Raw genomic sequence first — 60,948 nt, forward strand, 5'->3', positions numbered from 1 at the left:
TATTTTAAAAGATTGTTTTTAGGTATTTGACATATCTAACCCAAAAAGGGTCAATAGCGACTCCCAAAATATTTTTTTAAAATCAAAATCATTTATTTATTCATTTTAAATTTTCCCCGCCAAGTAGTAGAAGTAAAACTTCGTACCCGGGCGAAAACCGGTTACGACAGCTTGGCGACTCCGCTGGGGACCAGTCAAGCTTTGAAATTAATTATAAATTGTCTCTAGAAATTAAAAATTCATATATTTAATTTATAATTCTTTCCTTTCAAATTTGTTATACATATACTTATTATTATTTTTATATATTCTTCTTTATGATTGTTTTTATTTTATTTAAAGGTGTTAAATTTCATTTTTATTTAATTGTTTGTTAGAAGTCTGAATATTTCTCCTCACACACAATATTTGCATTGCATAAACACAATCTCTATAACTGAGATTTGTCCCTTTTAAGTGGGAGTGAAAGCGACGTCTTCGTGAGAATTTATTCTCTGTGTCAGACCTAGCAAGTAGCTTTCGGGGTTCATATGCTCTATGTCTTCATAAGAATTATTCTCCGTGTCAGGCATAAAGAAATGTGTCCCCTCGAATTGAACTCGGTCCGCTTAAGTCTGTGATGGACTAAGATTGAAGGTTGGCAGTCCAAGGGGGCATCAACAAGGACAGTTCGAGTACCTTTACTTTTAGAACCAAAACCCTGCATATAATGAACCCTAGAAATTCTCCTGATCTAAGACAGTACTGAACCTCTGTCCGTAAGTGTACACAAAGGAGAAATAAGCTTTAGCTTTTAATTTATTATTTTTCTCTCTGAATAAATGCATGTGAACTAGTAATCATGCAGTTAGGTTAATTTTTCCAAACAAAGCATGGAACTAGAAAGCATGAGGTTAGGATACATTATATACCTTGATAGATAGAATCTTTCTTGGTACTAACCAATTTATTTTTTCCCTTCCCATTTTTATTTTTCATACATTTTGTTTTGCTCTAACTTGTTTATATTGATTTCTTTCGTTTGCATTGCATGATCATAGCATAACCAAAAGGTGTTGACTTGAAAGACTGTTCATCAAATTGGAAAGAAATCATAAATGGACAAAAAGTTTTATGATCGAACAAAATATGACACAACCATGGAATGACATCCAGAGGGAACTCCAAAGATAGAGGAGAGCTATGCACCTAAAGATCATGTGTCCATTAAGGAGCAAGAGAAGATACGAGAAATAAGAGAGCAGATGTCCAAGATGATGGATAGAATATCTGTTTTGGCCAAATGAGAAGAGATTCCTGCACAAAAAGAGAGAAAACTTAATGAAGATAATCCTGCAATTTCAGATATGCAAGGGACTTCTGATCCTAACCAATTTGAGAAGTTGCAAACAATCATTATTTGTATTCACAAGTTGTCTGGAGATATTCAAGAAATGGTGACAACTGTAAAAGCTCCCAGAGATTAGAAGAAATCATATAATCTGAAATCGACGAAGTTTAGTATGCTCCCGACGTCTAAAACTCAGGTTCAATCCAAGACAAAAGGCGGTTCTCATTTTAATGTTATCCCTATATCATATAAAGAGTTGTATGAAAAACTACTTGAAGCACGAGAAGTGGCCCTGTACTACATAAAACCGTTCCAACCTCCGTATCTGAATTGGTATGACATCAACGTTTATTGTGAATATCATGCCGAAACTCAAGGACATACCATCGAGAATTGCCTTGCCTTCAAACGTCAAGTCCAAAGTCTTTTGGATCATGGAACCTTACAATTTATGACAAAGGATCAACCTAGTTTTGTAACTGAAGGTCCTGCTAGATTATTACCAAAAGTGGACAAAGGTAAGACTATCAGTAGGGGCACCAAGAAAGAAGAAAATTTGCTGAGGTGTGAGGCTCAAATACGTCATCTAAAGATTGCAAACGATAAATTGAGCACCAAAATGAAAACCATACATGAAGATTTCCAGAAGGTCAATCAAGCCTTTCAAAATACTGGCCTAGGAAACACCTCAGAAGAGTGGATAACAGGGGTCACTAAACTGAAAAAGAACTGTAACATATATGAAGGACGAGCCAAGAAGTTTTCTCATGATTCACGAGTTGTAGAAAAAAGACACAATACATCTGTCAGTGAATTAAAAAGATGTCAAGTCAAAAATCAAAGGTTAAATATGGCTATGACCAACATGGAAACATCATATCAGATTCATCAGCTTGAGATCGATACTAAATTAAAAGACACTATGGCCAAGAACAAAAGATTGAAGAAATGTTTAGATGATTATGGAGATCTTGTACGAGAACTTCTTGAACATAAAGAATCTCTCACAAGAAAAAATGAACAACATTGTTTACAAACCCAAGAGTTGACACAGAAGATGAAGGAAAAAGACAATGTCACGAAGGAAATTACTGCTCAAGCAAGCAATGTGGCTCATAAGCTGGTGAACTTAGCTGGCTTCGCGAGAGAATTGAAGCAGATGGATAACTCCACACCTGAACATGAGTGGAAGTTAATTTGGCTTTTAAGAGAAATAGAGAAGTTAGGAGTAAAAGCTATCCCCTACATGTAAAAGTTTTGTTTGATGCATGGAAACTTTTGTGTTCAATGAAATCTGTTCTAAGATGATCACTCTTGAGTAACACTTTTTCATACATGCATTTGCATTTTGCATTTTTGTATTTTTACGTTTTTATTTACATTTACATCATGCATTAAAACATATTTAAATGTTTATTTATTTTCAATATCAAATAAAAGGGTTATCTTAATATAACTAGATGTCATATTCTGGTATTTTAAATAATTTACATTTACATTTTTGCATTTATGCATTTACATTTTTTATTTGTTAAAGTATTGGTATATACATTAATTATAAAAACATATAAATAATTCATGAAGGGTTCTGTAACAGTAAAATCGAGACCATTCATTCATACTGTACCATCATCATGAAAACAATGGAGCAATCTTATGAGGGACTACAAGATCAGTGGCCAGAATAATTGACAGGGTTACCTCAGGATACAAAGAAATAAACATCGAATTCAATACCAGATGGACCATATCAAATTATTCAGGGGATGACATCTTACAAGGAAGAGATAACTACTAAAGAGCAACAGTGCTATCAGATTAACGAGCCAAGAATGATAATATACCCTGGGGCACCCCACTTGAACCCAAAGAATAGCCTCATTAATTATTCACAATATGAGGAGAGATTCAAGAAGATGGATGAATCAATCATAAATATGAAAGATGTTAATGTCTCCCGCAAAGAATTAGAAGCAAGAGAGCTCAGCTTGGTTCCAGACTTGGTTATTCCCCATGAATTCAAAATGCCTGATTTTGAGAAATATGATGGCACCAGTTGTTCCCTAATCCATCTGAGAATGTTTTGCAAAAAAATATAAGGATATTTAAGTTCTGATGATCTGTTAATTCATTCCTTCCATACTAGCCTCATTGGACCAGCAGTAGTCTGGTATAATCAGTTGACCCAAGAGCAGATTAAAAGATGGGTTGATCTAGCTAATGCATTCTTGGGACAATATCGATATGTTAAAGGCTTAGCTCCAACACGTATGGATATTCGAGGATTAAGGATAAAAGCCAATGAAGGGTTTAAGAAGTATGCCTTAAGATGGAGAGGAGTAGTAGCACAAGTTCAACCTCCCATGTTAGAAAAAGAGATATCACATATGTTTCATGATTCCCTTCCCACTCCTTTCTTTGAGTTAATGCAGGCAAATTGGACGAAGGAATTCGAGAATCTTGTGATAAGTGGAGGATTAATTGAAAATGTAGTCAACGAAGAAAAATCAAAAGTCACATCCAAGAGCCCGACGGATCAAAAAGCAAAAGTTGATAATGTGAATGAGTGTCGCATCCAGAGTCCCCGAAATTGTAAAAGAAAAAGAGCAAGTATTTGTTCAAATCAACCAAAGAAAGTCATCCGATCAAGAAAAACTTTGGAAGTGTTCCAAACTTCCATTTCAGACTTGTACCCTCATTTGGTTAAAGGTCGATACATTACACCAAAACCAACAAAAGTACCACCAAACCCTTTTGCCCATTATTATGATCAAAATAGTTTAAGCAATTTTCATTTGGGGGTGAAGGGGCCTTCAACAGAGAATTGTTGGCCACTGTTAAAAGAAATAGAGACGCTTGTTGACAAAGAAGTCTTGACACAAGAAATGATCAAGAAATAGGGGGCAAATGAGGATAATGACCTTGATCCTATTACACACCCAACATTAGAGGAGTAATGATGCATAAACAAATGGAAGTGTTATCTACCACTGTAGTACTTTTCTATTTTCAGCATCTTGTTTGAACTTGTTTTTTTGTTCCTTTCTCCGCTTTTTGTGCAATAAATAAACTTGTGTTGCTTTTATGGTTATGAACAAGGAATTAAATTTTACTCTTGAAATTTTTGAGTATCAAGTATATTAAATATTCTTTTTCAAGAATTATAGATCTTTGGCAAGTGGTAAAATTATACCTTTTGTATCCCGAACAACGCCAATTACTTGATCCTTACAAAAACCAAATCCTCACATACATTTATCTGAGACTTTAAAGTCATGTCTCTACCTGTTTTTGAGACATCAAATCCAAATATTTACCTTATCCGGTAGAGTTGATGGGTTCATTACCTTCCACTATATACACGACTTCCAAAGTCATACCTTTGTCATTCCATATACAAAACCATCATGAACCAAAAGACCTCAAAAGAACCAAACTTTCAAATTATCCGTGAATCTTCCTGTAAGAAGAGACGAGATGAGGCATTATGTATCAACTTATCGAATATAATTTCGAGTGATTGGGGTATACTCAAAGAAGAAAAAAAAGATGGATTGATTCGAATAAATAAGTCATGCATTAATTACATTTTAATGTAAATAAAGATTAATCTTGAATATTCATCCCCCTGGGGATAATTCTTTTTACAAAGGCTTCTGTGTATGAGATGACGAACAACATTGTTTCATTTATCCTTTCAAATATATGTATATATATCCCTTGTTGTCTCCTTTTGAGCCTATAATATGTTTTTTCTGATTCAACCTTAACCAAGGATCACCCTCCACCTTGGAAGGCAAGAAAAATGATATCTGCTCACAGGAATAAAGATTGTCAATTACGAAGGCAAATCTTCATGAAATGAAGAGAGTTTTGAACTGCAAGGTAGATCAAATGCAAAGTGTTTGAAGATCAACCCATTCAAGAATAACGAAAGAATTTTTGAAATACAAGAGGAAAAGGAGGTTCTCAAAGCAATTGAAGTCATATACTCAAAAAGAATGAAAAAAAAGGAAAAAGGAAAAAAAATTGAATCATGATTGGTGATTCATTGAGCCTCAAGCTTCAAGGTTGATCAAGTACAATAAGTTCAAAGATTCATATTCAACAAGAAATGTAGGAGATGAATAAATCTTATGGAAAACTCCCCAACAAAGCAGATCCAAGTCAAGCAAGGCAAGATTGAAGGCATCAGAATGAATTGATTCTTGGTTTAATTACCCTTAAAACACTTGTTTGGGCCTTTTTATCCCTTTCTTTCATAACCATAAGCCATGGCCTACGTTACGTACCTGAAACGTCCATTCTAATCATACATGGATTTCTACGTGAAAGGGACTATCTTCAGATTTTATTCCGCCTCTCAGGATTGATTTTTATTTACAAAATTGTTTTTTAAAATCTTTAATACATGATATGAAAAATGATAAAAGGGGGGTTCAAGATGTAAATTTTTAAATAACATCTTGGAACCAAAGAAGGATTCGAGTTAAAAACCTGAAAAGGCAGCTCGAATATTGAATGGTGCAACAACGACATAAGAGACGACCTTAAGCTCTTGATAAAACACCACACATCCTAAAGACGTTCTTGAGATTCGGGAGCCAAGAAGTATCTCCATCAGATGAGCATAACAACCCTTCCTTCAAGATAGTGGAATCTCAAAGAAGACATATATGCTTGACCAACCTGAGAGACCTTACTTTACCAGAATCAACCTACACCTTAAATCAGTCAATCATTTTGACACTTGCCATAGGACTATGATTTTTGAATGATTTAAAAGAGTAGTTGATTTATTTGATATTCATTAATTTCATGTCTTATGATTTGATTCTATTGTGAACCTGTGATAAGCAATACTTTACAAAATTCTTTCATTATTCGATAAAGAAAGGAGAAAAAGCATTTTCAAACAGGACAGTCTCAAATGAGGAAGGTCCTTGAAGCAAGTTGTTGCCTATTCTACCTCTATTGAAGAGAAAGAATAAGTCATGCCAAAATGATGAAGCACTTTTGAAATCAAGTGGTCTGAGAAGCCAGAAAGTTTGGAGAATTAAACTTATGATGCACTCTTGTGACATTATCAGCAACTTATCAAGAATGATTACCTTATTCTAAAAGGACATATTGAAAACTCATTTCAACTAAACCTTTCCATGGTTTGGGAAGAGTGGGTTATGACAGTGTGTATCTTGAAGCAGCATAAGAGGCAGTCACTGTAGCAGTCATTGCAAGAGAAATGCACCAACAAAATCTTCTAGTTCATCCTGATGATGTTTATTTCTTCCAGTAAGGTTGTTACACTGGATGCCACCAACAACAAGTTCGAGTCCGTTAAATCTACTCATAAATTGCTCCAACCAATCACATTCAGTTCTTGAACATTTCAAGAATATGCCAAGATAGTAAAAGGCAACCTCTGCATCACTGATTCCAGAGAAAAGAGACAGAACATTGATACCACCTGGGAACATGTATTTAGCAGATCATTCTCCTCGTGTATGGTTTTTAGGGAAACCTATAAGTATTTCCACCTCATCAAGTTCAAGAGGAACAACTTTATTCCTTCCAGCCCATGCTAGATTCTATTTTCGGCACTCATCAAGAATATACTTTTGGACATTCGAATGTGGCTCATCGTCATAAGCTTCATGAACCTTACAGATCCTTTTTGTCAATTTGGCACTTCCTATACATGTTTGTAAACAGTTCAATTTTGTTCTTGGATCCCAAGAAGGCCACCATTTTCTTTGTCAATAGAAAAACATCATGTATGGTACGTGGAGGAAGCAGAATAAGAGGAAATCTGTTCTCAATTGGCAGATTATGAATATAGCTCTTTTTCGTACAGCGGCATAAAAATACTTTGAATCTACAAATTCTGGTTGTACATCGTATAAGTACCGTGACATTTCGGTCTAAACACCAACTGGAGCAAGTTCCACGTTCTCGAAGTAGAAATAAGGAAGCCCAATAGCATCTCCTGGAAGTGTTCTTTGAGTTATCTGATCTGGTTCGGTAGAAACCCCAAAACCAATCATTGGATTTGGAATATGAACTGCATAATCGTCTTCATTGAGAAACTTCTTTTCAAGTTTCCTCTGCTTCTTCCTTTACAAAAATCATAGCCCGAGTTTTGCCTTTTCTTGTAATTTGGGTCATTGCATAATGGTTTCCTATCTTCTACCGGAAGAAGTGTGTCAGCAGCCTTAACCATTTGAGCAACACATATAAAATATGTCAACTCTGCAATTGATGAATCCGGATTACATTTCTCCATGGTTATTGAAGCCTCAGCCTCTGAGTTCCCTATTTTTCGTCAAGTATAACAGTTTATTCTCCTCATCAGAATTAGAATTTAGGATTTCCTTGGTATCAGAAGAACTATCAATATCTGTGAAATCATTCTGAAAGATTACTTCATAATCAGATGAGTAGTTATCATAATCAACATGTTGCATGGAAAAGTATATTCCATAAATAGCCTTCACTGAAAACAAGGTTCATTGTGTCAGCCTGGAATGAATTACCAAGCGATTTATACCACTCTGTCTGACTAGACCCCTCTAGATCCAGAAAATGGTCACCTCATTCAGAAGAGGCACATATCTCAGACATTTCTGTCAGAATGATTGATTATTTCTTAAGTTCGTGACAACATGAAGAGCATTCCTCAAGTTACTTAAACAATGTTGTTTTGTAACACCAGAATGACAGTATTCAAGATAAATAGATTTGAGGCACGAATAAAACCACAAGTACACACCACAGTGCATTATCAAAATTGGACCTTATGGGGATCATGATATTCAAGTCAAACAGACATTTAAAGTAAGCCTTACAGTTTAGAATGTCAGGGGCATTGTGAAGGCCCAATTCAGACAGATCCATGCGGGACATCTCGAAAGCCCATTTCAACCAGGAATAGAATGGTGGGGCATTTTGAAGGCTCATAGTAATATGAATATTTTGGCATTCTTGGAGGCTCATCTCAACAAGAAATAATGTGAATGCATTTTTAACACATGTATCAGCAAATGTTGGGACATTTTAAAGGTTATTTCAGACAGATCCATGTATGGCATTTTGAAGGCTCAGATTAACAAGAAGAATATGTTGGGGCATACTGAAAGCCCCTCTCAATCAGAATCATGAATGTTGATGTATTTTGAACATTTATATCAGCAAATGTTAGGGCATGCTAAAAGCCCCTTTTAATCAGAATGAAGAATATTTACGCATTTTGAATGCTTGTATTAGCCAATGTTGGGGCATGTTGAAGGCCTATATCATTTTTCAGAAAGATCATTGACTTGAGAAAATATTTCCAATGAGACAAAAAGGTATGAAGAATGAAAATGGTGAAGCAGTGACAGTCGAGCTGATTATACATGATTGCTTCGTTCATCAGGCAGTTGCATCAGGGTATTGTTGTTGAACAAATATTTAATCAGCAAGTATGGTTTCAAATACCCAATCTTATTAACCATGTGTCACATGAAAGCGTGTTCTTTAATCTACATCATGGTTGTATAGATAAAGATGGTCCCCAGGCAGACTATTCGATCTAGGGTTCAGTGTTTCAAAATCTCGGCTTTGAATTTTGCTTTCTCTATATCGGTGATGATTAAAAATATTTCTTTGAGATTCCTGGCAGTTAGTTTCAACTATACTATTGGGGTTACGAAGTTGTTTTTCACATCAGTTTTTTTGATGACATTGAATAAAGAGGCTCGTCTTACATATATTGCTCTTTCCTATTGTTACTGGGGTTATCATTGTCATTTAGGCTGAAATGAGTCTTCATCTATTTGGTTTTATCATGTGCGTTTCATCCCCATCGTCAAGAATTCCATGGATATCATTTTGTACATGGCTCCTATAGTTGATATGGTTTTACTTCATACAATGCTCATCATAGAAGAAATTGTGATCGATATCACACTTTTCCCTTGTCCGAGATAATATCAAGGTCATTCAGTGTCTCTTATTCAATTCGACACTAGCACATCTTGTGAATTTAACCAACTTTTTGGTCATGAAACACGCCAGCATCTTATTTGTATCCCCACTGAGTTTTCTTCTCAAGTGGTCTAATGACATATTAAAAAAGCTTTGAACACTGTGCAAAAAGTTTCCCTGAACATCAATCTGAGCAGAAACCACAAGAAAGGATGAATGTGTTGTCAAATGTTTACGAACATCTAAGAAAAAGCCATAGTTGGATGAATGTGTTGTCAAGCGTTTTATGAACCAGTTATTCTGATGCTAAACCAATGTTGCGATCATACGTTTTCCATTTGTTGATCCAAGATCAAATTTGTATTTTTCAACCCCAAGGTCAGAAATGAGATATGATGAGAATTTCTTTCCACAGAAGGGAAGCTAAAAATTTTAAACAAGAAACTAGTGAAGCCAACTAAGGTTGAACGGCAGGTTGTTATTAAGCATCTCGACGATATGGTCCAAGTTACCTTGTTTGAGATCCAATTATATGTGGAGACATGAAAGAAATTAGGATAAATCCTCCTTAAGATCTATTTCAAGAGTCAAATCAGAACAGACGTTGATCTTCTAATTAATCCCTGCTGAGTCAGGCATATCTACATCTACACTCTTCAAAGATGATAGATTCTCTTTTCAAAGATGAAAGTTTTAATGAATTTCTATACAAGTCTAGATAAAGAAAGCTAATGTTATCAAAGATAAAATGAGGCATCATGGTCATAGTTTTGACTACGACAAGAGTTTCATAAATGAAATATTTCTTCTGAGACTTAAAAGAAACAAAGATACAAGTTGATCAGATGGTTTTTCAGAGATACAAGCTTGATAGCATAAGTTGCTATACTGATATCCAAAGGTAACCCTGGCAATAAATGATGAAGTAAAAGAAGACCAAGTTCATCACTTTGAAGTCAAATGAAGATTGCATCAACATTCATGCATTCATAAGAACATCATTTACACAATAGACAATGTATTACATTGATACATCTGAATGCATTCAAACATGAAGTTTTACAGATCTTCATATGAACAAGAAGATTCATGATGAAAAATACCTTACAAGAAGAAGGTAGAATTCAAAAACTCAAATACAAGAATCACGCAAATATCTAAAGAGTAGATGGACGTAATCCACAGAAGAAGCATTATTTTAAAATGGGGCATGTTACCCAATCAACAAGTTATTTCAATAAGAAAACGATTTCCAAAGTTTCTCATTTAATATTTTCTAAAAATAAAATTATTGAATAGTAAGAAAATGATTTCCATAGTTTCTTACTTAGTAAACTATTTCCCTCATCTGTAAGCCCTTCAGTGCATGATGTTTTCAAAAACCTTCGGGTCATCTGTAAGCCCTTCAGTGCATGATGTTTTCAAAACCTTCGGGTCATCTGTAAGTCCTTCAGTGCATGATGTTTTCAAAAACCTTCGGGTCATCTGTAAGTCCTTCAGTGCATGATGTTTTCAAAAACCTTCGGGTCATCTGTAAGTCCTTCAGTGCATGATGTTTTCAAAAACCTTCGGGTCATTTGTAAGTCCTTCAGTGCATGATGTTTTCAATAACCTTCGGGTCATCTGTAAGTCCTTCAATGCATGATGTTTTCAAAAACCTTCGGGTAATCTATAAGCCCTTCAGTGTATGATGTTTTCAAAACCTTCGGGTCATCTGTAAGTCCTTCAGTGCATGATGTTTTCAAAAACCTTCGGGTCATCTGTAAGTCCTTCAGTGCATGATGTTTTCAAAAACCTTCGGGTCATCTGTAAGTTCTTCAGTGCATGATGTTTTCAAAAACATTCAGGTCATCTGTAAGTCCTTCAGTGCATGATGTTTTCAAAAACCTTTGGGTCATCTGTAAGCCCTTCAGTGCATGATGTTTTCAAAAACCTTCGGGTCATCTGTAAGTCCTTCAGTGCATGATGTTTTCAAAAACCTTCGGGTCATCTGTAAGTCCTTCAGTGCATGATGTTTTCAAAAACCTTCGAGTCATTTGTAAGCCCTTCAGTGCATGATGTTTTCAAACATTTTCGTCCTACTCAGTATAGGCCAAATGAAAAAATTATTGTCTTTTTCGTCTTTGCTTTATTCTTGTTAACACAAGAATGAGCAAAGAGGGGCAGCTGTAGACATTAATTTTTTCATAAATATAATAATTAATATTATTAATATAATATATATTATTATTATTATTTATTATTAAATAAATATATATTACAAATTACATCAGAGGCCCAATAATCCCGAAGCCCAATAATAGAACCCTAAACTAGATTAAGGTTTATACCTCATACCAGCAGCCGCCATTGATCACAGCCGTTGGATCTGGCAAGATCCAACGGCCCAAAAGGGTTTGTATTATTCATGCTAGGGTTTCTAACCCTAATGCTAGGGTTTCTAACCCTAACGCCGTCGCCGCTCCAAGATTTTCCAGAATGACCACGCTGCCGCCTCTGATGCCAGCTATTCCAACCAGCCATTGCCGATACTCAGCCACCTTCTACCGCCTCGCCAGAATACTCCAAAAACGCCACGACGCCTTCCACACGTCAAAGCTATAGGGTGAGTCACCACATAGTTCGATGACTCACCGAACTTTACCTTTGTGACCGGTCCTAGGTGAGCCTCGGGGATGGCTATAAAGCCACTGAACCTGCAAGAATGAGAGAGGGGAGCGACAGAGAGGAAGAGAAAAGACAGAAACAAAAGCCACCACCAACAAGCAACCAACGACAAATATCAACAACAGAAAGGAAAAACAAAGGAGAGGAGACTTACCGAGAAAACTACGCAATCATCGGAGCTTCACAGCGACGTTGAAAAACTGAAACATCTAAGGTAAATAACCTTATATCTACATCGATCAAAGGGAATTTAGGGGAAAAAGAGGTCGGATTTGGCTTTTAGAGGTTGAGATCTCTATTTTAGGTAAGTTTGGGATTTCCCGGCCACCGTGAATGGTGGCCGGCGGTGGTGGTAAATGTCGGAATACGATGGCCGGCCAGAACTGTTTTCTCTCCGGCGTGGGAAATGAAGAGAGAGTGAAGAGAGTTTTTCATTTCTCTCAGTTAGAGAGAGAATGAAAAAAATAAAAATGAAGAAGGATGGCCCAAAGGGGCCTGTTCAAGGGTTTATATACCCCTCTCCAAACGGTGTCGTTTTGGGGAGGGGTGTATATGTAATTTTGAGAATCCACAAATATAACTCGTGGTCCCTTCTGATTTATAACTTTGCATTATAGTCATTAAAATCGAATTTATAAGTATTCTAATTCGGTCTTCTAATTTTATTTTATTTTATTTTAGTCCTAGCCCGTATATTTATATATTTAGGTAAATACCCTATTTAATCCCTTATAATTTTAATAATTTTTATTTTGATACCGAATTAATTTTTATAACTAAATTATAGTATTAATATTAATATTTTATGATATTATTAATTATGTTCATTAATTTTGATCTTTATAAATTAACTAATTTTATAATTTTTAATGTTGAATATGAATTTTATGTATTTATGAATATGATTTAATTGTTTTAATTTAAATTATTTTTATTTTAATACTTTCCCAAATTTGTTGTCAATTAACTATTCATAAAAGATTAATTCACTTTTCATGTTTCATTTTCCTTAATTATTTATAACCTTGATGTTTGTATCTTTGACTTTATTTTTTCCTTACTTTAATTTTCTTTGCATTTATTTATAATTGGTATCTTAAATTTACTTTCCATTTCATCCATTTTAATTATAATAGACATTAATACTATTTGATTTTATTATATAACTATTTCTTAAAATATAAATTTCTTTTAGTATTTATTCTATTCATTTACAAAGATTGCTTATATATGATTTTTTATTATTAATATAACGTTAAGTGTGTTTAGATTGTAGTTAATTTATTTATTTTATTTCATTACTTATTTGTAATATATTATTACTTTTAATATATTTTAATTATTACTTTAATTATTATTTTATTATTATTTTATCTTAGCCTTATATATATATATATATATATATTTGTTTAAATAATAATATTTACTTATTTTTAATATTAAAGAAAAAAACTGTCTTAAAGCACCTCCGTTTTCTAATACTTTTTATCCTATAAAATATATATTAATTTTTAAAGAAATATTTTAATATTTATTTATTTTTTAATATAGAAGAAAAGAGCTGTCTTAAAGCACCTAGAAGTCATTTTCTGATATTTCTAAATAAATAAATATCTTATTTATATTTAAATTAATATATTTTCATAAAATTATAAATTTGAAATAACAATATTATAAAATAAATATATCTTTGAATTTTTAAATTTCAGATAATAGAGACACTTTATAATTAATAAAGTACCAATTTTTAGCGTTATAGGGGTGCTAATCATTCCCTAAACGTAACCGACCACGAATCCTTTTTATTAAAAATTTTTGGTTATACGTATATCAGTTTATCTTTTAAATTATGTTTTCTTAAAAACTATTTTAAAAGATTGTTTTTAGGTATTTAACCTACCTAACCCAAAAAAGACCAATGGCGACTCCCAAAATATTTTTTTAAAATCAAAATTATTTATTTATTAATTTTAAATTTTCCCCGCCAAGTAGTAAAAGTAAAAATTCGTACCCGGACGAAAATCGGTTACGACATAGGCCTAATTACATAGGCTTACAATAAGGGGTTCCATACTAGTCTCTTTCTAAAAGATCGACGATATTAGTAGGGGAGAATTATAGATGACAGTAGAACTAGAAGAATTTCTAGCAAGCTTTGCTAGTGCATCGGCAGGTTGATTCCCTTCTCTTGGGGTCCATTGAAAATCCACAGCCCGGCTACGACGACAGAGATCAGCAATTACTCGAAAGAGTGAGAGAGAGAAAGCTGGAAATCGCATCTGGACTCTGAAGCAAGCGGATTGCTAGAGCACAGTCCGATTAAATTTGAATAATCTCGAAACCATGAGACCAGGCTAGGGTCACTCTAGTGAAGATGGCCCAAAACTCTACCTGAAAAGCATTAATAATACCAATCCAAGAAACCAGTTGTCATCCTCGTCTCGGATAAGCCCTCCTATGGAGCTAATGCCCGTGTTTGCGGAAGTAGCACCATCAACGTTCAAGCAATAGCACCCAACATCAGGACCTTTCCATTGAATCGTTTCTAGCAAAGGAGTGTTAGCATTCGAGGAATTGTTGTTGCTATAGAAACGAGCCCAAGTTAAACTTTTTTGCAGCAACTCTCTGTATGGCAGATTGGAGCCATTGAAAACCCAGCCATTGCGATTTTTCCAAACATGCCAGGTGCGGCTGGAAAATAAAGTATTCCAAGGGATATCGCTTTCAACAAAAGGAAAATGAGAGGTTAAATTCCAGTGAAACCATTCACTAAGATTCATGGAGAAGAAAGATCCAAGAGCAGAAGTAGGAACCATCATCTCCTAAAGGTGGCGAATGCAGGGACAGTCCCTTAAAACGTGAAGAATGTACTCAGCGCCCGAAGCACAGGTGGGGCAAGCAGTTTGATCGGAGAACGACCGTTTACACCGCTCGAGATTCGTCATTAGTTTTCCTCGAATAGTCAGCCAGATAAACACTCGAAGTCTTTGTGGGATTCTCATGTGACAAACAACCTTCCAAATGGGTAATTTTGTATCCCAAGCATTACCCATTAATTGAGTAAGTTACAAATGAGCATTAATAACATAACTTATCTTATTAGCGTCTCATTAGGTCCAACAAAATAGATATATCATTAAAGAATTGAGTATCCATCCACTGAAGCAACAATGACAAATCAATATTAAAAAAATTATAAGATGAGACTAAAACTTACATTATAAATAGTGTGTGTTTGTATACTATGAAATAATTGTAAGAATATATAATTAATAAAATAATAATTAAAATTTCTTATAATTAATAGAAAATCTAGTTGTTTAAATTTATTTGATTGATATAATTGTAATCAATTAAATGATACTCACTGGTTAAAATTAAAAAAATAAAAGTCACCACGATTAGTTAACTACATATTACATTCAAATGTAATTAAAACGATGAAAATGTAATTAAATGAATGGATTACTTGTGGTGGGTGCTAAGTCACGTGATTCTTGTTTTTAAATACTCGTAGCATTATCATTTTTTCAACCAAACATGTAATTATTTTGAGCTTGTGTATTGGAAAACTAACACGCCAACCAAACGAGGGAAAGTATTGCACGACCGCCAGCATTGCTCGCGTTTCACAAATGAGAACAAAGAATGTGTTTCGATGAGGCGCACGCGTTTGATTTCTTGGTTTTCCTAACAGAACGAGATTCGGTTTATTTCCTGCAAGGAGGCAATATCTGGGCACTTGCAGTGTGAAAAGGCGTATGTACAGATAATTCAAGCGTTTCAAACGAATCAATCGTTGTCTGTCGACAAATGTAAAGACTAAATTGAACGTAGAGTGAACTTTGAAGTTCAAACTGTGAAGCTTAAAGAATTTAATGATTAGTAATATAATTTTACTATCTTTTTACTTACAAATAAAAGGATAAAAGAAACTGTGTTGCCGTACATTAAACTATTATATTTATAAATGTTAAACGAGCAAATATGAATATATTTAAAAATAAATAAATAAACATTAATATGATATTAAAAATTTAAAGGAATACGAATTCAACATAAATATCTCTAAAGATAAACAAACGAATATAATTTTATTCGTTCAAATTCGGTTCTGACCCTCCAACCCTATTCTAGTTTTTTAATTTTCTTTTAATTTATATAATATATTTAATAAATTTCTAGATTAATTATGATTTACTCCTCACATTTTTAAGCAAATTATATTTTATCTCGTTGAACAAGTATTTCGGTTACATCTCTGATTCTTTATACTTACTTTTAGTTCTCAAAATAAAACTAACACTCCGTTTGACGAGCTGTCCCTTTATTTTGTTAGTATTTCACCATTTATGATGTGGGTTTAATTTGGAGTACGTTTAATCATTGTCGGCTTCCGCAATTAATGTTTTAAATAAGCTCTAAAACTGTATTTAAAATACCATCCAACACTCGTTCCAGATTTAATGAGTTCATCCTTACTCGTGCACAGTGCGAGAGGAAAACATAAAAAGAAACACAATGTACATCACACAAATATAATCTTTAAATCTAAAAACACATAATTAAATCTGAAAACATTAACAAACAGGAAATACAACTATTTAATTGTTAAAACAATCAAGGGAACAAAAATTAAATTAAAATAAATTTAATTTTATTGTAAAGACAATTAATTAATAAACTAGTGGCCTGACTCTCTAAAAAAATATCCCCAGCAGAGTGGCCAAGCTGTCGAGACGGTATTTGGCCGGTGAAAATAAGTGTCGTTATTTTCTAAATATCGTATCGAAAAAATAAGTGTTTTTCTTCTTGCATAAGATAAAACATAAATTTGAGGAGTTTGCCACCAATCATTTATCGAGGTGTGATTGGTCACCGAAATGCTTGGTTATTTTAATAAAATTTATAAAAATATTATTAAAATAACACACAAAGGGTTTGCTTACTAGAAAATGATTTCAGGAGTCGGTTACGTGTGTGGAAGGATTAACACCCCCACAACGCCTAAAATTGGTACATTGTTTATTAATTATTTCTCTTTGCAATTTACAAATTTGAACTTAATTTTAATTTATGATCCCATCAACAAACATCAGGGGTACTATTTTATACCAATAATCATTTAAAATATATTCCCAATAAGTTAAGGAAATATTTTTATGATTCATTGTATAAAATAATATGACCCGATTACATATAATAATTTTAATGATTAAAACATGAAAATATAAAAGATCAAGGCCAATATTATAAATAAATCATATTTGTAGCACTAAAAGTGTAAATAAACTAATAGTAATATTAAAAATTAAAAGTATTAAAGTTTGATGATTAAATTGCAAAATAACGAAAATAGTGGCCATAGATCGAAATATCATGGAAAGCTAGGTACTGGAAATGTGATTTAACCATAATAAACTATTCATGACTAAAATAGAAATTATTAAAATCTAAGGGATTAAATCTGGTATTTTACCTTAAAATATATAAGCATTCTGACATGGACTGAAATATAATAAAATAAAATGCGAACACCAAATTTAAATGCGTAAAAACCTGATTTTGTGACCAAAATGAAAGATAACAAAATTACAGGGACCACAGAAGAGGTTTTCCCATTACCAAAATTATGCAAACACCCCCTCCACAAAACGACGTCGTTCAGGGAGGGTATTTAAACCAGAAAACCGGCCTAAAAGGCTATTATCTCTTCATTTCTCTCTTTCAGCTTCTCTCTAAGATTCCCTAACCGAAGAGAATTAATCCACCAGTCGGCCACCGTACGCTGTCGTCGACAGCCACCGTCGGCCACCGTTCACGGTGATTGAAATTCAGAAAAATACACCAAAACGTTCTCTGGCCTTCCTTAATCTTAGATCTGACCTCCTTTTTACCTAACAGACAGTAAATCGCCCTAGATCTACAGGTTTACCTTCAACACCGACAACTCTCTGATGATGAGTGGAGGCTCCGACGAGGTTAAGTTCTTTTCTCATTTCTTTTTCCTTTCTTTGTCTACTGGTTATTGTGGATCGTTGCTTGTATTTGCTCAGAGCTTCCGTTCTTGCTCTCTATTTTTGTTGTTTTTTCGTATGTTGCTCCATGTTTCTCGCTCCCTCGTTGTTGTTTTTCTTTGCAAGTTTGGTGGCCTTTTATAGGCCTTGAAACACAGTCGTAATGATGAAATCTACCCGGTGAGTCACCGGATCTACGGTGGTGACTCACCCTAGGGACGATGAGTTGTGTAGTTATCCTTCATCTTCTGGAGTCTTCCGTTGAGGCGGTGATGGCGTGGCAGTGGCTGGTTGGAGCAGTTGGAGGCGGCGGCCGTAATAGCCGTAGGGTGTTAATGATACCCTAGGGTTTCTGCTTGATTAATCTGGGCTGTTGGATCTCTCCAGATCCAATGGTTGTGGAAGAGCGGCGGTTGGAGAAAATGAGGAAACCCTAGCTTGCTGGGTTCTGGGCTTTTAGATCGGGTCTGGCCTCCTTGAACTAGTCTGGGTGTATTGGGTTTTGGCTGTAATTGGGCCCTAGGTCAGATTTGTAAATGGGCTCCCAATTTGCTTATTTGTATTTAGGCATGTAAGAATAATTTTAATTATTAATTATATAATAATAATAATAATATAATAATAATTAAATAAAAGCGTAAGCTCAGACGAAAATGATTGTCGAAAACTGCCCCTCTTTGCTCATTTTTATGTTAACAAGAATAGAGCAAAGACAAAGAAATTTTCGTCCAGTTGACTTCATATTTGATATTATCTTGCTTTACTACTCTTCTGTTAAGGCTTGATTTTGATTTGCTTCACTGCTCTTTTTGTGAAGACTGAATTGCATTGCTTTACTACTCTTTTGTGAAGACTGGATTTGCATTGCTTCACTACTCTTTTGTGAAGGACGGATTGCATTGCTTCACTAATCTTTTGTGAATGTTGGATTGCATTGCTTCACTATTCTTTTATGAAGGCTGGATTTGCATTGCTTCACTACTCTTTTGTGAAGACTGGATTACATTGCATCATTTCTCTTTTGTGAAGGCTGAATTACATTGCTTCACTACTCTTTTGTGAAGGCTGAATTGCATTGCTTCACTACTCTTTTGTGAAGACTGGATTGCATTGCTTCACTACTCTTTTGTGAAGGCTGGATTTGCATTGCTTCACTACTCTTTTGTGAAGGTTGGATTACATTGCTTCACTACTCTTTTGTGAAGGCTGGATTGCATTTCTTTGTTACTCTTTTGTGAAGGCTGGATTGCATTCCTTCACTACTCTTTTGTGAAGGCTGGATTGCATTGCTTCACTACTTTTTTGTGAAGGCTAGATATGAAATAAGAAGAATTTGTTCCACTATTTATTCAGAGAAGATCAAACTAGATCCGTGCCACTTTTTCGGGTATCCAGATCAATTTTTGAATATGTATCTGCTCCACTATTCATTCAAGGGAGATCGGATTGGATATGTGCCTCTTTTTCGGGTATTCAGATCAATTTTGAAGACGTATATGCTCCATTATTCAATCAGGGGAGGTCAGACTAGATTTGTGCCACTTTTTTGGGGATCCAGATCAATTTTTGAAGATGTATTTGCCCTACTATTCATTTAGGGGAAGATCATAATGAAATAAAAAGAATACATTACACTACTCTTTTAGGGGAGATCAGACTAGATCTGTGTCACTTTTTCGGGTATCCAGATTAATTTTTAAAGATGTATCTGCTCTACTATTCATTCAGGGGAGATCAGACTGAAATAAAAAGAATATGTTCCACTACCCTTTTAGGGGAGATCAAACTAGATCTGTGCCACTTTTTCGGGTATCCAGATCAATTTTTGAAGATGTATCTGCTCTACTATTCATTAAGGGGAGATCAAAATGAAATAAAAAGAATATGTTTCACTATTCTTTCGTGAAGATCAGACTCGAAATTAATTTGATTCGCTGCTTTGCCAGGAAGACCAAATCTGACCTAATTTGCTTCATTGATATTCATGAATATCAAATTAAAAAGATTGACTTCTCTTCACAAGGGAGTCAAATATTGACTCTACTGAGGAGTTAGAAATAATATATGTTGACTTCTCTTCATGAGGAAGTCAAAGGTTGACTCTACTGAGGAGTCAGAAAATAATAAATATTGACTTCTCTTCACAAGCAAGTCAAAGGTTGACTCTACTAGGGAGTCAGAAATAACAAAGATTGACTTATCTTTACAAGAAAGTCAAAGGTTGATTCTACTGAGGAGTCAGAAATAACAAATGTTGACTTTTTTCATGAGGAAGTCAAAGATTGACTCTATTAAAGAGTCATGAAATAACAAAGGTTGACTTCTCTTTATGAGAAAGTCAAGGATTGACACAACTGAGAAGTCAGGAAATAACAAGAGTTGACTTCTCTTTATGAGGAAGTCAAGAATTGACTCAAGGAAACAAGATTGAGTTTCCTAAAAAATATTCCTAGAGAGCCATACTTAAAATCTCTAAGGAAAACATCTTAAGAGAAACAAAAAGTTCTCAAAACAAATTTGCATACATTATCAAGAGGGGAAAAATTTACTATGTATGTATGAAATGATGTATGGTGCAATGACATGTATTATGTATAAATGCATGTTTTCTTGATTTGTGAAGGGATGGTTGCAAAAGCGATATCCATTAATTTTCTTGTTTGCATTAATGTGCACTCTTGTCAGTATTGAGCTGTGTCAATTTCTTCCTACCCCCAGCAAGTTCTTGCCCCTGTTGAACTTGTGTAAAAATCCAATAAAGCTCTTATTTTTGAAAGGAAAATCTACCAATTTAAGAAAAACATCATCTGTTCTGATTAGACTCTTGAAACACATCTAAGGGAGAATTTTTCCTAATTCCTTTCATGTCTCCACATCTATTCAGATCTCGAACAAGGTTATTTGTATCATATCATATCGAGGCGTTTAACAACAACCCCTTGTTCAACCTTAGTTGGTTACACTAGTTTCTTGTTGTTAAAATTCCAACGCCCTTTTCGTGGAAAGAAATTTTCTCATTTTTTTGAGGTTTTGAAATATAACCTTCATATTAGGTCAACAAATGAAAACACCATATGATGGTAACATTGGTTCAGCACCATAGTTACTGGTTCATAAAACATTTGACAACACATTCATCATTTCTTGTGGTTTCTGCCTGGATTTTCCAACTAGGGAAGCTTTTTGCATAATGTTCAGAGTTATGGTATAAAGACCAAGCGTAGTGGGAATACAAGTGGGATGATTTGACTTGTCAGCATCAAATGTAGGTGAAATCATCAGGATAATGCAATCGTATGATGGAAAAAATGATCATATATGGTCAGCTCCACTATAGCACCCCTAACTCATACCCGACTCGGATACGAATCTGAGGTGTCACATTAACTATTTAAAACATGTACATTTATAAAACTATAGAAAATTTAAACTTCCATTAACATGAAATTTATATTTTATATAATTAAGTCAAAAACATTACCAAAATTAATCAGAGCATACGTACTTTACGACTCTGTTTACATGCCAACATATTTATTACATAAACAAAACATACGGTGCAAAGTACTTCTGATCTGATCTTCGAGTGGAGATATGCTGCTCTGCTGGTCCTAAGGTTGATCCTATTATTTTTCTGCACCTACGTGTAAAACACTTACACGCTAAGTTATAGACTTAGTGATGCATAAAAATATAATAATTAATTTCCTATAAATATGAACATGCAATCTAACTATCCAATACAATTATGCTTATCATACTCTTTATATGAATCAATGTAAACAATAATAACATATTAATATAAAATCATGTACATACTCTTTATATCTTTTATAAGCCCATGTACATTACTGAAAACTCAAGGTATACGAGTACTTTGAGGTTGTGCACACATATGTTGTCACCACAGCTCGTATAAGAATCCACTGAGTGGCATGTGAAATCTATGTCCCGAAGAAAATCATCTATATCCCGAATGACCTATCCATAGGTTCTAAAGAACCTAGGTAACCCTCGACTCTTGGCATGTCAGCTATACCTATAGCTCTCTTATCACATAACATGGGCACTATCATTATGCTTCATATATTCATGTATTCATATCATTTATCTTATGATCACATATTTCTTCTCTTCTGTCACATATCACATGTATGTGTAACCATTAATATCATATCCTATAACATATGTTATTCAAGTATCTTCACATGAATCAAATAGCATGTATCAAATCATATAAACATATATAACTTATGCATATATATAGTGATTATAACATATGCATGTCCATAACTACTATACCATGAAAACTAATATAGGAAATAGACTTATCATAAGTCTTATTTCCATTGGACTATACGTATAGTATGCACTCACCTTAGCTTCACTTAATTGCAAATCCACTTTAACGATTTTATCTCTTTGGATCGATCCTAACTCTAAGGTCATTTCGGAACTTGCTTGTACTCAAAATATACACTAATATAATCCAATGAATATTGGGATTTGAATTACTCAAAAAGGATTCATACTAATTTAAACTAAATAAAACACAATCATCTTCCCCAACTCAAGTAGCATCGGTACTATAAGCACAGTACCGATACTTATATTCTATGGTACTGATACCCCCTTTTGGTATAAATACCAAAATTATATTCGATGTTGTCTGGTATCGATACCCTTAACATGGTATCGATACTTCTATAATATGGTATCGATACCTCCACATTGGTATCGATACTCCCCTAGTATCGATACTACACTTCAGTATCGATACCTCATTAATAACTTTATCAAATTCAGGCTTATGTTATCGATATTGTTCAACCAGTATCAATACCCCCATACCAAATATCATTCTTTTCCTCTTGAAGTATCGGTATTGGATGAAGCAGTACTGATACTCAAGCCCAGATTTTCACATTTTAAACCCAAAAATGTACTCATTTCAGCTCAAACACTTCACATCTTAATCCATTTCCTACTTTTAACTCAAGTACACATACTTAAATCAATTTATATTCATTCAATACATCCTTATCCTCAAAATCTCATCCTCTATTTGGAAATCAAGAATCATACCAAATTTTCAACATGTTCTAATTTCAATTCTATCACTTCATATCTCTTAATTCAACTAATGACAAGTCAAATTTAGTTTCAAATTCCATTTATCAACTCCTTGCCAAAATTTCATTTAAAGACTTTTTATCTTTAATCCCTCATAATTCCTTCATCTTATGGGTTTTACTATAACTTAAGCTTTCCTTAAGCTTAAGTATCACCGAAGGATCATAAACCAACCTTAAATTCAACAAATAATCAACTCACAATAAAACTCACCTTTGCTATGTGTCTCACGGCTGAAGAAGAAGAGTGAAGAAGAGTTCTCTGGAAAACTTTCCTTTAATCCTTCACTTCCCACGTGTGTATATATCTCCTCCCTATCATATTTTTAATTCCTTAAACGATCAAATGACCATTTTACCATTCCATTCATCCTTCTTTGATATGTAGTCTTATACAAAAAATTTAATATAAGTCCCTGAACTATTCAACATGGGTGATATGGGCATCCCAAAATGCCCTAACATTTATTGATATGAACGTTTAAAATGTGTTCAACATTACTTATTGCTGATATGACCCTTCAAAATGCCCCAACACTATTTCTTGCTGAAATGAGCCTTCAAAATTCCCCCAACATTTTCATACTGATGTGAGCATTCAAAATGCCCCATATGGATTATTTCTGTCTGAATGGTTCTTCAAAATGCCCCAACATTTTTCATACTGATGTGAGCCTTCAAGAATACCCCACATGGATTATTTCTGTCTGAAATGAGTCTTCAAAATAACTCAACATTTTTCATATTGATGTGAGCCTTCAAGATGTCCCAACATTCTAAGTTGTAAGGCTCACTTTCAATGTCCATTTGATTTGAATTTCATGATCCCCATAAGGTCCAACTTTGATAATGCCCCATTATAGGTACTCGTGGCTCTATTCGTTCCCAAATATGTTTATCTTGAATGCTCTCATTCTAGTATTACTAAATAGTAGTGTTGTCAAGTAACTTGAGGGATGTTGTCACAAACTTAAGAAGTGATCAATCCTTCTGACAGAAATGTCTGAGATATGTACCTCTTCCGAATGAGGCGATCTTCTTCTTCTTGAATGATTTCATTCTTGCCTTTTTGTTATGCACTGGGATATGTGCCTTTTTTTTAGGTGATCATCTTTTTCTTGACGGGTTCTCACAAAGGGAATGCTACAAGTTCAATTCTTCATCCTTTTAGATCTCCCAGACTATTTGCTTTCAAGAATGTGAAGTGTTTCATCATTCTGGCATCACTCATTATTTTTTTTCCAATAGAGGCATAATAGGCATCACTTGCTTCAAGAACCTTTCTCAATTAAGACTGTCCTGTTTGAAATTGTTTTTCCTCTTTTTATCAAAGAATGAAAGAATTTTGTAAAGTATTGTTCCTTAATTCAGGTTCACAATTGAATCAAAATCATAAACATGAGTTCAAAGAATATCAAAAGAAACAATAACTCTTTAATGTTTTAGAGTTATAGCTCTTTGACAAGCATCAAAATTGATGGGTTGGTTTCAGGTTGACTTTTTTATTTTCTATGGTTTCATCTATTAAAGATGTCACTTCTCTCTCGCTCTTTGTGAACATTGACACATGCCTCACTTTCTTGACTTGGTATTTTGACCGGATGCAGAAAAAAATGACGCAACTAGCATTATACTTTCTAGAATACTTCTATTTCGGTTCTCTGAAATCTTTCATTTAGACTCCTCTAACCAAGGCAGTGCGAAAATATTAGTCTAAAAATGAAATTTATGTGTGCTCATGTGAGATTGATTATAACATGTATTCCTTAACTCCCTTAGTCCATCTTCTTATTTAGTGACCTTTTGCCATTTTGGCTAGCTGAATTCAGCTTTATTGTATATATATATATATATATATATATATATTTATAATATAATTAACTTCATCAGACTAGCTGAATATTATCCATAAAGTCGGGGCGATTAACCAATTGCTCTAGAGAGACAACTCAAGATTTATTGTATATAATAATATAGTATGAGTATACAACTCCAACTTCTTAAGCTTGTTAAGAAGAACATGTTATAGTCTAAGTGTTTTGGTGGAAGTCAGAAAATCTCATCGTTAGAGTTCAATTCACAAGCAACTGACATCAAACGTCATTAATAGAAAAGTAATATAGTAAGTTTCACAATGTCATACAAAAGATGTCCTATGTTGTACACTTCTATATATAAATATCGAGCCTTTTATCCAATTCCTTGCAATAAGAGAAAGCTATCTTGTATTTGAAAGAGGATGATATGGTATTTGAGTGTGTTTATTCTGAGGTAAGGTCAAGGGTCCTTGTTTTACCAGTTTTCATTCTTGATATTTTGTCAAAGGTGTATAACTCTAATCATAAAGAGTTTTTAATCCAGTTGATATTCAAAATGCAAGATTGCAAAATTGATTCAATGCTCATAACCTTAAAAGCAACACAAATTTATTTATTAAAAAAAGACGAAGAAAGGAACAAAAACATGTTCAAACAAAATGTTGAAAATAAAAGGCACAACTATGGTATATAACAACCTCAATTTGCTTATCTATCATGCCCCATTACTCCTATAATGTTGGGTGTATAATCGGACCAAAGTCTTTGTTCTCATTTGCCCCTCATTCCTTGGTCATTTCTTGGGTTATTATTTCTTTAGATAAACCCTCAGACACACAAATCTCTGCTTCCTCCTTAGCAGTTTCTTGGTAAAATCGCATTGTTTTGCTATCCATCACCTTTTTCTTCCCTGACTGGAAATTGGGTTCAAAATTAGATTCATAACAATTTTCCTTGGTGACGATAGTTTTGTCCTGGTTATGAATGTATATTTCATCTGTGATTGGTGTAGTAATTTTTAGGTTATCTAAACCGTCCAAAGCCCTACTTGCCATCAGGAAATCTGATATAGGTGTTTGAGGTATCTTTAGGATTGCATCTGCCTTATTCATTCTTAAACCTATGGGTCAGTCTCGAATTACCTTTCCTTTTACTTATTCATTTCTCATCACTTTCTCATTCTTTAGCATCAGAGAAATATCGAGAGTTGAATATGCCATACATATTTCACTTTCCTTAGTTTTGCCTTTTTCTCTTTTAACGTCCTTTGTTGTAAGTATTTCACTTGTTTTGACACTATCAACTCTATTTTGGGGGTTGATTCCCAATTTTTTAACCATAATGGATTGATTGTTAACATCTACTTCTATAAATCCCTGAGTCAAAAGATTTTGGACTCGTCGTTTGAAGTTATCGCAATTCTCTATAGAGTGTCCTCGGGCTCCGACATGATATTCACAAGAGACTTTCTCATTATACTAACTTGAGTAAAGGGGAAACAAGGGCTTAGCCAGACATGGAGCAATAAACTGGGCTTGGAGTAGCTTAGGATATAACTTGTTGCACGAAACTGAAGGAAAATTGGGTAGAAACTCTTTTGACGTCATTGTCTTTTTATAATTGTTATTGCTATCTTGAAAACCTTGTGACTGATTATCAAAATGTTTTCTTTGAATGTTTGACTTTTGACCAACATCATGAGAGATACAGTGATTTGAAGATCTCTCTTCCTCGATAAGTTTTCGACTTCTGAGGATCTTAGGTTTTCCATCTTTAAAGTACAACCCTTATGTGATGAGTTATTAAACCTTTATTTTTATAGCCGTACAATTCTCCGTAAGATGACTAAAAACTTCATAATGATAGTTGCATGATCTTTTGACACCTTGCCAATCTGGATGCAAATAAGTATTAAGTCTTGGAGGAATGGTCGTTATGAAACCACTTTCGAAGAGAAAGGGTATCAAGTCTGAATATGAGATTGGAATTCGAATGAGAGGTATCCTTTTTCTTTTGCTCTTTTTAGATTTCTTCAATGGCACTTGAACTTCTTCCATGCTTCTCTTCTTTGAATCAAGTTCAATTTTCATGTTATAGATTTCACCCTTAATTTCTGCTTTCTCCAACTTGATTTATGTCGCATTTCATAGGATCATATTAGATTTTTGGATTTGAATTGGATTTCTACATTCCCCAATAGTTCTTGGTCATTTGTTACCATGGCATTAAATACATCACTAAAATTCAGACTCTTACCCCATGTTTTCATATTTTCTTGCTTAATAGGGTCTTCTAACATTTTCTCCCCATACATTACAGTAATCATCATACTCATCAGCTTGGTCATCTGTTCCTTGGACTCGACTTTAAACTTTCTTATATCATCAAACATTTCTTATTGAGTCTCTACAAGTTGCTCCTGGATTCTTTCAACCCTATCAACTCGTCTTAATATTCCATTCATTGCTTCAATCTTTTATAGACCTACCCCGAATGACTTGAATTTACTTTTAGAACTTCTGTCATAAAATCTTTCACAGTTTACTCCCATGTTTTCATGATTGACGCATGTTAACATGCTATACAATGTATGACTTATAAACGTGAATGTAAAGATGCAAAAAAATGCAAATGCAAAAATAATAATGCAAATTATGCAATGCAAATGCATGTATAAAAAATGTGTCATTCATAAATGACCACTATAGAACAACCTTCATTTAAACAATCTTCTTATTTAGTCAATCATTTACGAATTAACACTTATAGATGACATGAAGATAAAAAAATAGATACATGGAAAAATGGGTTAATACACATAAAATAAACCACAAGTATAATATCTATATATAAATCCTAATCTCGTGTTTTCTAGTACACATGCTTGTTTGGAAAATAAACCTAACCGCATGATTTCTAGTTCGGATACATTTGTTCGAAAAATAAAGTAATATTACATAAATTAAAAGACTTAACAAGCTTTTCCTTGTGTGTTAACCTTACGAGACTCATTTGGGTTAGGCTCTACCTAGACTCAAGTTCTAGGTTTATTATATGCTAAGTTCTGGCTCTAAGGTAAAAAGGGTCATCGAATTGTCCTTTGTTGGTGCCCTCTTGGGCTGCCAAGCCCTCAATCCTGGTCCATTATAGATTTTTGAATCGAGTTCAATTCGAAGGAACACACTTCCTTATGTCCATACGGAGGTGAAACCACATGAGGAACATAAGGTGTGAGCTCAAGTAATGGTCCCCTATCCCATATGGAGGTGAAAACCACACGAGGGAGTAGTTTCTCATTCAAGCTAAATGGTATAGAGCGGAGTTTTAACTCATTTCATGACAATACAGTGCACAGTGCGAAAGGAAAACATAAAAAGAAAAACAATGTACATCACACAAATATAATCTTTAAATCTAAAAACACATAATTAAATCTGAAAACATTAACAAACATGTTAGTACAACTATTTAATTCTTAAAAAATTCAAGGGAACAAAAATTAAATTAAAACAAATTTAATTTTATTGCAAAGACAATTAATTAATAAACTAGTGGCTTGACTCCCTAAAAAAATATCCCCAACAGAGTCGCCAAGCTGTCGAGACGGTATTTGCCTAGCGAAAACAAGTGTCGTTATTTTCTAAATCTCGTCTCGAAAAAATAAGTGTTTTTCTTTTTGCATAAGATAAAACACATGTCACCAATTATTTATCGAGGTGTGATTGGTTACCAAAATGCTTGGTTATTTTAATAAAATTTATAAAAATATTATTAAAATAACACAAAAATGGTATGCTTACCAGAAAATGAGTTCGTGAGTCGGTTACGTGTGGGGAATGATTATCACCCCCACAATGCCCAAAATTGGTACCTTGTTTATTAATTATTTGTCTTTGTAGTAAATTAACAAATTTGAACTTAATTTTAATTTATGATCCCATCAACAAATATCAGGGGTACTATTTTACACTAATAATCATTTAAAATATATTCCCAATAAGTTAAGGAAATATTTTTATGATTAATATGACTCGATTACATATAATAATTTTAATGATTAAAACATGAAAATATAAAAGATCAAGGCCAATATTGTAAATAAATCATATTTTTAGTACTAAAAGTGTAAATAAACTAATAGTAATATTAAAAATTAAAAGTATTAAACTTCGATGATTAAATTGCAAAATAACGAAAATAGTGGCCATATATCGAAATATCATGGAAAGCTAGGTACTGGAAATGTGATTTAACCACAATAAATTATTCGGGACTAAAGTAAAATTATTAAAATCTAAGGGATTAAATATGGTATTTTACCTTAAAATATATAAATATACTGACATGGACTGAAATATAATAAAATAAAATGCAAATACCAAATTTAAATGCGTAAAAACCTAATTTTTTGACCAAAATGAAAGATTACAAAATTACAGGGACCACAGACGAGGTTTTCCCATTACCAAAATTACACAAACACCCCTCCCCAAAATGACGTTGTTCAAGGAGGGTATTTAAACCCGAAAACCGGTCTAAAAGGTCATTCTCTCTTCATTTCTCTCTTTCAACTTCTCTCTTAAGAGAGAGAAGCTCTCCCTTCTCTCTAGGATTCCCTCATCGAAGGAAATCAGTCTACCGGTCGGCCACCGTATGTCGTCACAGACAACCACCCTTTTTTACTTAATCTTAGATCCGGCCTCTTTTTTACCTAACAGTCAATAAATCGACCTAGATCTACAAGTTTACCTTCGGCACCAACAACTCTCCGATGATGAGTGGAGGCTCCGACAAGGGTAAGTTCTTCTCTCCTTTCTTTTTCCTTTCTTTGTCTACTGATTATTGTGGATCGTTGCATGTATTTGTTCGGAGCTTCCGTCCTTGCTCTCAATTTTTGTTTTTTTCGTATGTTGCTCCCTGTTTCTCGCTCTCTCATTTTTGTTTTTCTTTGTAGGTTCGGTGGCCTTTTATAGGCCTTGGAACTCGGTCGCAATGATGAAATCTACCCGGTGAGTAATTGGATCTACGGTGATGACTTACCCTAGGGACGATGAGTTGTGCGGCTATCTTTCATCTTCTATATCTTCCGTTGAGGCAGTGGTGGCGTGGTAGCGGCTGGTTAAAGCAGTTGGAGGCGGCGGCCGAAATAGCCCTAGGGTGTTAATGATATCCTATGGTTTCTGCTCGATTAATCTGGGTCATTGGATCTCTCCAGATCCAACAATTGTGGAAGAGCGACGGTTGGAGAAAATGAGAAAACCCTAGCTTGCTGGGTTCTAGGCTTCTGGATCGGGTTTGGCCTCCTTGAATCGGTATGGGTGTATTGGGTTTTGGCTGTAGTTGGGCCCCAAGTAAGATTTGTAAATGGGCTCCCAATTTGCTTATTTGTATTTAGGCCTGTAACAATAATTTTAAATATTAAGTATATAATAATAATACTTATAGTAATAATAATAATATAATAATAATTATATAAAAACGTAAGCTCGGACGAAAATGATTGTTGACAAATTGGTTCGTATCATATGGATTCTTTGTAGACATTTAAATAATTTATCAAATTATACCTTTTCACATCGAGTTATTCATAAAATTAATTTCCACCTACTTATTAATTTAAATATGTTCATTTAGTCAGAATAATGATTAATTTAATAAATTTTTATTAAAATTTGCAAACGTTCCTTTATTCATTTTAAGTAATTTATTATAAATAGACCAACCTAATTAAAATATAAATTTATAAGTAACTTAAAGTTTAATATATCACCTTTTTTCACATCGAATTCTTCATAAAATTAATATCCGTTTACATATTAATTTAAATCAATGAAATTAATTAGAATAATGATCAATTTCAATATATTTTAATTAATTTTGCAAACGTTTCTTGAACATAAAGTAATTAATTATAGAAACAGCGACCAAATTTGAATATAAATTCATAGGTGACTTAAAGTTTAATATATCATTTTAAATGATTGAATGGAAACTTTTGAACTATAGAAATACAAGTCTAATAATTAGGTATAGATGTAAGGATTTATATTAAAGATATATATATATTAAAATATAAAACTAAAATAAATTATTTATATATATATATATATGATCGCAGGTTGTCTATCGTTATGCAACAAGTCGAGGTGGGAGTGAAACATGGGGCTTTATTATATAAAAAACCCTATAAAATTATTTATTGGATCAATATCTCTTATATAAGTTTTTTTGTTGTTGGAAAAATATCCTCAAATTGTCCACGTAAGATGTTCTCATGTTCTACAAAAAGTAATGTCATACCTTACATTTTACGAAAAAATAAGTTTTATACATTTATTTATTGTCTTATCTAAAAAAAAGTTATTTTATTTGAAAAGTTGATAGGTCGCGCATCTAATAAAATGCAAGGTTCATTAAACACGTTTTGTAAGACATAAAATTATCTTACGCGTGTAATTTGGGAGTATTTTTCTAAAAAGAAAAACCCTATTTGGGAGGTATTGGTTCAATAAATAAATTTTAAGGGTTTTTTTTAAATAATAATGCCGAAACACGGGAGTTTTAGTGTAAATGTTGACCAATGTTCTCCGACACGTTCCCGCTGCCTACGTCACTTGCCAATACATCACTCGGAACTAAAACTCCCTGATTCGTCAAAATTATTAAAATATTATGCACCATCTAAATAGTGTTTGTATTTTTCCTTTTGATGCCCTATTGTCTTTTCTCCTATCTTTCGCTCAAGTGACGTTTGGTTCGTAGGAATCCCTTAAAATTAGGGGAAATTAGAATATAATTTCACAACTTTTTCATGTTTGGTTCAAGTTTTCAAAGGGAATTGGAATCCCTCATGAGTTCAACTTTCCATCAAATGAGGGAAAGTGAATTCTATCCATTCTATGATGGAATTCAATTCCCTTGTTAGAGGGAATGTAAAATTTGACCATACTACCCTCATCAATCTTTTGATAACTTATTAACATATTTTTATTGGGATTAGGGATGGCCACTCAACTCGGACCCGACGAGTTCCGACCCGATCGGGTCGTATTTTTTTAAAAAAAAATTCAGGTTCAGGTCGAGTCGGGTTTGGGTTTAGGGTGAAGAATACCCGACCCGACCCGACCCGAAAAAATATATAATTTTACCTTATATATTTATGAATAATTACAATAATACCACTCTATATATAATATTTTTCAATTAAATCACTGTTTTTATTGAATAAAAATATTTTTTTATTATTTCGGGTCGAGTCGGGTTTCTAATTCATATATTCGGGTCGGGTCGGGTGAAACTTTAATTTAGTCGGGTCGGGTTGGTTTTTTAAGTGTGATATTCGGGTCGGGTCGATCGGGTTGGGTTCGGGTTCGGGTTTAGGGTGAAAAATACCCAACCCGACCTGACCCGAAAAAATATATAATATTATCTTATATATTTAGGAATAATTACAATAATACCCCTCTATATATAATTTTTTTCAATTAAGTCATTATTTTTATTGAATAAAAATATTTTTTTTATTATTTCAGGTCGGGTCGGGTTTCTAATTCATATATTCGGGTCGGGTTTGGTCTCGGATGGAGGTTCCCTTGTTCTTGGGTCAGGTCGAGTGGACCAAAAACCCGACCCAACCCAACCCATGGCCATCCCTAATCGGGTTGGTTTTTTAAGTGTGATATTCGGGTCGGGTCAGATCGGGTCGGGTTCAGGTTTAGGGTGAAAAATACCCAACCTGACCCGACCCGAAAAAATATATAATATTACCTTATATATTTAGGAATAATTACAATAATATCCCTCTATATATAATTTTTTTTCAAATAAGTCATTGTTTTTATTGAATAAAAATATTTTTTTTATTTCAGGTCGGGTCGGGTTTCTAATTCATATATTCGGGTCGGGTTGGGTCTCGGATGGAGGTTCCCTTGTTCTCGGGTCAGGTCGGGTGGACCAAAAACCCGACCCAACCTAACCCATGGTCATCCCTAATTGGGATGATTTTAACTTATAATGTTTATTAACATGATTTTTATAATTTATTGAAATGAATAATCAATCAATAAAATTAAAATTTAATATTTTTTAAATTTTTATAATATATTGCTACATGTAATTTATAAAACAAACTAAAATTAAGCAAAAAAGAAGAAGGACAATCATGTCATTTTACATTACTGAAATCAAATTCATCCGCCATGTCTGCGAACCAAACAAAATATGGAATTGGATTCCAATTCAATTTCCTACCAACCAAACAGAATATGGAATTAGATTCCAATTCCTCACAGATTTCAATTCCTGACAGATTTCAATTCCTTCACAGATTTCAATTCCCTAAAAAACATTCCAGTGAATCAAATGTCACCTCAGTGTTTGGAGTTTCTATGCTCTCTCGTTTAAATACAGAATTATTTTAAAATTAATTCATGATACAAAATTAATTACACAATATTTTTTTAATTATACAAAAATTCATGATTATTGAATGAATAAAAATAAATGTCTAGATTAACTGTAAGAAATGAAAGTATATTCAATAAAAAATTACATTTATAAATGAATTATAATCCTTAATTTATTATTTAAATCGAGTTTATTATTAAAATTGTTCAAATTAGAATAAGATTTAAATAACATTATCCGTGGAATAATTAGAATAAATATTCAAATTTAACAAGTTAAAAGAAATCAAAATATTTAAAAAAAAATAGAATCATATTTGAAAAGTCATTTAATAATTAGATTTTTATATAATTAGTGTGACATTTAAACAACTGTTATATTTCGAGTTCAATTCTATAAGATTGACTAATTTCACCTACACTATTCAATTCTTTGTGAAGGGATGAGAATTAGTGTAATTATACGAATAATTATCATTTAATTTTATAATTAATATTGCTTTAAAATTTAAAAATATTGTTGTTATGTAGTTATAAATTTATATTATCGAACATTATATAAAAATTAAGATAATAATTAATAAAATAGTAATTATACTTTTCAATTTTAAAACATTTTATTGCTGAAATATATTTTTAAAATAAAATTTTATGTAATTACATAAGGGTATAATTAATAGGATAATTATATTTTTCAGGCAAATAAACGACGGTGATCGAGTTAAATGGTAGACTTGGTGTTTAAATTTAAATTTATAAAATTGAAATCTAAAATAATAAATATATTCATTAAAAATGGATTTGCTTCTAGGTGTGGCGTATGATACATCCTTTCGCATAATAGTAGACTCGGTTCTTACAAGACCAGGTCTCCGGTCCACACTCAGATACTCCATCAAACCGCGTTTTTCTTTTTCCACCAATGGTCTATTTTCTCCAATATTTTGCCCTTGTTTAAGCCTCCTTCCTTCACCCTTCAGAACGCCATAAAATCTCTTTGTATTTCCAAAATCCCACCATGAAATTCTTCTCAAAACAACTCTCATGGGTTTTTTCTTTTGTAAATTCCACCTCTTTCCTCTATTCATATTGTCATTTCTCTGTTTTGCTTGCTTCAGCTCTTCTCTGTCCACCGTTTCCATCTCTGAAACTTCGAACCTCACAATTGTATGCGCTTTAGTACACACCAATGGCGGCCTTCAGCCGTCTCCTCTCAATTGTTCTAGCTTTCCAGTTCATGGTATCCAAACCCCATTTAATCCCAACTATTTGTTTTCTGGGATTGTCTCTGGGGATGGATTCGTATGTGGTTTGAGGCCTCTTTTTTCACCATCCAATGTTTCAGTCATGCATTGTTGGAGATTTTCTAGCAATGGTTCTTTTTTAGATTTAAAAAGGATTTACAAGGGTCCAGCCCTCAACCAGCTTGAAGCAGGCAACACTCATATCTGTGGCCTTAATGATACCAACGGTCTTGAATGTTGGCAATGGCCTGGATTTAATCAAACGGGTGGTGTGCAATTTTTTTCCGAAATAGCTGTCGGTGAAGGATTTGTATGCGGGTTAACAGAAGATCAAAAGGCGATCAGATTCATCGGGAACTTTGCTGGTATCACTGGTCGAGAGATTAGAGGGAATTATAAAAAGATTGCTGCTGGATTTAAACATGCTTGTGCCATCAATTCGGATGATGGTTTAGAGTGTTGGGGAAACGGTATGGGTGATCGTGATCTGCCTCAGGGACAGTTCAAAGAACTGGCTCTGGGGTTGAATCGAAGTTGTGCTTTGAGGACTAATGGAACAGTTGTTTGTTGGGGGATGGACAGTTTCAGGTTGCCACAAGAATTGGAAACTCTTGATTTCATCACAATCAAAGCAAAAACCAATGTTTTTTGTGGAGTTTCAACATCGAATTATTCTCTATTTTGTTGGGGTCACCGTAATTTCGATCAAAATCATATGGTGTTCTCAGAGGTTTTCCCAGGTCCATGTAGGAATGTATGTCAATGTGGTTCATTGCAAGGTTCGGGCTTGCTTTGCAGCACTGGTGGGTCAATTTGCCAAGCTTGTCCGGTGGCAGCCATTCCATCTGCTCCTCCACCCCAACCTGAAAGCAGATCCTCAAACAGTGGTTTGAATGGAAGATTGATAGCTTTTCTAGTTGTTGGTTGTGTTGGATCCTCCGTTTTCTTGCTACACGTTGGTTTCTTTGTGTTCAGATATTGCAAAGACAGAGGGTGTCGTGTCCATGATTCTGGTCGGCTGGATGAGACCGGTGCCCCTGCAAATGGTGGTTCGGGTTCGAATCAAACTCCTCAAGGCCCACCGGCTGTCCTCGAGAAGCGACTGAGCCAATTGACCAGCATGGGAACTATGGGTCGCTTGGAGGAGTTTTCCTTTGAAGCCCTGGTTCAGGCCACCAACAATTTCTCCGACGATCATAAGATTGGTACGGGTAGCTTTGGTTCAGTCTATCATGGTACACTGGACGACGGGCGTGAAGTGGCCATCAAACGAGCCGAAATTACTAGCTCTTCATCATATGTGATCGGCCCCAGACGTCAAGAAGATAAAGACGATGCCTTCGTGAACGAGCTTGAGTATTTGTCCCGTGTTCACCACAAAAACCTTGTCCAACTATTGGGATTTTGTGAGGACTCGAACGAGCGTATACTTGTCTACGAATATATGAACAATGGCACACTCTATGACCATCTCCACAAGTTCGAAAATTCGTTGTCAATGTCATGGGCTATACGGCTCAAGATCGCATTAGACACAGCAAGAGGGATCCAATACCTGCACGAGTATGCAGTTCCGCAGATCATACACCGTGATATCAAGTCTGCCAACATTCTTCTCGATACAAACTGGACTGCAAAAGTATCGGATTTCGGATTATCATTGATGGGTCCCGGAGATGATGAATCACACCTTTCACTTCGTGCAGCGGGCACAGTCGGATACATGGATCCCGAATACTACAGGCTTCAACAGCTGACCACCAAGAGTGATGTTTACAGTTTTGGCATAGTCTTGCTCGAATTGTTATCCGGATACAGAGCGATCCATCGGAACGAAAATGGGGCACATCGAAATGTGGTCGATTTTTTGGTTCCGTATGTTCTTCGAGACGAAATTCACAGGGTTCTCGACCCGAGAGTACCGCCACCAACCCCTTTTGAGATCGAGGCCGTTGCGTATGTAGGATATTTAGCGGCTGATTGTGTGAGGCTGGAAGGCCGAGACAGGCCTTCAATGACTGAGATTGTAAATAGCTTAGAGAAGGCATTAACGGCCTGTTTAATTCCCCATGATTTCTCTCGGTCCACTACTCAATCTTCCACTGAGCGGACAAATTTTGTACAGTAAACAGCATAGTTTTTTACTCAATTCATTTCCCTTCTACTTTATTTCCCTCCCGATTTGTTATTTGAAGCAAAATGTGTATTATATTAGGTTGGCTTACCTACCAATATTGTGAAGAGAAAATTATCATTTAAATTTGAAATTTGGGTCGGTCGGTATTGATTATTTTCACTGATAAAACAACATCTTTATTTAAATTTTATTATAATAATACTCTTTAATAATATTAAAAAAGTAAAAAAAATATACATATATCATTATTTAATTCATTAAATGTGTGAGCATCATTATCCAAAATTTTAATTTAAATATATGCTAAATTTTTATATTTTAAATTAAATAATTAATCCCTCTCCAAGTCCAACTAGTAATGTATAAAGCATAACTATGACTTAATTATAATAAATTAAGAGTCGAGACCTAAGGAACCTTCTTTTGTCCCACAGTTGTAATTTTCATTGTAAAAGAGACAGTTTATATAATTATTTTGTAATAAAATTGAAGAAGCTAGATTAGAGGTTTGACAAAGTCATTACGATTGTTTGTTTCAACAAGGTTTGGTTTTGAATTTTCGCCCACAAAGACTCGAAGTGCAAGGTCAGACCAAAATATATACATATATGTTTTTTAACATTTAAAAAACGCATGCATTGTTTCTGGTTATAGAAAAAAAACAATCGACCCGAAACCAGTTTACACGGTTAGACCGGTTTTAGATTTGTAAGTGGAAACGAGACGTTCAATTATTCAAAAACTTTAGCGTCGTTATTATCATGACTTCATGGCCATTAACTGGTTATTCATGCATTAACTAAATTAGGTATATCTAGGTTTATATATGTCAAATCCTATATTATTAGTCTATTTGAAATTTACATGCTTTAATTTACGAAATTAAAATTAAAATCTACCAAACTGAAGTAGACTAGAAGGTGGAGGTACTAAAGGAACAATAGTAAGGGATGTATATTCATTTTGTAGTGGGTTAAGTAGAATAAAAAGTAACTATATCAAGGCCTTTTGTTTACCCTGTCCACTCAATCAAGTGTTGAAATCTTCTTCATCACCTAAAAATTGAATTTTTTTAATAGAAAAATATGTGTAATCAATTCATGAAAGTAAGTTAAATAGTTTTTATTTTGGATTTCAAGTGTATTTTAAAACATTACGAGTATAGGTGGTCTTCGCCATTCTCTCCTACTTTGGTATTTTGCGATTATTTTTTTTTTTCAATTGGCAACATTCAATTAAGACGTCAATTGACTTTCTATAAATTTTCTATGGTTATTGGTTAATCCTATGTATTGGAGTTAAAAGGATCTGTAGTTTCTTGGTACACGTGGCTCAAGTCGTGTGTCATCAAAGGAAGGTTATTTGGGGTTTGTTAGTCTGCTGGAAGTTGTTATTCAGCACTGTTATGCAGTTAGGGTTAACTGCATGCATACATACATATATGTGTAAAGCAATGTATTCCTTCTCTAAATGGATAGAGCAATTATTGTTTAAGTTCTTTAACACCTTTTCTATAAATCCATCATGGTATCATTCGCTACTGGTCTTTGGGCTCCTGACTTGACTTTCGTTGCTTCAACTCTCGGTGATCTGCGATTTGGAAGTTGCTCATGGATCTCTCATCTAACAGTGCCAAGGGCTTCACGAACAAGAAGGTCAATGTCCTTCTTGATGAAATAAATTTTTTTACTTTAGAAGCAGCAGATTCTACTCACAGTTCGTAGTCATCATCTCGAACGACTCCTGAATGGCATTGTTGATCCTCCGCCGCAAATAGTTGTTGATGAGAGTGGTGTGGCAAGTCCGAATGAAGCGTATGAGAATTTTTTTTGCACAGGACAGTGTTCTTGTCTCTTGGTTGTTGTCTACAATCAATGTTCATCTCCTTCCTCAGTTTGTGGAGGCTGAAACTACGACTGCGGCTTGGAACACAGTGCTTCAATTCTTTGCCAATCAGTCCACGGTGATGGTTACAAGCCTCCATTATAAGCTTCATTCGTTGAAGAAAGGAAGTGATAGCATGTGTGTTTACCTCACGCGGGTAAAGGAAGTTTGTGATGCACTTGCATCTTGTGAAAGTGCAATTCATCATGTCGAACGCATCGCCAATATCCTGAAAGGATTACCTAAGGAGTACTAACCGTTTGTGGCTGTTATAATAACCATGTAAGAAACTTTGTCTTTAGATAAGATCTATATCATGCTTTTAGATGCTGAAACACAATTGGTTGGGTTTTATGAACAACGATGAGTGTTAATCTTGCTCAAGGGGAAATTACACGAGGCATCTCATCGTCTAATCGATAGGATCACAGATCGGTACAATCTTCTGGATCCAAGAATGGGGGTTATGGACGAGGACGAACGCATGTTCAATGTCAACTCTATGGAAAGCTTGGCCACTTAATTGATCGGTGATGGCATCATTATGGTTAAAGTTTTTCTTGTGTTACCATTGACAATCGTGGATAGTATAAAAGGGAAGATGCGTATCCTATTATTTAATATTCCTCCGCTGAGAATACAAATCTAGGTTGTGGGTGTTGTGTTAAGGGTCGATCGGGTTCTTTGGTTACTGTGTAGCCTCAAGCTAATGTTGTAACTGCAACGTCTGATTATTGGGTGGTGGATTCAGGCGCGACTCATCATGTCATGACTGATGCCACAAGGGTGATGAATTAAACTAAGTTTCATGGTCCAGGAAAACTAACTATCACTAATGGTATGCCTCTTGATATTCATTTGGTTGGTAGTTCAATTATTCATTCTTCTTTACGAGCTCTTTTATTGAGTGATTTATTGTGTGTGTCACAAATAATAAAGAACTCACTCATTGTCTCGAAGTTTGCTAGGGATAATGATGTATTCCTTAAATTCCATGCCAATCAGTGTTGTGTTTGAGATGAAGTTTCTGGTTGTGTTTTACTTCAGGGGGAAGAAATGGTTGGTTTCTACTCTTTCGTGATGAACAATAAGGATGAAGGTGGCAGTTCTGCTGAAGCCAATCTTACTGTTAATTCTTTTATTTTCATCTTTGGAGAAGCTATGGCATAGATTCTTAGAAAATCTAGCTTGAGATGCTTAAGGCAAAATTGCTAATGAAATTGGCGTAAAAAGTGTTTCTAATATAAATAAAACGTGTTTTGCTTGCCATATGGACAAAATTCACAGATTACCTTTTATGCAATATACTACTAAGTATTAGACCATTTAAGCTTATTTACACTAACTTATAGGGACCTCCACATGTGTTCTCTAGTGGCTACCGCTTATATGTTACGTTTGTGGATGAATACTCTAAACACACCTGCTTTACCTGTTGAAGAATAAGTCTCAAGCTCTTGTTGCCTTTCAATTGTTCTAGAAAATTGTGTCTACTCAGTTTGGGTTGTCTATTAAGGCATTTTAAAGTAACTAGGGAGGGGAGTTTTACAGCCTGTCTTCAGTTTTAGCTAAGGATGGAATAACCCACAGATTGATATGTCCACATGTATATGAAAAGAACAACATAGTTGAGCGTAAACATGGTCGCATGTTGTAGTTGATTTAGTTCATCTCATCAACAGACTCCTACCAAGGTGTTACAAGAAGTATTACCATTCGAGAAACTATTTGAAAAGAAACCTGACTACAGTTCAATGAGTGTATTCAGATATCAATGTTTCCCACATTTAAGGCCCTTTCAAAATCATAAGTTGGCCTTTAGGTCACAACCATGTACTTATCTGGGAGTCAGTCCTCAACATAAAGGATTTGAATTCATTGCTATCAATAGTCGAGTATAGATATCTCAACACGTTGTGTTTGATGAGGAGGTGTTCCCATTTACAAAATAAAAGGCTAGAGTGTTGATGCTATGTAAGATGATATAGCAATCACGCAAGTATATGTATCGTTCAAGTAATAAAATGGAAACTATAAAAGCTTCGGATGTCGAACCCACAAAGAGCAAGAAATTACAACTTAGAATTGTTAACTTTGAATATTAAAAGGTAAATGTTGTGATTGTGTGGTAACACAGATATAGCAAAGGTATTAAAAACATGATAGAAATAGCAGGCAGTGCTACAGTATAGTGAGAGTAATATGTCAAGGATCGAATGGATAAGGAAGATATTTGCCAGCTTCCATTACAAGTATATCATAAACAAAATGTTTATGCATTTAGTAATGATTAATATTATTTAAAAGACATAAATCAACTTTCATTGACTCAATCTATTAAACTATTATCAATGCTAGATTTTGGGTATCATATATCTCACATAAAAACTTGCTTTTCGACAAACCAAGGCTGAACAAAAGTAGTATATTTATTAATGATTTTCATTTCAAACTATCATCAATAAACATACATGAAGATAATTATATTTCTTTAACTATCTTTGAAAGTGTAGCAACATATAAAATAAAGTCTTAACATAAACGTAATTATAAGCATTAAACAAACAGCTAAGTTCATAACCCAAAATATAATCCTTAGAAATTAAATAACATTCAAATCTACATGCTAATTCCCTATCTCAAAAGAAGAGCGAGAGTAGAAAAGGAATCTTCTTAACCACCAATGCTAGTCGGCAAAGCTCTTACGTTGCTGCAACACTCCCCAATAGATTCAAACATCCATGGTCGGTGGAGGAAAGAAGAAAAAAAATGGAAATGAAGAAAGTTTGACAAAAAAGAGTCCAAAATGTGAAGGGAGACCCTATTTATAAGCCCAACACGTCAAATCATTCTCCAATAGGAAAAAAATATGATTTTTCCTATATTTTCTAGCCATTTTACAACTGTATTTGATAGCTGTTCAAATCTAAAAAATTCCATAATTGTCTGTTGAGTCACCAATTGTTACAGCATCAGCATGATAGAATCGTGTCACAACATCACCTATAGCTTCAAGCAATGCCACAACATCAACGTACTGATTTATAGCATAAAACATTAAAATCAAGCCAACTTACCAACTCACTCCCATGATGCAAATAATGAAAAATATATAAAAATGATCCTAATATGACCCTAATGATACTAAAGTTCAAGTTCAATCTAGGTAAAAAGATCCTAAATAACAACTCTTTTAGAGAGTTATCACACTCCCAAACCTAAGTGTTTGCTTGTTCTCAAGCAACAACATGCCTGAAATGTAACTACTTCTAAATAATAACTCTTTGTTGGCTACATAGTCCAAGACAATGTAGTCTGTTGGAAAGATGAATTTGTCCACTTGTACTAGCACATTGTTTATTTTTCATTTGGGATGAGCAATAGAATGGTCAGTAAATTGTAATGCGACAGTGGTGGGTGTGTCTTTAATCCCAAATTTCCTGAAAATAGACAAGGGCATTAAATTAATGTTGTAACCCAAATCACACAATGCTTTAGCAATGAATTGATCGCCAATAGTGCAAAAAATAGTAAATCTCCCTGGATTTTTTAACTTCAGTGGCAATCTGCTCGTGACCATGGCACTCTACCCTTCAGTGAGTGTAACAGTTTCGAACTCGCCAATACTACATTTCTTTGTAAGCACATCTTTCATGAATTTGGCATAGTTCGACAATTGTTCCAATGCATCAATCAAAGGGATATTGATCCTTAATTGCTTGAGCACATAAAAGGACTTCTTAAATTGTTGGTTCTCATTAGCATTTTGGAATCGTTGAGGGAATGGAGGTGGTGGCCTTCTTTTAGGTTGCTTTGACAATTGTTGTGGCATTGTAGGTGGCAGTGTTGTTAGCATTGTTGGTGGCAATAGCTTAAAATTGTTGCATTGTTCTACGTCATTTGATGTGAAATTCGTTTTTGTTATATCAAAAAGGGGGAGATTGTTGAACTATATTTTGATATAACAATTTAAGACAAAATGTTTTTGGACTTGAATTGAATTTATTCAAAGTTATTAAAAATAATTCAAAGTCCTTAAAAGTGGATTTGAGCACAAAATGATTTTCACGTACAAGAAGTACTAATATTGTTCTTACAATATCGAAACCTCATGAACAGTACTGATACTGTTCATATGGTACCGATACCAAAGGTAAGGGAAGTATCGATACTCACTAGCTAGTATCGATACTACCAGCAATGCTTAAATTCTAGAATGCAAAAATGGTATCGATACTACTTTGTATAGTAGTGTCGATACCTTATGCATAGTATCGATACCATCAGGCCCCAACTACTAGTAACGACTAGTTGATTTAAAAATAACAAAGGTAATACCGATTCTCCCTTTAGGAGTACTGATACTCCCTTTAGGAGTATCGATACCCTCTGTACTGGGTAATTTTATTTTGCAGAGAAATCATCCCCAAATGACTAGAAATCATCCCCAAATGACTAGAAATCATCCCCAACGTCTATAAACGGCCACAACTTCATTCCAAAATATAAATACAAGTTTAAGACACTTGAAGAAGGGTTAGAACACTTATCCAAGCAATCAAACACAAGAGAAGAGTTTTCCAATCTTATTTTCATCTCTCTTATAAATATTTGTGTTTTTAGTGAACTAAATTTGTAAACACCTATCTTAGAGAGGTTTCCTTGTTTACTTCTTTTATCCTTTTGTAAAGGGGTTTTGGTTCTATCTTAGCCAACTAAAAAAATAGGGAGTTTGTAAAGGTTACTCTTGATCCTTGAAAAAGAAAGAACAAATTAGTGAATTTGTTAGAAAATCCTTAGTGAGGAGCTAAGGTAGCAGAGGTAGACTTAGTTAAGAAGTTGAACCACTATAAATCTCTGTGCAAAAGTTTCTATCTTTTTCTTTCTCCTTACTCCCTAAATAAGTTTTACCAATTTACCCCTCTTGTAACTTTTTCGGTTGTTCAAATTGAGCATCTTCGATCCTAATAGTATCCAATGCTGGAAATAATGCATCGGACATTAGCGCAACAATTCTTTAAATCGTTCGCATGCTTTATACAAGATCTCATCCTCCAACTTCTTAAAAGATGTGATGTCATTCCTCAATTTAACAGTCATGCTGGGATGATTGAAACATAACAAAATTTTTGTGCTAAATCATTCCAGGATGTAGCACCAGGTGGCAGCGAGTTAAGCCAGGCTCTAGCACTCTCACAGAGCGAGTAGGGAAATAATTTTAGCTTCAATGCTTCTACAGGGACTCCTTGATGTATGAAAGAATCGTACACTTCTATAAATGCTCGCAAATGTGCTTGAGGGTCCTTGTTGTGCATCCCACTATATTACCAAATTAACTCCAGAATTTGGAACATCACTAGCTGCAACTCGAAGTTTGCAGCACAGATGTCAGGCCTCACGATGCTATGATATAGATCATCCATTGCTGGCACAATATACTCTCATATTGGCTTGTTGTTGTCATCGATGTTGTAGCAATGTTGTTGTATCAAAATATTTTGAAAATCTGGAGCATCATACCGAGTCATGTTTGGTTGCTGTTGATTTTATTGCCTCCTTCGATGGATAGTTCAAATGTTTCTAAGTCCTGGATGTTGTTGTGAGTAAAGCTCCAGCAATGTTTTGCTAAAAAAAATTGTATCTACAAAAAAATAACAAAGTTAATGAAATCAAAGAAAACAATTCTAATGTAATACCATTGCTCCCCAGCAATGGTGCAAAAACTTGATGCTACATAAGATGCTATAAAAATCACGCAAGTATATGTATTGTTCAAGTAATAAAGTGGAAGCTATAAAAGCTTCGAATGTCGAACCCATAGAGAGCAATAAATTACATCTTAGAATTGTTAACTTTGAATATTAAAAGGTAAATGATGTGATTGTGTGGTAACAGAGATATAGCAAAGGTATTAAAAACATGATAGAAATGACAGACAATGTTACAACCTAGTGAGAGCAATATGTAAAGTATTGAATGGATTAGGAAGATATTTGACAACTTCTATTATGATCATAAACATGTTTATGCCTAATTAATTCTATCTAAACTAATTAATAAGTTTAGATATTGGGCATCATACATCTCACATGCGAACTTGTTTTTTTGGCAAACCAAGGCTGAACAAAAGTGTAGTGGCACATAAAATAAAGTCATAACATAAACATAATTAAAATAATTAAACAAACAACTAAGTTCATAACCCAAAATATCATCCTTAGAAATTAAATAACCTTCAAATATGCTTTTCTATCTCAAAATAAGAGCGAAAGTAGAAAAAGAATCTTCTTAGTCACCGATGCTAGTCGACAAAGCTCTTACGCTACTATATCAATCCCCAATATATTCAAACCTCTATGGTTGGTGGAGGAAAGAAGAAAAATAAATGAAAATGAAGAAAGTTTAAAGAAGAGGTGTCAAAAGTGTGAAGCGAGACCCAATTTATAATCCCAACAAGTCAAAGCATCCTCCAATAGTAAAAATATGATTTTCCTATATTTTCCATCTATTTTATAGTTGTATTGGACAGTTTTCCAAATTAAAAAAAAATCATAACTTTCTGTTGTCACCAGTTGCTATAGCATCACTTATGGTTTAAAGCAATGCCACATCATTTGCATTCCGATTTACAGCATAAAATATTAAAATCAAGACACCTTCCACCAACTCACTCCCATGATGCAAGTGATGAAAAATATATAAAAATGATCCTAATATGAACCTAATGATACTAAATTTCAAGCTCAACCTAGGTAAAAAGATCATAAATAATAACTCTTTTAGAGAGTTATCAAGTGCCACCACATGTGGTAAAATCTCAACAGTCTCAGGCTATAAGAATTATTGTTGACCTTATATGATTGTAAAAACAGGAAGGGCATTGTGAAGAGGGAAGTACTAGTTCTAGGAGTAGCACCTTTGATGTTACACCATGTTTTCAACAGGAACAAAGTCCCTTTAATAGTGCTAATATGCCTAATTTGGTGAATGAGTTAGCTGGTAATGAGGGTGCATATCCTACAAGTCGTGGTGTACCTATAACTCATAAGATAAATATACATGAAGTTTCAAGTGGAGGCAAAGATGAAAATATCAATGTCGTACCTATGGACAATTTAGCTAATCAACGTGTCACCCGATGATGAACAATAAGTAAACATAGAATTTTTAAACCTAAAGCTTACACTAGTTACTTTGAAGATGAGGTTCCAACCACTATTTATGAAGCCTCTCAATCAGTAAATTGTAAAACAACTGTTCAAGATGACTTATATGCCTTGTAAAGAAATGGTGGCTGGTCCTTGGTTTGGTTGCCTAAAGGAAGAGTTGATTTGGGTTGCAAATGACTGTTCAAACTAAAGCGCACTCGCAATGGTTCAGTACATAGGTACAAGGCTCGGTAGGTTGTTGATGCTTCAAAAACATTATAACATACAACTCAAGTGCACTTATCGCAAATCAAGTAGTAAAGTGGAAACTTCAAGAGTTTCGGAGTCAAACCTATAGGGAGCAAAATGTTTATATTAGATTTTTTGACAATAAGATGAATTAAAAGAGTAATATGCTAAATAGAAAGAAAAAAAATTAATAATGAAATATATCAGTTCATGCTACAACATTTTAGGAAGCAAATTGTCAGCTATCAAATGAACGAATATGTTATTATTATTCCCAAATTCTATACAAGCGTTGAATACTTAATCTATGTAATATGCATTGATTAAATCCATTTGAAATACTCTAATGATTTTCATCAATTAAAGATTCAAACCATTAACAATACTAATCAATTGGTTGTACACTTTCCAATGTACCTATGCTACTCAACAACACCAATGCTCATACAAGTATATAGCAACTCGAATAAAACTACTTCTAGATTTAAATGAAAATACTATATATGTAATTACAAATATTTCTACTTGTGATCATGAAGTTCAAAGCTCAAAAACCAAATAGAAGTATTGAACGGTTACCCGCTAACCCTGAAGCTCTTCAACGAGCTTCTTTTTTTTATGTAAGAATCCTTGACAGAGGATTTAAGTGCCCATGGCTCGAAAAGAAATAACATGGAAATTTTAATTTTTATCTCTCTATATCCTCCCTCTTTTTGCACCCAAGTATTCCCTTTTTATAGATTGAATGAAAATCTCATTGCCCAATAGGATAAATCCACGTTTCAGGTGTTATCTGGCCATATGACAACTACCATTGCCAGCTATCCCAATCCAGAAGGTTCTTCTAACTATATGGAGTTTAAACAATCGCTACAACATCTGATCAGCATTTTCTGCATCGCTCCAGCATCAGTGCAACAGTTTGCAGCACAAAAATCAAGCTAGCTCTTAACAACCCACTATGCTCCTAATAACCCACTATGCTCCTAACATGCAAAATATATAGAATCGATTAATTTTAATCCTAAATATGCTTAAGTTCAAACTAAACATAGGTAATTAAGGCCACTAAAGATAACTCTTTTGGAGAGTTATCACACCCCAAACCTAAGTATTTGCTTGTCCTCAAGCAAAACATACATGAAACACCTAAACTAACATCAATTTCACATAATAACTAAGAAAAATTAACAAAGTAGCAAAGTTTCTTTTTCGGCCCTCAGAGACTGTTATCAAGCATATATGTAATCTCAAGTAAGAAAATATCATGTCATCCCCTCAAATTCAGAATCCTCAGAGTGCAGTGTATGAAATATATGTGTATCCAATCAATACTTAGCTAAGTTAAAAAATTCTGCTATGTTAAAGGTATTCAATGCTACATCAATATTTCCTCACCAATGTTGGAATTATAACTTATTTCTCTCATTATATTGGAGCTAGTACCAACATTACCCAAGTTATTTCCTAAGTCTATGTTGGAGCTATTACCAGCATTACCAAACCTATTTCCTAAGTCTCTCTATCTTTTTTAGCATGAAAATTGCTATAGCATCTAATAAAGATAAGAGATTTACAGCTTGAAAGTTTCTAAATTCTCTAAGTATTGAAAACATACACCTATGTGTAAAAGAAAAATATAAAGATCCTTAATTCGAAGGGTTTCTACAAAATTTCCTATAGCATTTCATTCCAATTAATATTCATCACTGGACATCATCAAAATATCCTAAACTACTTCATTGATTTTTCAAAATTATCTTAAGGCATTACCAATGCAATTTATATGCAAAATATGTTCCTAACTACAACACTTGAACCTATCAACACACCCCCAAACCTAAGGGATGCATTATCCCTAATACATGCAACAAAAACAAAACAAAACAAAATAAAACAAACTAAAATAGGAGAAAGGGAAGAAACACTGCCCTAAGTGGGCTTTCTTAGGTTTTTCCTTAGGCTAATAACGTTCGGGAAGAATCGCTTTATTGTTGTCTTTGCTTTCACCGAGCTCTTTCTCTTTTGACTGGTCGACGCTGTTGAGGCTTTCGTCATAGCAGACTTGTTGAGTTAATCGATCGATGGAATTGGCCAAGATGGGGGTGAATTGGTAATTAAAATTTTGGTGGAAACTTTTGTAGAAAATTGAAAAGATTTGCACAGCGATTTAGAGTGGTTCGACTTTCTCAACCAAAGTCTACGTCCACTACCTTAGCTATCCACACTAAGGATTTTTCAACAAATTCACTAATTTGTTCTTTCTTTTGAGGCCAAAGAGATAACCTTACAACTCCCTCAAGAATATACCCCAATTCTTGAGAACACTCTTTCTCAAAGAGAAATTACAAATTTGCAAACTTACAAGGAAATCCTCACAAGGTAGATTGTTTGCACAATTCTAGAACAAAGAAAAGAACACTAAAAAATGAATACAATTGAATACAAGTAGTGTTCTTGAAAGCAAAATAAATATTGAATAAAAAATAGGCTTGAAATGCTCAAACTTGAGGTTTGATGCTTTCTCTTTGATTCTCTCTTGATTCTTGTTTCTTGTGTTTTCTTGTTGTTGATCAATGGCTTCTAAGATTGTTTAAATACACCTTCAAATGATTCTGAACTTTGGGGATGATTAGTGGAGTCAATAAAGCAGTTTTAGTGTGAAATCAATTAATAAAATAGCTTGGAGCGTGGGGGGAATCGATACCCCCTCATAGGGAATCAGTTCCCTAAGTGTAAAATTCAAATAACCGTTGATCAGGGGGGGAATCGGTTCCCTCCGAGCATTCTGTTTTTCTCGGAGCCAAACCATTCAGGGGGAATCGGTACCCCCTTGTGGGGGAATCGGTTCCCTCTGGACAATCTGGAATTTTTGGCTTGAAATGGTTCGAAATACTTTGTAAAATTGTTTTGAAATTATTTTAAGATTAAAACTTAATTTTACACTTGAGTAAGGATTAAAAATGACATTTGAAAGATTTGGAGTAATATTTTGATATTCAAATAATTATATCGAATATACTCGAAAAATCTTTTGGAAAATCTTAAAATTCATTTAACTTAATTTGTTATATCAAAATATCAAAATGTTTTCAACAATCTCCCCCTTTTTGATATAACAAAACATTTCAGTAATTTTAAGATTTTGAAATCAAGTTTTGAAATTACTCCCCCTTACTCTAACACTTCTCCCCTTTAAAAACACTTTAACATTTTCCCCCTTTTTGTTAAATCAAAAAGACCTTTAAAAGATTTTAAACAAGGTTTTGAAATCATTTAGCCAATTGATTATAAGTATATATAGCTTAAGCTGCTAAGATCACAATCAAGAGAAACGTTAGCCATTAGTTTTATAATCAATATTCATAAACAATGTGATATGGCGAAATTGGTCATATATCTAACATGATATAAATGATGCAAGAATGAATAGATTTAACCAAACCAAATATATATAGAAATATAAAACAAATTCAAATATCTAACAATCAAAGTTAAAAACAATCCAAATTCATTCAAAATGTTGAAACAATAAACTCCATGTTCTATTTCAAAGTACTAAAGCAAGACAAAGAATCAAGCATCCGCAGGAGGATCGGGAGGAGGAAAATGAGCTCGCATAGCGGCCATCTCAATTGAAAGTGCATCAATGCGTTCATTCATAGAAGCGTTGTTCGCGCGCGTCTCCCAAAGAATCTCCAATTATTGAGCTCCCATTGGGGATAAATGAGACTCTATGGAAGTGAAGCGAGAATCCATGGATCCATACCGGAAATCAAATGTCTCCATAAAGGATTAAAAGTATGGGGGCATTTGATCCTCTGGTCGTGCTTGTTCCTCTAGTGGAACTTGTTCCTCGTGCTGTTCTTGCTCATCGTCAGAGTCGTCGGCTTCCGGAGGTTGTTCATGAGAACGAACCCAAAGACCAGTCTCTTCATTGAACTTCCATCCCGATTTAGTTAAATACAATAGGTTGATTTAATTTTTGAGGGAAAAGGAAGTATCAAGACCAACTCTAAGCCCAACCTTTTTAAACAGATTACTAAGAATACAACCGTAAACTAAAGAAGAACATAATTTCTTATTGGGAACAAGATTTACGGTTTCAACAAGTTCAGAAAATATAATATGTGGAAGGTTGATTTTAAGATTATTTTGGACACAATGTAGCCAAAATAAATCCATGGCTCGGAGAGTAGAGTAACGACCTCCAGATGGTCGAAACCACCAAGAGATCATGAGATGAAGAAAACGGACATAAATATCTAACACACTCGCACTATCCCTTCGTTTATACTGAGATCCTACCGTCAGTTTTTCATTGTCTAATCCTAATGCTTTGGCTATGTATTCCGGGTAAAGATGAAAGAATCATCCTAGAAAATAGGATCGAATTCCTGTGGTAAAGGTTTTCTCCCGGTTTTGAATGCAAACGACATTAGAGTAGAAGATACGAACGAGTTGATGGTAGACTATTGGTTCAAGCTCAAAAAGTTTGTCAAATTTCCACTCTTGAAGAGTAGGAAGATGTCGAAAATTGATGTCTAACATGTCTTGAAGAGATGGGATGCGTTCTTCCCAGATTTTGTAGGACTCAAAGCTTTGATAAAACCTAAAATAGAGATTTTGTCTACGAATGGGTTCATTTAAGCAAGAATTGCGAATGGTCATGTTTGGATCATCAGAATTAGGAATATGAATTTGTTGGATAGGTGGAGGATTTGGAGGTTGGCTAAAACAACTAGAAGAAGGTCTAGAACATTTGTGAGACATGATTTAAGGTAATCGGAATGAAAAGAATAACCTGCAATTTTAAAACACATGTATGCAATATAATCAATCCCAAAACTCAATTGAGTCCTCAATATCTCAAGGTTCTCTAAACCAATCCTAATGAGCAAAGTTTTTGAAAACTATTGAAAAATAAAGTTTTGAAAATTAACATACGTATAGTTTTCATACTAACAACATAATTAAATCAAAACACAACAGTTTGAAATTAATTAAAAATTTTCATTTTTTTATTTTGAAAATTCAAGAATTAATTGAAAAATTATGAGATTTTGATGAAATTAGTTGTAAAATCTAGTTTCTAAACACTAAACAATCAATGGTCGATCACTATTTCAATCTAGAACTAATTAAAACTAGTTCTATGTTAAACAATTGATAAAATAGAAGTTTTAAAAAATACCTTGAAGAATTTCGGATTTGAGTGATATTGAATGAAGTTTTCACAATTATTATGATTCCAACAAGTTTAGGAGTTGATATTTGAAGTAATTTCGATTAAAAACGATGTTTTTGATGAAATATGGAGATAGGGAGAGAGTAGAGAGCAGAACGGCGGCAAAGAGAAAGAAGAGAGGTTTTGAGAGAGAGAGGGTTTTCTGGGCGTCATATAACCAGAACCCTCAGGGGGTATCGATTCCCCTTCAATGGGGGAATCGGTCCCCCTTCAAGGGGGTATCGATTCCCTCTACACTAAAATTGCTAAAATTTGATTTTAAACACTCAAAATGCTAAATTAATTTGCTCTAGTGGTATTGGCAACTTATATTATAAAAAATTAACTATGTTCAATCAATCAAATCTATTATTTAAAAATTATTTGAACATATAATCAATTTTTCACAAAGAATCATAAACTCCCCCTAACTAATAGCAAAGAATGCAATCAAAATTAATTATAAGCATTTTTCATTTATTCTTAAAAGTGCTAAAATTATTTTAAACACTAAGTGAAGATAGGTCAGTTAAACCTAATTCTCTCCCAATTGTCAAAAATCTTTCCTTGTCTAAACGCTTTGTAAAGATATCCGCTAACTGATGCAAAGTATCAACAAATTCTAGAACTCTATCTTCCTTAGTGACATGGTCTCTAATGAAGTGATGTCTTATTTCAATGTGCTTAGTTTTAGTGTTTTGGATGGGAATTTTAGTGAGACAAATAGTACTAGTATTGTCACACTTGATAGGAATGGTACCTACTTCAATTCCATAATCAAAATGTTGTTGTTTCATCCATAAAACTTGTGCACAACAACTACCAGCTGAAATGTATTATGCTTCAGTGGTAGATAATGCAACACAATTTTGTTTCTTGAAAACCAATAAATCAGCATATTTCCAAGGAATTGGCAAGTACCGGAGGTTCTTTTCCTATCTAATTTGCATCCTCCATGATCCGCATTAGAGAAGGCATGCAAGCTAAAGCTAGAATCTCTAGGATACCAAAGTCCTAATCTAGGAGTGTCCTTAAGGTATCTAAAGATTCTCTTAACAGCTAGTAAATGTGATTCCTTAGGGCATGATTGAAATCTAGCACATAAGCAAACACTAAACATAATGTCCGGTTTACTTACAGTTAGATATAGCAAAGATCCAATCATTGACCTATATAATTTAACATCCATACATTTACCTCATTCATCCAAGTCAAGCTTTGTAGAAGAGCTCATTGGAGTGTCATGAGGTTTCCCATTTTCCAGTCCAAACTTCTTGAGCATATCTATGACATATTTAGCTTGATTGATGAAGATGCCATCTTTTCTTTGCTTGATTTTGAGTCCCAAGAAAAATGAGAGCTCCCCCATTATGCTCATCTCGAATTCATTTTTGCATTAGCTTAGAAAATTCTTGGCAAAGAACATCATTAGTATAACCAAATATTATATCATCAACATAAATTTGAACTACTAATAAATCTTTACCTTTATGCTTTAAAAACAATGTAGTGTCAACCTTCTGCTTTGAAAATCCTTTTTCAATTAAAAAGTTTGACAATCTTTCATACCAAGCTCTAGGAGCTTGTTTTAAACCATAAAGTGCTTTTGTCAATTTAAGAACATGATTTGGAAATTTTAAATCTTCAAAACCAGGAGGTTGTTCCACATACACTTCTTCTTTTATAAAACCATTTAAAAATGCACTTTTAACATCCATTTAATATAATTTAAATTCATGAAAACATGCAAATGCTAATAACATTCTAATTGCTTCCATCCTAGCTAAGGGAGCGTATGTTTCATCATAGTCTACGCCTTCTTCTTGAGTATAGCCTTGAGCAACAAGTCTAGCCTTGTTTCTCACTATATTACCACTTTCATCAAGCTTATTACTAAATACCCATCTAGTACCTATAGTAGATTTATTACTAGGCCTTTCAACTAATGTCCATACTTTACTTCTCTCAAATTGATTTAACTCTTCTTGCATAGCCATAATCCAATCTTCATCATTTAATGCTTCTTTAATATTCTTAGGCTCTATGCATGAGATAAATGCAACATAATTACAAATATTTCTAAGAGAAGAACGAGTTGTTACCCCTTTGGATGGATCACCTATAATCTCACCATCCTTGACATAGTTGTATTCTCTTGGATAAGATACTTCCCTTTATTCAATGGTTGGATTCTCTAGAAGATCATGAGTTTCCTCATCTTTCGTTTCTTCCTTTGATGATGGTTCTCCAACGTCATGTCTAACGTCATTTGTATTTATAATGCCTACATCATCATTCACACAAAAATCCTTCCTTGGAATGAGATTATCATCGAAAACAACATGTATAGACTATTCTACAACTAAAGTTCTTTTATTAAATACTCGATAAGCTTTAGAATTTAATGAATAACCCAAAAAAATTCCTTCATCACTTTTAGCATCAAATTTGCCAAGATTGTCTTTACCGTTGTTTAAAACAAAACATTTACATCCAAAAGGATGAAAATAGCTAATGTTAGGCTTTTTATTTTTAAAAAGTTCATATAGAGTTTTCTTCAAAATAGGCCTAATCATTACTCGATTAATAATATAACAAGCGGTATTTGTGGCTTTCGCCCAAAAATATTTTGGCAAATTGTTTTCACAAAGCATGGTTCTAGCCATTTCTTCTAAAGTTTGATTTTTCCTCTCAACAACTCCATTTTTTTGAGGGGTTCTAGGTGCTGAAAAATTATGGCTAATACCATTAGAATTACAAAATTCAGTAAATCCAAGATTTTCAAATTCTAATCCATGATCACTCTTAACACTAGTTATAGAGTAACATTTTTCGTTTTGGATTAATTTTGAAAACATGATGAATTTTTCTAATGCTTCATCTTTAGTAATTAAGAATAGAACCCAAGTAAATATAGAATAGTCATCTACCAATACAAATGCATATTGTTTTCCACCCAAGCTAGTAGTTCTAGAGGGCCCAAAAAGATCTAAATGAATCAATTGTAATACTCTACTAGTGGATACGTCATTAATGGATTTAAAAGAAATTCACTTTTATTTTCCTTTAGCACAAGCATCACAAATTTTATCATTATCAAATTTTAGTTTAGGCAGCCCTCGAACCAAATCTCCTTGAACTAACCATTGCAAAACACTCATACTAGCATGTCCTAGTCTCCTATGCCATAACCAACTATCATGCTCATCCTTAGCAACTAGGCATAAATTAGTCATATCTATAGAGTCTAAATGCATCATGTAAATGTTTAATATTCTATGACCAACAAGCATAATCCGATTAGATGCAATATCAATAACTTTACAACCATTAGTTTCAAACATGACATTGAATCCTTTATCACAAAATTGACTAATGCTCAAAAGATTATGCTTTAATCAATTCACATATAAAACATTTCTAATTTGTATGGAAGAGCTATTACCTATTGTACCTATACCTTCGATGTAACCTTTTGAATTATCACCAAAAGTCACTTCTCCTCCATTTTTGGCGTTAAGCTCTATGAACCGGCTTTTATCTCCGGTCATATGTCTTGAGCATCCACTATCAAGGTACCATGAGTTTGAATTTGTTTCCCATGCCTTATAGCAATGCTCATTTTCCTACAAACATAGATTAATTTCTAATTTTTGGTACCCAAATTCTTTTGGGTCCATATTCATTAGTTTCCAAAATACTAGTCCCCTTAGGTATCCATTTGTGTAGGATATCCTTATCTTTAGTAGTAACGAGTCTTTTAGGAACCCATATACTTTTAACGATTTTTCCAATAGAGGTTCTTCGTGGACCTCTATGATTGTAGTTTTTAAAACTTTTTCTAACAAAGTTGGATTTTGAATTTTCTCCATTTTCAAAACGTTTTATTCCAACTTTATCAAAAGAATCTTTAAGATCATCAATTTTCTTTTAATGATCATCATTGACCTTTGAAAGTAAATTTTGCAAATCCGAATTTTTCTTTTCAAACTCTTCTAGTTTGATTTGCAAATCACTAATTTTACTTTCAAAATTATTGTTGGTTTTGGATATGAGCTTATTTTCATTTTTCAATTTTGAAACATTATTTTTATATTTTAAAAACAATTTCTCATAATCCAAAGCCAACCCATTATATTTCTCTAATAACTCATCATAAGATAAATTTTCTAATTCAAATGAGTTAGAGGTTACCTTAGAATATTCCCCGAATGCCATCAAGCACAAGTTTGCTACTTCTTGTTCCTCTTCATCGGAACCTTCTTCATCGCTCCATGTAGCCACATGAGTCTTGTGCTTATTCTTTGATTGACCCTTTCTCTTCAATTATGGATAATCATATTTGGCATGCCCCAGCTTTTTGCATTCATAGCAAATTATAAGGTCTTTCTCTTTTGGTTTATTTTTGAGGCCTTTATTTCGTTTGAATTTTCTTCCTCGGTAAGGTCTCATCATTTTTCTGAACTGTTTGGCAAATAATTTCATTTCCTTTTCATCGTCATCTTCATCTGAATCACTCTCATCTTTTTTGGATTTGAGAGTAACTCCAATGTTTTTCTTCTTCTCCTTTGGTGTCTCGTCAATCTTATCGAGGTCTATCTCATCTTCAAGCATCATTTCATGAGTGAGGAGGGAACCGATTAGCTCTTCAAGAGTTAAGGACTTTAGGTTCTTAGCCTCGATGATTGTCGTCTTCTTGGATTGCCACGATTTTGGAAGTGAGTAAACTAACTTCTTCACAAGCTTTTCGTTTGGAATTATCTCTCCATATGATTTGAGACCATTTACAATCGTTGAGAATCTATCTGTCATAGTTTTGATATCTTCATTTGGTTTCATCCTGAAATTTTCATAGCTATGTGTTAGAAGACTAATTTTAGATTCTTTTACCTCGTCTGTGCCTTCATGAGTGACTTGTAGTTTATCCCATATTTCTTTGGCGGTTGTACAAGATGAAACTCTTCCATATTCATCTGGTCCAAGTGATATTGATGGCTTTGGAGTTGAGCTGGAACATTCTTGTCTCTCATTCACTCCACAATCTTGGATAAGTGAGAGGCTTGATATATCCGTCTTCTACAACATTCCATACTCCCATGTTATTTCCTTGAATGAAATACATCATCCTATTCTTCCAATAGGCATAGTTAGCTCTATTGAAGAAAGGAGGCTTGTTGACGGGCATCGAATCAAGACCGGAGTCGACATTTGAAGTATAGGCATAGTTAGTTCAATTGAGTTAATCGATCAATGTAATTGGCCAAGAGGGGGTGAATTGAAAATTAAAATTTTGGTGGAAACTTTTGCAGAAAATTGAAAAGATTTGCACAGCGATTAAAAGTGGTTCGACTTTCTCAACCAAAGTCTACGTCCACTACCTTAGCTATCCACACTAAGGATTTTCCAAAAAATTCACTAATTTGTTCTTTCTTTTGAGGCCAAAGAGATAACCTTACAACTCCCTCAAGAATATACCCCAATTATTGAGAACACTCTTTCTCAAAGAGAAGATTACAAATTTGTAAACTTACAAGGAAATCCTCACAAGGTAGATTGTTAGATTGTTTGCACAATTCTAGAACAAAGAAAAGAACACTAAAAAATGAATAAAATTGAGCACAAGTAGTATTCTTGAAAGCAAAATGAATATTGAATGAAAAATAGGCTTGAAATGCTCAAACTTGAGGTTTGATGCTTTCTCTTTGATTCTCTCTTGATTCTTGTTTCTTGTGTTTTCTTGTTGTTGATCAGTGGCTTCTAAGCTTGTTTAAATACACCTTCAAATGATTCTGGACGTTGGGGATGATTAGTGGAGTCAATAGATCCGTTTTAGTGTGAAATCAATTAATAAAACAACTTGGAGCGTGGGGGGAATCGATACCCCCTCATAGGGAATCGGTTCCCTAAGTGTAAAATTCAAATATTTTAACCGTTGATCAGGGGGAATCGGTTCTGTTGAAAACATTTTGATGTTTCGATATAACAAATGAATTTTAAGATTTTGCAAATGATTTTCTAAGTATATTCGTTATAATTATTCGAATATCAAAATATTACTCCAAGTCTTTCAAAATTCATTTTAATCCTTACTAAAGTGTAAAATTGTGTTTTATACTTAAACTATTTTAAAACAATTTTACAAAGTATTTCGAGCCTTAATCGAGCCAAAAATATTTTCTTTTTAAAGGATTTCAAGAAAAAACAGATTGTTCAGGGGGTACAGATTCCCCCCCAGGGGGTACCGATTCCCCCCCAGGGGGTACCAATTCCCCCTGTCTAACGGTCGAAAATATATTGCACTTAGGGAACCGATTTCCCATGAGGGGGTACCGATTCCCCCCATGCTCCAAGCTATTTTATTAATTGTTTCTCATCTCCAAACGGCTCCAAAACATCCCTAACGGCTATATACGACTTCAAACACATTCCAAGCTATAAATACAACCTAAGGACACTTGAAGAAGCAAGAGAACATCTATTCAAGAAATCAAAGACAAGAGAAGAGTTTTTCATTCTTATTTCATCTTTCTCTTGTAAATATTTTGTTCTTGTGAGCTCAATCTTGTAAACACCTACCTTAGAGAGGTTTTCTTATTTACATTTCTTATCCTTTTGTAAAGGGGAAAGGTTCTAGCTAATCCAGTGTAAAAGCTAGGGAAAGGTTCTAGTTTAGCCCGGAAAAACTAGGGAGTTTGTAAGGTTACTCTTTATCCTCAAAAGAAAGAACAAATTAGTGAATTTCTTGGAAAATCCTTGGTGAGGAGCTAAGGTAGTGGACATAGACTTTGATTGAGAAAGTCGAACCACTATAAATCGCTGTGCAATTCTCTATCTTTCAATCTCCTTACTCCCTAAACACAAAACCGTTCCGACCCCTCTTTACAAACCGTTCTGGTTGTCGATTCGAGCTTCCAAAAATCCTAACAATTGGTATCAGAGCCTAACTTGTTAAGAAGGTTTAACCACCTTGAGACGGTCCTCGAAGAAGCTTTATCAATTTCCAACACAACCGAGAAGATGGCTTCCACCTCCGGCTCGTTCCACATGGAAGACTCCCTACCAACGTACAAGCCTCCATACTTCACTGGAGACAACTATCGTCATTGGAAGAAATTAATGAAGGTATTCATCCAATCCAATGATCTTGATGCATAGGAGATAATCGAGAACGACTACTCTTCTCCAAAAAAGAAGGAGAAGAAGCGGAGTGACAAAGAACGGAATAAAGCTCAACTTAATGCCAAGGCCATGCACATGGTGTTGTGTGCATTTGGTCCTGAAATCTATAAAGGAGTTTCTTCATGTTCAAGTGCCAAGGAGCTTTGGAATAAGCTCGATGAAATATATGGAAACAAGAAACACGAACCAACAAAGGTGGTGTCTCTAATGGCTTTTGAAGAGCCTGAGGTATCTTCTAACTCAAATGAATTTAATTCATTTACTTTTGATGAGTTACAAGATGCTTATAATAGGTTGTATTTGGGATTTGAGACCATGAATTCCAAATATACAAAATTAATTTCAAAAATCAAAATTGAAAATAAATCGATTTTGAAAGCTAGGGTTGATTTTGAAAATCAAAATAAAATTTTGAAAAATGATTTAGAACTTTCAAAAATCAAAATAAATGATTTAGAAAAGAAAAATTTTGAGTTAGAAGTTAAGCTTGAAAGCTTAACAAAAGAAAAAGAATTAATTTCTAAAAACAATCTATTATGTTTAAAAATGGCAAAATGCTCACATTGCCATTATCATGGTCATTTGGAACATACTTGTCCTTTGAAGAAAGGAAAACGTTTTAAAATTAGGCAAGTATGGGTTCCGAAAGGAACAAGGGGCATTGAAACTAAAGTCCAAGGATCCAAAGTAATTTGGATACCAAAATCTACTTAAATGTCTCTTGTAGGTGTGTGGGAGCAATTGTGATGAAAGTGATGATATTCAAGATGCTCTAGCCACACATGAAAAAGGAATGGGTAACCTCTAATTTTAATGCTTTTAATTTTGGTTTTTTGGTTGCTCATTTGATTTTAAGCATGCATGAGTTTTGGTTTTAAATGATTATGCATCATTGTTTTAATCTCATGTATGTTGAAAAGATGATTATGATGAACATTTTAAAGATATATTAATTTTTAAGTATTTTTAGTTCATCATAATAAATTTTGGTCAAAATTGGTTTTAATGCAATTGATATCTCTCTAACAATTGATATCAATTTTTCAAATACTTTGATTTTACAAATTTCAAAATTTTTGACCTAAATTTGAATGTTTATGCATGTGGTTTAAATGAAAATGATATCTCTCTAACAATTGATATCAAAATTTTCAAATACATAACATTTTTGGAAAACTTTATGCATATGCACTTAATTTTAACAATTGATATTGATATCAAATTTCAACTATTGGTATTGCATAAAGTATTTTAGTCTTGGATATATTGAATTTCATGTGCTACTAACATGTTTGTTATTCTTTGTTGAAATTCAATTTTGTTTAAGTGTCAAGATCCTAAAAGCAAAATTTTATTTGGAATGCATTTATTGAGGGGGAGCTTTGATTTTTCAAATGATTTTTTAAAAAAATGTCAAATTTACTACTTACTCTCCAAAGTTATTTTGAACTTCAAAGATTAGAGTCTTTTTGATTTAACAAAAAGGGGGAGAAGTGTTAAAGTTTTTAAAGGGGAGAAGTGTTAAAGTAAGGGGGAGTAATTTCAAACTTGAATTCAAAATCTTAAAATTACACAAATGTTTTGTTATATCAAAAAGGGGGAGATTGTTGAAAACATTTTGATGTTTCGATATAACAAATGAATTTTAAGATTTTGCAAATGATTTTCTAAGTATATTCGATATAATTATTCGAATATCAAAATATTACTCCAAGTCTTTCAAAGTTCATTTTAATCCTTACTATAGTATAAAATTGGGTTTTATACTTAAACTATTTTAAAACAATTTTACAAAGTATTTCGAGCCTTAATCGAGCCAAAAATATTTTCTTTTTAAAGGGTTTTAAGAAAAATCAGATTGTTCAGGGGGTACAGATTCCCCCCAGGGGGTACAGATTCCCCCTATAGGGGGTACCGATTCCCCCCCAGGGGGTACCGATTCCCCCTGTCTAATGGTCGAAAACTTATTGCAATTAGGGAACCAATTCCCCTACGCTCCAAGCTATTTTATTAATTTTTTCTCATCTCCAAACGGCTCCAAAACATCCCTAACGGCTATATACGACTTCAAACACATTCCAAGCTATAAATACAACCTAAGGACACTTGAAGAAGCAAGAGAACAACTATTCAAGCAATCAAACACAAGAGAAGAGTTTTTCATTCTTATTTCATATTTCTCTTGTAAATATTTTGTTCTTGTGAGCTCAATCTTGTAAACACCTACCTTAGAGAGGTTTTCTTGTTTATATTTCTTATCCTTTTGTAAAGGGGAAAGGTTCTAGCTAATCTCGTGTAAAAGCTAGGGAAAGGTTCTAGTTTAGCCCGGAAAAACTAGGGAGTTTGTAAGGTTACTCTTTATCCTCAAAAGAAAGAACAAATTAGTGAATTTGTTGGAAAATCCTTGGTGAGGAGCTAAGGTAGTGGACGTAGACTTTGATTGAGAAAGTCGAACCACTATAAATCGCTGTGCAATTCTCTATCTTTCAATCTCCTTACTCCCTAAACACAAAACCGTTCCGACCCCTCTTTGCAAACCGTTCCGGT

At 33.9% G+C, this 60,948-nt stretch overlaps 1 protein-coding gene and 1 non-coding gene across 2 annotated transcripts; both read left to right on the plus strand.

Annotated features, from left to right (window-relative positions):
* Positions 1–34,306: 34,306 nt before the first annotated feature.
* LOC120118539 (serine/threonine-protein kinase-like protein CCR4) lies at positions 34,307–36,745 on the plus strand. Its single transcript, XM_039138565.1, has one exon. The coding sequence runs from the start codon at positions 34,378–34,380 to the stop codon at positions 36,703–36,705; it is 2,328 nt and encodes a 775-aa protein (XP_038994496.1). The 5' UTR covers positions 34,307–34,377; the 3' UTR covers positions 36,706–36,745.
* A 6,837-nt stretch (positions 36,746–43,582) lies between these two features.
* Positions 43,583–43,689, plus strand: LOC120118877. Its single transcript, XR_005515787.1, has one exon. It is a non-coding gene; the product is annotated as a small nucleolar RNA R71 (small nucleolar RNA).
* Positions 43,690–60,948: the final 17,259 nt, after the last annotated feature.

Source organism: Hibiscus syriacus, unplaced genomic scaffold, assembly GCF_006381635.1.
Source record: "Hibiscus syriacus cultivar Baekdansim isolate YM2019G1 unplaced genomic scaffold, ASM638163v2 tig00110328_pilon, whole genome shotgun sequence".
Taxonomy (NCBI): domain Eukaryota; kingdom Viridiplantae; phylum Streptophyta; class Magnoliopsida; order Malvales; family Malvaceae; genus Hibiscus; species Hibiscus syriacus.

Bases quoted from the DNA above. Each gene is read 5' to 3' on its own strand.
- LOC120118539 (XM_039138565.1), top strand. From the start codon at position 34,378: ATGGGTTTTTTCTTTTGTAAATTCCACCTCTTTCCTCTATTCATATTG.